Source organism: Rattus norvegicus, chromosome 2 (genome assembly GCF_036323735.1).
Source record: "Rattus norvegicus strain BN/NHsdMcwi chromosome 2, GRCr8, whole genome shotgun sequence".
Classification (NCBI taxonomy): Eukaryota; Metazoa; Chordata; class Mammalia; order Rodentia; family Muridae; genus Rattus; species Rattus norvegicus.
The window spans coordinates 66125003-66197091 of record NC_086020.1 but is presented as its reverse complement, the minus strand read 5'-3'; the positions used below and the strand labels follow the sequence as shown (position 1 = coordinate 66197091).

Below are 72089 nucleotides of genomic sequence, written 5' to 3'. Positions count from 1 at the left end.
CTTCCACAATGTATATTAGTCATAGATTTCTAATGTGCAGAATTTATGGAAACAGTATGATTTCTTAGATTGGCTTGTCTGGTCTAATTAGCTTATAATTTCTGCTTTGTAGTAGAAAGAAGAGAGTTCGACATTACTTAGACTATGAAAGTTTGATGGGTCATCATTCCCAATCTTGCAATTGAAGACACAAACGATTCCTGGAAAACTGGTCTCCAGTCTATGCTGAAACTGACAGAATGAGATTCTAGTATCACCAAAGGAATGATGCAGCAATAAGAAAGATGAATATTCTAGAAGTGAAGACCAACATGTTCATTCCCAGGATGGAAAGAGAGAGCAAATGTATGCACACTGACCTCTGATTTCCAAACACATGTTGCTTCATATTCTGAACACACTCAAACACATGGTAAAAGGGGATTAAAAGGAAAAGAAGGACACGAAAAAGAAGAAAAAAGAGAAGAAGAAGAAAGAAAATCTATGTTAACAAGGTTATAGATGAAAAGGAGAACCTAAATCAGATATAAAAAAATTTCAGAAAATAAGGGTACAGGCCTTAAATTATGTTCCATGTTAGACTTCAAATGAATGTTTAAAATCTGTATTGGCATAACTAACATAGCTAACATAAAATAGATTACAAATGCATGGGAATCCATAAAATCAGTGGAATGGTAACAGATTCTGAACTTTAAAAGTGTAATAAAATTCAAGACAGATTCTCAGCTGAATTCTTTCAGATGGTCAAAGGGGAAGTCAAAGTACTACTTTTCAAATGATTGCATAAAAAAATAAGAAAGGCTATCATACCCTTTTTATAAAGCCAATTCTATTATTGTATTATAACAATATAGTAATAAAACTACAGCAAAAGAGAAAATTGTAGAACCTGTTTATTTGACTTAGAAACAGAGATGAAAACATTACTAAAATCCTTACATGCCCAAATCAGGAACTCATAGAAAAGATTATTTATTATTAAGTTACTTTTCAGATGCTTTTTTGATTTCAATAATTTATTTATTTATTCATTTTATTTTTTTTATTAACTTGAGTATTTCTTATATACATTTCGAGTGTTATTCCCTTTCCCGGTTTCCGGGCAAACATCCCCCTCCTCCCTCCCCTTCTTTATGGGTGTTTCCCTCCCAACCCTCCCCCCATTGCCGCCCTCCCCCCAACAGTCTAGTTCACTGGGGGTTCAGTCTTAGCAGGACCCAGGGCTTCCCCTTCCACTGATGCTCTTACTAGGATATTCATTGCTATCTATGAGGTCAGAGTCCAGGGTCAGTCCATGTATAGTCTTTAGGTAGTGGCTTAGTCCCTGGAAGCTCTGGTTTTCAGATGCTTTAATACAATAACATGACCAAGGAAATACACAGTCTACTCTGATGGGGATAATGTGATAGCATACAGTAGGCACAGTGACTAGAGCAGAAAGCTCAGAACAATATGTGCAAAGTGTAGAGGAATTAGAAATGGCTTCAGTCTTTAAACTCTATGAGCTGGTGACATATTTCCTCCAACTAACCTCTGTTTTTAAAAGGATGTCCAATTATTCAAATGCATGAGCCTGTGGGGGAAATCCTCATACAAACCAGCACAATCATAATCTAGATGTTTTTTTTTTTCACTTCAGAGATAACAAGATGGATCAATATACATAGGACAATAAGTGTAATTCATTCATCACATAATTAGAAGGAGAATGAAGGGCAGAGGCCACGTGATATCCTTTATTGTTAGGACTTTAACTTCTCTGGAGGATTTTCTTATTCCATCACTCATTATCATTGTCATGAAGTATTAACTTCATTTCTAAATCAGCTGCTCAAATACTTTGCAGTAATTTTATGTACCACCATTAGGTGGCAGCTTCCTACACAAAATGCAAAATAAGTTGGCAATTTCATAATTTGAAGGTATCTGAAATGGGTATTATGAATATTATACTGATGATGGTAAGGATTGAAAGTTAGATATGCATGTATGTATCAAACATGTAGAATATATATATATTCATAAACTAAGTTGAATCTCTCATTCTGATACTTCTGAACTTTTCATATTGCTGGTATCATCAGTAGAGATGCTTTCTGACATAAGTAATTAAAGCTACCATTGCCTTTTCTTAACATGATATGAGGATTTATTTTAATATTTCATTGCCTTTCTGTTAATAAAGTAAACATAAGTCAACTCTTGAGGGTCTTTTGTCTTGTATCTTTTGTCTGATTTCTTTAACATATAACTTTCTTCAGAATTTCACTAAATATAAGTATGTTTACCATTCAATAAATATACCCACTCTTTCCAAACTTTATTCAACCTTTTTCATTCCAGAGCTAATCATGATCAAATAGACACATTATCTATTGCATTTTGATCTTTTTCTGATGTAACAAAAATGATCAGCAGAGACATGTATTTACTCATAGCAGCAACTTCTTAACAGAAAAGTTTCCATCACACGTTAGGTTGTGTTAACTTGCCTTAACCAAAGTAAGGAACATTTTGTGCTCTGGTGACCATTACAAATACTTGCCTCATGATTGAGAACAGTTTAGAATGTTTTGAAAAGTTATTTATTTTCTATTTGTAATCACAAAGTTCTCTGCAAATCCATCAGCAATTTCAACTTTATCCTTTGCATACAATACATGTGTTTGCAAGCGCATGAGGAAGAAAAATCTTTTCCTCACTAAAGGGAAATATTCTTGAAAGAAATCTTACAAGGAAGTGGGGGACACACTGAAGACAGATGTTGTACTATGAATAAAATTATAAATGGAGATTCTCAAAATTCCTTAAGACGTTTACACTGGACAATTTTTTGAGTTAGTTACAAGTTTTATCATGGTATTTTCATTTTTTCCTCCTGTCAATCAACTTTTCCTTCTTCCATCACCCTGCTTCCCCACCCACAGGCTTCTTTTCTCATCTCCCTCAATACTGTCTTCTAAAAAACAAGAGTATTCTTGCAATATTTAATGAGTAGGGGAGGTGTTATCAGCAATGCAGCCTTGCTTCCAGTTGTGGAGGGCAACCAACATCTTGACAATAGCCTGGCCTCCTGGGGCATTCTGGTGGAGACGATTTGGCCAATGATATAGATAGAACTCAGTCATGGAACAAAAAGCTTCATTGGGTGGTCAAGGACATGTCGATTGAGGCTCTGTCCCTCATTATTTTGGCAATTTCACTAGATCATCTTCATATGTGTATATATTTCAAAAGCTCCTGCTATATCAAGTTTTCATACTTGGTGAAAATATGAAATTTTCAAGTCCTCAAATGGCATTAATGTTAAGTGTTTCTTCCCAAATTTTCTCCCTATTTCACCTTACTTTATCCTTTTCTTTAAGTCACCCTCCAATCCAGCAACATTATTGCTCTGACAAGTCATCACATCAAAGACTTTCTAGATCTGTGTTACCTGGCTGTAATGCATATGGGCTATTCACATTTATTGCCTTTAGATGAAATACAGATATATCCTTAGTACACACCTCAGATCCTAAATAATGTAGATAAGTTAGTTTATAGAAGGAAACACCCAAGTTTGAGGTGGTGTCTAACTGAGTGACAACATGATGAATCAGAGAATGATTTGACAGAACAAATCAGAGATAGGATTGTCTCAACTCTTCTGTGAACAGCACATCACATGGAGTATCCTTAAGAGCAGTGCAGGGAGAAAGAGGGTCAATCAATTGTGCAGTGAGTTCAGTGCAGTGAAGTTGACATTGATAGTGAGTTCATGCATTTCAGTGCAGCAAGCAGAAGAATACAGTAAGAAGTGGAGAGAAGAGAGTTTGAATTAGGCAGCTTGGAGAAGAATTTGAGCCAAGACAGCTGAGTAGAACCAGCAAAACAGCATTCAGAAAGAATTTATTCAGCAACACGTCTCTGAGACAACAATTAAATCTAGTGAATAAAAGTTATTTTTACAAACCCCATCCATTAGAACTATTTATTTTCTTTATCTTTTCTAGAGACATCTATCTGACCACCGAGTTCCTTACTCTATCTCTTACCTCATTGGTCCTATTATTTATAGTTGGAATATTATAGACTTAACAGCTAATATTCATTAATAAGAGGATACATACCACATTAATCTTTCTGGATCTCTATTAACTCATCCAGGATGTCTTTATCTAGTTCTATACATTAACCTAAAAATTCATGTTTTTCTTTGTACAAATGCATGGTACTTTTGACTCATTTATTTGTTGAGGGGCATCTAGGTTGATTTCAATTTCTGGCTTTATTCAGGATCATTTTCTTGTTTTAGATAATGTGTTTTTGTTTTTATTAGTTTGCATGTGTGTATGTTTCCACATGAAGCTGAAAATTGAAATTGTCCTGTCATGATCTATGGAAATTGTATCAAAATTTTGATATTGATTGCATTGGATATGTAGATTGTTTTGTCAAGAGGACCATTTTTACTTTATTAATCCTATTGGCCCATGATCACTATGGAATATTCAATCTTCAATTATCATTTACCATGTCTTAAAATTTTTATCATACAAGTCACTCTGCATGTCTGGAATGAAGCCTTATTTATTATAGTAGATGATTTTTTGATGTGTTCTTCATATTGTTTGAACAAATGTTATTGAATATTTTGTCACTATTATGTACATAAGAGAAATTGATCTAGTAGTACTTTTGCCCAGTCTGCATCTACTAAGTTTTCTTCTACTTCCCACGAGCAGTGTCTCCAAAAATGAACAAAGTGTTCAAACACACGGGTCTCTGGTATACATTTATTTCAACCATCGGAATGGTTCATTCTAAAAGTGAGTGTTGTAAACGCTACCAAATAAATCAAAAGAATTCTTTATTAGGTAGCATGGATTTAGAAAATTAGAATTATTATATATTTTAATAACTCAAAGATCCATATAGTTCATTTATTATCTATTATTTGATAATCTCAAAGAAATCTATTTAAAAACACACTTTATTCTTTGATATACTAACTTCAGAGGCTGAAAAGTTTACTGGAGGATGACTTTGAATTTAAATTTATTTTAAAGAAAGAAAATAAAGAGTTATTACTTATTAAGTTGGTACAAACTCATATTTCCATGATATTATAAAATAGTGATAACTGGTCAATTGATGTTTTATCTCTGAATTTATCACCTCAGGTAACTAGTATTTTTAGTTGTTTCAATGCCAATAGTGCCATTACACATGCAGATCAACAGGAGTTGTAATAATACAACAATTTCTCAAGTAGTTCTTTCTACAGATTCAACCCAGAACTCCAATCATAGTATAAGCAATGCTGTAACTTTAGATGAAATTTTAATAATGCACACAAACATTCTCCCTAAATTTGACATTGGCAAATACTTGAGTGTAGAATAATAATTGTATAGTTTGTGGAATAGTGTTAAAAAATATCTGTGTACATTATAATAATTACCATTCAACTTCCTTCTGTTCTTTTTTATTTTTCATTTGTTTATTACTTGTCTGGTTTTACTTACTGGAAATTTTGTAAGGATTATTGTTCTATAAAACACACTAAAATTCTCAGGAGATGCTGTATCCAGAGATGTATTTATTATACTCACGTGTTGCTATATGAACAATTTATGGGCCTTACCCATCTCCAATTTCTTAAAACTTGCATTGGACAATATGGTAAGTATTTATGAAGATGCTTTCTAAAATAAACAGTACTGTCATTTTATAAAGATGCTTTTAAAAATATAAACAGAACCATTATTTCTTGGAGAAAAAACATAGAACACAAAGATATTTTGTTCTGTCTGTACACCATCTCAGAGAAAGGAGAGAACAGCTCAGGAAACTGATTTGAGACAAGATAAATATGCTGCTATAACCTCAGGCTAACAATAAATTCTAAGAATCCAGAGAAATTATGTCTGCTATGCAAGCCATTGTGTTTATCTTTCACAATCAGCCATCAATTGTGTCTAATAACAATGTAACTTTTTCTTCAAGTAGGGCAGCTATGTGTGTCTATGAATGATGGAATTCCACAGGGTTTCTAGGAAGCCAGCTCATTCCAGTAGAAAGTGATTTTTTTCTGTTAGTATTTATGGATACTTTGTTTCTTCTACATAGCTTAGCTACTAGTTCTTCTCATTCTAGATATCTTTTTGAACTTTCCAAATTATACTTTCTTTGCTTTTTGGTTATGGCAATTATGAGTATAAATACTCCACACAAAAATGTTAATTTTGTGTAGTGATGAGCAAGATAATTTTGGTCATGGGAAAAAAAAACAGTAAACTAGGTTTAGCAGAAATTAAAGTAGTCCCGATTCAGCAATAACCATACGCAAAATCTAGATTCTATTGTAATCAAGTCAAACAAACTAGATTTGAGTATAATTAGATAAGCATAATTAAATCCTCTATCTCTTAGGAAACATCAAGAAGCATGTATAGAGGACTCATTATTTTCTCCTCAGTCCCCAGTCACAGCAATGAAAATCTATACCCCAGAATTTGGGACAGTCTGCCATTCATGAGGAAGTCTTCTTACCCATTATAAGTCCTCACTATTAACTTTGTGGCAAAGCTAATTGTAGATTTAAACAAAACTATGTGTACAACATTTTCTGATATGCTTAACTTGATTCTATGGTTTATCTAAAATTTTAATATATTGTTACTTATATACTACTTTTAAATGAACGACTATAATATCTTCAAATATATTAACTTGCCATGAAATTGATTTTATACTACCATGCCTAGAATTGGATATCACTAATTTAAATGTTGTTATTACTCTATGGCTCAGGATTTAAATACTGAAGTAAATACCTTCTTAGGATGAGTATTATCAACTGAATGATACTTAATTTTAAACTTTACATCATTTAAAACTTCCATTCATTGAAAACACGTATGTGACTTAAAACTCTAAAAATTGGTTGCCCTTTGTCTTGTCTTGGATGTGTGCCTTGAACAACTTACAACCAAGTTTGTTAAATACTGCTGGGCCAAATCATACCAAGCAAACCTAAGAGGAAATATTCAGCAATTATTCAAAAAAAATCACAAGAATGATCTCTAATTAATAGACTAATATTCTTTTCCTATAAGACCCCTTGAGCTGGGGTCTTCTATCACCTGCAGCAGCACTGTATCCCATGTTAGACGTCATCCAGCTTCACCTCTTCCATGTCAGTAAACATGGCAGCACACAGGCAGACGTGGTGCTTAGCTCAACATTTGGGTTGACAGGCATCAAGAAGAGAGTGGTACTGGGTATGGCTTGAGTTTCTGACACCTTAAAGCCTGCCATCGTCCTCTAATAAGGGAAACCCAACAGTCCACATCTCCAGAAATGCAACCCCCTATGAGTCGGTGGTGGCTGTTTTTATTCAGTCCATCACAATAAGGATCATGTACACACTGAATGTTATTGAGATCATCCTTAATTTTGATATATTCCTGTTTAAGTAGTAAAGTCATATGATTCAGGATACCCTTGATATGGTTAACCTACAAACTGGAATAGTTTGGGGAAATAATTCAATGTTATTTACAACTTTTAAGGAAAAAATGGTATATGTAAGAGCTTTCATACTCATGTCAATGAGTTCCTTGACAACCAACCTATATTTGAACTGCTTGTCCTATGTTTGCTCTCAAAATTAAGGTGATTATCTTTACAGTTTAAGCCATATTAAGAATAATGTCTGAAAGATATATATTGTCTTGTGCCTTTGAGTCAAATAACAATACTATTTAAGAAAATCTTTTTCGTCTTCTACAGTGCTTAATGATCACACATATTATGCCACTAAAATTGTATTTGACCTGATAGGTAAATTTGGGAGTGTTTAGAAGACCTTCCCTGTAATTAACTAACACACTGAGGGCATGCATCATTTTCAATTTTTTTCACATCAGCACATTAAGGTCAGAGATGTGATTCCAAGAGTCACAGAGACTATCTACAAAGTAGATGAAGATAAGTTTTAGTACGTCTCAGGTATAAATACATAAATATTTTTTTTAGTTTTCCAACTATTGAGGATAAAGATATATTAGCCCCTCGATAGGATCAGATTTTTTTTCTAACAAGTGCATTTATTTATGCCTGGAATCCACAAGAGATTGATAAAGGCTAAACAGCTAAACAGAAAACATGGCTATTATCAATATTTTTGTGTTTTATTCAAAACAAGCTTTCCCTGTATACACAGTACACACAAACATACTGGTTATAATTCAAAAATTAATACTCATAATTTGAATAGTCATTGTGTGTACACTGTAATACCTTCGACAGAGTTTTGTTGGGCAAGTATCGAGTATATAAAAGACTTGTTGCATGACTCTGTTTGTTCCTACTGGCTTAAGGACTTCAAAATTTGGAGATTTGAAAGGGACCAGCTCTAGTTAAAAATTCACACTACTGCAACCATTTTCATGGGGCTAGCTTGGCTTGTTTGCCTTTAAAAATGTGAAGCAAATCACTATGAAATGTCATGGACAACACTCCTAGATTCAAACTGTAATTAGGAATTGGAACATACAAAAGTAGTTCAGATGTTTCTAGTATTAGATAATTGGATAGAAAAAAATAGAGGGAGACTGTAAACACTTCCACTGTTGGTACTAGTACCAGTATTTAATTTTTCAACCTAGGATTTGAGAAAGATAAGTTATGTTAGTAAGATCGGTAATTCTTAGCAAGAGAAAGAAAAATGGTAGTATTTGGGAAGAGAAGCAGGCAGGAACTTACCTGTACTCTTCCAATTTCTGTTAAGCAATTGAATCTTATTTTATCACAAGTCAAACATGTTTGAATAAAAGCTTACAATGGGTGTCTGTATGTTGCCGAGTCTGCTACTGGATGGAGCCCTTCGAACAGTTGATTCAGACACAGGCACCCAGAGACAAACAGTGGGTAGAACTTAGAAGAATAAGAGGATGGATTTCCCTAAGGGGATAGAAACTCCACAGGAAAACCAACAGAGTTAACTAACCTGAACTCTTAGGGCTCTTAGAATCCAACCCATCTACTAAAGAAAATACACGGGCTGGACCTAGCCCTCCCCACTCTCGTCTAGCAGATGTGCAGGTTGACCTTCATGTGGGTCCTAAACAACTACAGCTGGTTATCTAAAAACTGTTCCCTTCCTGGGATATGTTCTACTATCTGGGATGATGATTCTGGCCTAAGAGAGGAAGCATCTAGCCTGACAGAGACTTGAAGTGCCAGCATGGAGAGATTCCAAGGGGGAACCTTGTAGGCTCACAGGAGAAAACGGAGAGGCATGGGGGAAGGATTGTGGGAGAATGTGACTGGTAACCAGGAAGGCAGGGCAGTGAGCACGATGTAAAGTGAATAAGTTAAAAAAAAGTTTCAAAAAGTTTACAATGGTAAACTGCTATGGTTATTGGCATGTTTATATACACAGATGTATGCATGATCATATGCATGCATTCATATCATTTTTCTAGAGTTCTGAATTCAAAGTTGGTTGCTTCCTTACTGTAAACTTCATTTACCGAGGATGTACTCTTGTTCAACTCAGAGATCACTGATCGTGGCTACTTGGAAATTCTAATTAAGCAGCCTGTTCTGAGTATCTCCTGTGTATTAGTTGGGCTCTCCAGAAGAACAGTACCAACAGAACATACATATTTAATTGTTTTTTTAGAGTTATATAAGATGTTATATAAGATGTTCAAAATAGTTCAATGACAATTTTCTAGCCCAAACCAAGAAAAAAAAAGAGCCACTGGTTCTTAGTCCATGTTTGGATACCAGCAAAGTTCAACATAATATCAGTTGGGGGAAGGAAAAAAAAACAGTAACAATGGGGTAATCTAACTAAGCAGGATAAAAGCTGAGTGAATAAAAATAAGACATTGTTTTGACATTTTGTTATCTTGGCTGTCACCTGAAGTTTCTACCCATAATTGGGCTCTGTTACCTCTGTCAACTATGGCAATCACGAGACTTCCCTAGACGTGCCAACAGCCAAGCTTGATATAGACAACTCCTCAAGTGAGGATCCCTGCACGCATGATATTAAGTTGTGGAAACTGACATAAAAGTCACTTAAATTTACACCTTTTTGTTTCCACAGTGTTGAAATTATAGCTGCTACTACAAACTTCTCCAATATTTGATGTGAGTTCTGAGAATCTTCACTCAGCTCCCATGTTTGGAGAAAAAAAACCTATCATCCCCAGAGCCATCTTTCCAGACCTTATTTTTTCTTTAAGAGATATTGACTGATTTTTCACTTTTAATTTTCACTGCTTTCATTTTTTAATATGTATTGATGTTTTGCCTCCAGGTATAGTGATCAGTTGTTTAACACTCTCTCAGAGGCCACAAGGTGGCACCCAGGCTTCTGGGAATGGAGTCACAGAACTTGCTAAGTGTCTATATGGCTCTCAAAACTACACAAGGTTCCTCTCAAGGTTCCTCTGGATCCTCTCCAACTGGACTTAACCACAGAGACAAGTCTACTAAATAAGTAACTAGAGAGTTTTGTGAAAATTATATTTGAGTAGTTTCAAAGATGGGACTAGAATCCACAAAACTTGTTCAAGTTCTTGTGTAAATTCTTTATCTGACACCCCTTAATGATTAGCTGCGATTTCAAAGTTTGAACTGAATCAGTCATTTCCCTTGTGTGCTCCTTTTGGTAAGAGTATTTTATCATGGCAAAAGAATGAAACCAGAAAACCATCCAAAGACTTTTGCATCTTGAATCCTAAAACTGCTTTTAAACTGTGTTGACTGCCAAACAGAATGTTGAAAATTTGAGTAAATTGAGGATCCTGGGTCAAGAATGTTATTCTGGAGATGTGGTTCTATACCAGGAAGACAAAACATCAAGAATGTAATATAATGGCAGAAGCAAAGTGTGCTGTGATCAGGAACCAAGGCATATCACTGACCTCAGAGCTGGCAGACTCTGTGTAGAATCAACCAGTAAGCAGCATCAACACATTTCTGTGAAACTCATTCAGAAATCCTGACCTCCAGAGCTGTAATGAATTTGTGATTGTTGTAATAATTAAGACAAAAATAACATAAAACAAAACAAAACAACAAATTTTGCAAGAAGAAAAATATCATTAACGAAGCACTAATTTTCTCAAGCAAAGAGTTGGAAAGGTAGGCATTAAGGTTGAACAAAGCGAGTCAATGCCATGGTAGTGTTATTCTTCTTTGACTTTGGGCATGATTTGTAATGAGTGATCTGTTGATATCAATATTTATTGTAAGTATCCTCTAAGCTAGTTCTCATTTATAATCACCTTGTGTTTGTATTCCAAACATTTCACATAAGCACTTGCAACCGAGAACTAACTCCATCTTTAAAGAAAAGATAAAATAATTAGATTAGATTAGAGTTCTAAAACTATGCTTTATGAAATGTAAAAAAAAACAGATACAATTTTAATCACCTTGAAATTGTTTCTAAATATCATAACACATTATAATCTCCATGGCAATTCTCAAAACTCAGAACAATTTGCACTGTATTTTCTATTGTAATTTCTAACTCATAATATAATTACGCTATATTTTAAATGACTACATATTATTCTATGATATCATTAAACTACAAAATGGAAATGACAATGGAAATTTCAGCTAGCTCTTCAATTTTAATTAATAAAAGAAATTATATATAGATTCTACTGAGGGTTATACACCATAAAAAGATATGGAATTTTTGTCATTGTTGTTTTGTTTTGTCTTGTTTGCTTTGCTTTGCTTTGCTTTGGTTTTGTTTTTGGTTTTTATTGTTTTTGTTTTCAATGAAAAGTTTTTCATTATGCTTGTAATGCAGGCTATACACCATATATTTTATTAAACATAGATCAAGTTTTGTAAAAAAAAATTTTGACAAATAATTAAAATAACTTGATAACTTAGTAAATCGAACTTGAGCTGTGATTGTTTCTCCAACAAGATAGGTTTTATACTTTGTAGGCTTCTTGTCGATGTTGTTAGACAGGCATTCTGTACACAGAAAATAAGTACATAATTAAGAAATACATATACGTACAGGAATGCTTGATACTCACTGTCAGTGTAATTTGGTGATAGACTTATTCCTCAGAACATTTAATTTAATTTTGGACACCACAAAAGAACAAATAAAATTGCATTTTCTGTATTTCACTTGCTTGTGAAGCTTCTCCTCTGGTTAAATATCATTTTCAGTCTTTTTTATGAGACTATTTTCTTTTGATTTAAAATTATAAATTTAATAACAAGCATGCAAGAATTAAACATTGCAGTGAGTATAAGATATGTTAAAGTGATAAAAAATCGAATCAATGTGTATATGTTATAAAACTTATTTCTGTTAAAATTGTAATTTCAAAATATTATAATTAATGGAGTAATTTCTCACTATAAAATATTGCATTTTATGAAGTACTTTCTCTTCAATGATTTTTACCTTTTAACAGAAAAAAATTACTTTGTTTTCTTTTAGTATTTTAAGCGGTTGATTATTGGCATACCAACGCTTTTATGAGCATCATTTTCAATATAAAAACTAGTCTCATTTTTTTCTCATTGTGTGTCAAATCTGTTTTTTTTTAAAGCTGATTGTGTGCTAGTCTTCACCAGAGAAAAAGACACCAATTGGCTGCCCCGTACGAAATGAGCAACACTGAAAAGATGTATATGAGTCACATTATTCAAGTATATAGACAATTAAAAAGGGGAAGCAGTGAAATTGAAAAAAAAAATCAAAGATGTGTAAGGGTGAGGTTGGATGAAAGAAAGGAGAAAGGGAAGAGAGAAATGATATAATTAGATTGAAACCTTAAAAACCAAAAAAAAAAAAAAAAAAAAGACCTTCAAATAATTTAGAAGCAGCACTAAAGACATTTCTTTTTGTTTTGTTTTGGTATTTTATCAGGGATTCCTTGACCTTTGAGGATCATTCTCAACCCAATAAGAAAAGTTTATTAAGACTGTACACATATACTTATGTACTAGATTTGCACATGTTAGGTTTTAAGAGACTCCAAAAACATATAACTTAATGCTGTTGCTCTTGATTAACCCCTAGAGGTGTGACATAAGTCCCTATTGACCAAAAAACTATGTAGTTTAGAAATAGGAATCAGAGGCCCCTGAGCTGGAGCTTAAGAAAACACCCATCTTTAACGTAAAATGCGTATGGATTGCATCAGCAGCCAGATTAGCATGATAACCCCATGAATGCAGTAAATGTACATAAGTCTTAGCATGTTCTCTTCTCAGACTTAGGGCCTGCTCATCAAGAGCGATGAAATGGCTTGCACTGGAAATCTATCTAACTACTCAGTGCTAGTGGAATCATGGTTATTGAAGGAGAATCTACAACTATTGATTTATTAAACAATCACAATTCCTAAATATAACTTATAAACATGTGTTATTACACCCACAGATAAGTATAACCTTCTCCACTCATCCATAGAATATCTCATTGCAACAAACATAGACCACTATAGACAAATTACAACCGTCAAACAACATAGTTGTGGAGATCAGTTTCAAAAGCACTATTGTCTCTACAGTTCAGAAAACACGGAAGAAGAGAGGGGAAAATATGGTAAGAGTCAGAGCATTGGCAAGTTTACTATGAAATTATGTCTCCTAGTAGTATCAGAAGGTATACACAAAATGTCTCACGAATAGGAATATAAAATATGAGCTGGAAAAGGATGGTGCCAAAGAACATGCAAAGCTGGATGGGAAAAAGCCTAGAAGTTCTCAACTCTACACAAGATTTATAGAGTAACAAACAGCTGGATGGGAAAAAGCCTAGAAGTTCTCAACTCTACACAAGATTTATAGAGTAACAAACAGCTGGATGGGAAAAAGCCTAGAAGTTCTCAACTCTACACAAGATTTATAGGCAACTGAGTAACACCTGGAATGGAAGAGTTAGTCTACACAGGAAAAGCAGTGACTGTCCTGGAACTTGCTCTGTAAGGCAGGCTGGCCTTGAACTCAGACATTCACCTGAATCTGTTCCTGAGTGCTGGGATGAAAGGTAAACACCATCATTTCCAGACGAGTAAAGTGCTTCTAAAGATATGAATTAAGAAAAGCCTTTAAAAGAAGCTCTTTAATATTTTATCATTAGAGACTACCAATACTGAAAAACTTGGATTTTTGTTTTATTTTCACATTATTATTATTATTATTATCTGTTATTATTATCTGTAGTAGCATATTAAGATGTTTTATTAGCTACATATTTCTACAATCACATGACAGCCATTTGTATTGATTTATAAGAAGTACTTTAGTTGATGATTATTATGTTCATCTTACAAATTTTAAGGATAATCTATTTGATCACAAGAGCAGGAGGCAAAATCAGTCAAAGTAATCTAAAATTATTTAATATTTCTTTCACATACTGTGAATTCAAGTGTTTACAGAGGCTGAAGGAACCAGACCCTCATAAAGAGTTAAGTTATAAGAGGTTATTAGCTGTCTAATTTGGTTACTGGCAACTAAAACCAAGACATCAACAAGAACATAATGCATGCCTAACACCTTGCCCTCTCTATGGTTCTTGGCATCTTTTAAAAATAGAGTATTTAATAAAATCAAACCAACAACTATTGTGCTATTCTACAATCATATATTTAAATTTAAATTTACGCATTACTTAAATTTAAAAATCACTAAGAAATGGGCTTTTATCTAGTGACTAGAGACACAGTGACAAAGCCATGCAAGTTTTAACAGGAAAATCCAATATTTAGGTATTACTTATAGGAGGAAAAGCCTTTGGTCCTGTGAAGGCTCGTTTCTCCAGTGTAGGAGAATGCAAGGATATTAAGGTGGGAGTAGGTGTTTGGCAGTGGGAGCATCCTCATAGAAGCAGGAGGAGAGGTCGGAGCTGTGGAGGTGAGGGGAAAGGGAATATCATTTGAAATGTAAATACATAAAATGTCCAAGAAAAATAAAATTAAAAAAGAAAACAAATTTTAAAATGTTTAAGGAGATACATAACAAACTCTATATTGTCAAAATGATTCTAGTACTAATGAAAACAATCTATAGCACCAGTAGTTGTAAAGAAGAAAATTTTGCAAGGAGTCATTTGGCAGGGTTCAATGACAGAATGTCAAGACTAATAAGGGTGAAAGTGTTACTGGAGCTCCAGAGAGAAGTGCAGAGATTCTCCTAAATGTTTATAATGCAAGACACACAATTCCATCAACAGGAAAGGTGATCCTGTCTAAAGCAGTAGAGAGACAAAAAAACCCTCTGTAGAGTCTCACCTAGCCAGTTATGAGGAAATTATTGCCATCAAGAGGATCTGAGACCCCATATGTACAACAATGCCAAGCAACCAGAGCTTCCAGGGACTAAGCCACTACCTAAAGACTATACATGGACTGACCCTGGACTCTGACCTCATAGGTAGCAATGAATATCCTAGTAAGAGCACCAGTGGAAGGGGAAGCCCTGGGTCCTGCTAAGACTGAACCCCCAGTGAACTAGACTGGTGGGGGGAGGGCGGCAATGGGGGGAGGGTTGGGAGGGGAACACCCATAAGGAAGAGGAGGGGGAGGGGAATGTTTGCCCGGATACCGGGAAAGGGAATAACACTCGAAATGTATATAAGAAATACTCAAGTTAATAAAAAAAAAGAAGAGGATCTGAGAGTCATTAGCAGATAAATGACCTGAAAAGTATGATAGCAAATAGACTGAAAACAAACTACAGATCAAGTCCTAAACTTTAACAAAGGAAAAATTAGAATTATAGTTTCTTAAGTAATTATAAAAGCACCAGATAACGTAAAGAATTCTCTTCAAATAAACCAGAGATGCAGCAGGATCACACTTCTATAGAGGTCTATATGTAGCCACATGTCAGTATATGCTTACATGTATTATATACACACATGCATGATTGTGGTAGGTTATAAAGAATTTTATGCGTAGTGCAGTATCACCTCATAAGACGAACGACACATCTGTGTTTTCTCACTTTGCTGATGGCTCTTTCCTTGGAGGGTGCAGATGTTATTTCCCTCTTTCTTTTATCTAGGTAGACCTTTCACAGTAAATCTACTAATCACTGACAAATGGCAGTTATATAGTCTACCACAGATGGTATTTTATGTGATGCATCCATCAAGCCCCAAACTATTGCTGCTTCTTTCTTGAGCATGAGGTCTACTTCTACAAACCTTTTAGGTACAATTGAGAAATATTGCTGCTATCTTCCCTGAAATATAGCCAATCTAGAAGAGCTAAATAGTGGCATTTAGGTTTCTGTGTTGGAAAAATAGCTGGGCTCTGTACTTCTTTATCGATGACAATATATCTCCATTGGCTGTTATTTACAGATGAAGCATTGACAAAGCTAAAGAAGTGGAAAACGCCTAGCAAAGGTTAAGTCTTCATCTCTTCCTTTGAAAAGGTTTTGATTAATTTTAATTGCTTATATAAAAAAACCGAAAATTAAACCATGATTCCTAGTGCATTTATTACATTGGAAGTTGGACATGAATGAGGTATAAGAATTGATCTTTATCTAACTTAAAAGGATGGTCTTTCTTATTTGCAGAGGATTACTTAAGCCTAGATATGCACTCAAGGTATTTTAACTTTTCTCTAATATATGAAGTACACTATGTTACATTGTGATAAATTTAGTGATTAATTTCTTTACGATAATTTTATTATACATAAGCTTGCTTGAAATAATGTAGGAATAGTTTTCCATATCTCTTCAATATAAAACTCATCAAAAATAATTTTCCACTATTTATCATATCTGTTTCTTATTGTATGAGTGAGAAGGTCCTCCATATATGAAGTTATATGCATATTTGGTCTACAGTTGATGATATTGTTAGGAAGCATATGGTTCAGTGCAGCCTTACTGGATGAAAAGGGTTATTCGGAGTGAACATGGAAATTCATGGCCCTTTACTGCTTTTGCTTTGCTTTACCCTTTATGTTTGCAGTTGAAGTTACAATCATTCTCTGAGTACACAACTTACTTAGGAAAGCAAACATGAAGAAATAAAGCTGTTGCTCAGTGCTGAAATTCAATGCTCCCCTAGAGTAGTATTCATCCTGCTGGAAGGGATTTTTACACTAAAGAAGGATAGAAGTAATCATTGACTGCAGAATATTATAAATCTTGTGATCTACAACACAGGAATTCCTACAAGAAATATGGATACAATGTTGGAATAAATGTTAGGAAGTAAGGAAACCCTACTGATTGTATTTAATGTGTTCTCCATAAGGGAGAACCTATATATGACCTTGCTACAATAGTAAGGAACAAGAGACCAGATATTCAAGGAATGAGATTAGAGGAAAACCTACTATTATTTTACTAAGGAGCATGTCAGTCAGATGATTTTTAATATTCTACTGATATGTATGCAAATCAGAAGAAGGCTCAACCTTCATCAGAGAAGCTTCTTTTTGCAGTATATGCCAATTCAACTACAACTGAATGATATGCAGGTTATGAGAAGATGGACTGCTCAGCCCTAAACAGGATGCCTTTAACAAACTCCTTTTTTCAAAGCTCAGAGATCTATGTAAATGATAAATGAAAAAATTTGAAAGACCAAAGATGGAGGATAACTGCAAGGAATTGTGTTCCAGAACAATAGAACTGACAGGCATGTGAATTCATAGACTGTGGCGTCATTGCCACAACTTAAGTTCACAGGTACAAAATCTCAGCAGGAAGAAGTAAAAGTAAACACGATGTCCCAACCTTGCAAAGATGCTATTTACAATTGATACTTGCTGGGAAAAGTAGAGTCAGCTTTTTCTAAGTGTGTGTCATTTGATTTACCAACTACACTCCAGCACAGGTCACATGTGAACATAAAGTTGACAAACACAAACAGACTCCATGTCTGTTTTTAGATTTTTGGAAACAAAGTGATCAAAATATATTTTATACATAACAATTTATTTTATTAGATTATAATACATTGGTATAATTTTCTCCTGCTTTTCTTCTATCCAAAGATATTCTGTGATATCTTCACTTCCTGCTTTCACATTCGTGGCTTTTTAAAATTATAATATATGTATATACATATATAATTTATTTAATATATATGACATAAAATACACACATATATCACTAAATATAAAACACAACCTGCTCAGCCTTTACAGCAATATTTATAAGTATGTTTTTATGGCTCACTCCCCAAATATTAACATTTAAAAAATAGGAAATATGTATATATACACACACACACACACACACACACACACACACATTCCATTCATCTTTTTAAATGCCAGATGACCATAATTACTTCCTTAAAATTTGCGCTTCATCAGGTTTTAAAATTCCCTAAACATTATAGGCAACTGACAAAGCTCTTGATTGCTTCCAGAACTTGTCAGTAAATCCTACTCCTGAATACATCGTATACATATGTCTTAGAAAAGATGAGTAAACCAAGCTAGTACTAGTATGGGAGTTTCATCATTAGCGGTCACCTTCCCTATTGATGGAGGATGCTGGGCAAATGAATATGCTACCAGAAGACAAAGTTTCAGCCCACTTCCCCAGCCGTGAAGATTCTGAGCTATAATATTGCTAGGCCCAAAAGAATGGGCAATCTCAGTAGCAGCCGGAACGAGGTTGGAATAACTAAACTAACTGCAGACTGAATATGAGGCCTAATATAGAGGATTAAATTCACACCTGGCAGGATTATATCCCCAATATTATGGGTAGAAGATAATAGATCCTAGGAGAAAAATCTACTGATATTATTCTACTATCTAGACATGGAATTTAGTTAACTGTTAATGACTTCATTATCCCCATACAATAAGGCCTCTATAAACTCTTTTTGTAGCAGATAATGATCAAGTCAGGTACCCACAACAACTATTACAAACAATAGAGAGTGCAAAATAGCCCAGTCACAAATGAAAAATAGGAACAATGCAAACCCTCCTAAATAGTTCAGGGATTATTGTGGAAATTGTGGTAGATTAAGTGTATGACCCAGAAGATATGGACAAGTGTGAGAAAAGAGTATTTTCCATGCATGGCAAAGCAGTTACAATATGAACTCACATTGATTGAGAAAGCATGTACAAAACATGTGCATCCTAAGACAGACTCAACCCATTATGGAGAAATGGAGATGCTCTGAAGTTGAAAAACTAGTACAGGAACTACTGATAATTTTATGGGATATTTTATTTATTTACATTTAAAATGTTACTCCCTTTGGCATTTCCCTACACTGGTCAACAAGCCTTCACAGGACCAAGAGCCACTCCTCCCATTAATGTCCAACAAGGTCATCCTCTCCTACATGTGCTGCTGGAGACATAGGTCCATCCCTGTGTACTCTTGGGATTGTGGTTTAGTCCCTGGGTACTCTGCGAGCTTTGGTTGGTTGGTATTGTAGTTCTTATGGGGTTGCAAGCCCCTTCAGCTCCTGCAGTTCTTTCTGTAACTTCTCCAATGGGGACTTTGTTCTCAGTCCAATGGTTGGCTGCAAGCATCTGCCTCTGCATTTGTCAGGCTCTGGCAGAGCCTCTCAGGAGACAGCTATCTGGCTCCTGTCAGCAAGCACTTCTTGTAATCATCAATAGTACCTGGGTTTGGTGGCTTTGTATGGGATGGATCCACAGGTGGAGCAGTCTCTGGAAGGCCTTTCCTTCAGTCTCTGCTCCACTCTTTGTTTCTATATTTTGTCCTGTGAATATTTTATTCTCTCTTCTAAGAAGGACTGAAGCATCCACACTTTGGTCTTCCCTTTTCTTGACCTTTGCAGTGTCTGTGAATTTTTTCTTGCGTATTCCTGAGCTTTGGGGCTAATACTTATTTATGTACCAGTGAGCACATACCATGTGTGCTTTCTTGTGACTGGGTTACCTCATTCAGTAAGATAACTTCTAGTTCCCTCCCTTTGCCTAAGAATTTCACGTAGTCATGGTTTTTAATAACTAAGTAGTATACCATTGTGTAAATGTACCACATTTTCTGTATTCATTCTTCTGCTAAAGGACATCTAGGTTCTTTCTAGCTTCTGGATATCATAAATATGACAGCTATGAACATGGGGGAGCATGTGTCCTTGTTACTTGTTGGAGTATCTTTTGGGTATATACCCACGAGTGGTATAGCTTGGTCCTCAGGGATATGGAGAAAGAGGAAATTCCTCCATTGTTGATGGGATTTCAATCTGGTACAACCACTTTGGAAAGCAGTCTGGCTGCTCCTCAGAAAATTGGACATCGTGCTACTGACAAATCTTAACTGCTGGGAAAGAAAAAGGGAGTTGAACCAACTCTAGTAGAAAGCCATGCATAAGTTAATATTTAAATGGCACATTTTAGCCTTTACTGGCGGGGGCAGGGGCAAAGACAGCAATTTGGATGAGAAGGGAGGAAGGGCTTCTGATCTGGACAGAGTTGGTTGAGAGAGGTTAATTTTGATCAAAGCATGCTATAAAAATTTTTTAAAGATTTAACAAACTAAGAATGAACTTTATTTTTATGTATAGGCACATGAGTAAGTCATGTAATCCTCATTAACACAAATTTTTTAAATATCATTAATAATTGAGGTTAATTGTCTATTTAATTTGAGAAAAGGAGCTGGCAAAAGTAAGATTTTAAGTACAATTACAGTTTTGAGAGGAAGAAATTACAGAGTAGATTAGATCCTTCTTTAGAAAAACAAAATACACCTTTTTTTCAGGGGTATTGGAGGCTCCATATTGAATATACTGATGACATACAAGATCAAAGTATGTTTTATTTCTTTAATTAATTCTAAAAACTTTTATGAAGAAAACTAAAACCAATTTTCAAGACAAATGTTAGCAGTTTATTGTGTTGATATTCAGTTTATGTATAACATTTTATATTCTGGGCTCAAAATATTTGTTTTGGAGAAATGAGGTTAGAAGTACTCATTTTATCACTAAATTAGTCTTTAAGAATTAATGTATATAGATAGTCTTCCCAAAAGTTATGCACTAAATTTCCTTTTATTCACTGTTTTGTAGTATTTCATATTCCACTCTCTACTTAGCTTTTCATTCACTTTGACAATGTACCTGAGCAGAAATACTGATTTTATTTCACAATTTCAGAAATCTTAATTTCTGAGTTGCTAAATATACTGAATGTTAGTCTATGGATTCCAGAGTAACACTTCATTAAGATTACCACATGTAGTTGTCTGCCTTATGCTGTCCAGGAAGCAACAAAGAAGGGATGGAATAGAAGTGTAGACATCATATCCATTGCTCTACCCCCAAGTGTTTACTGCCTTTAATATATCCCCAAGTGTAAATTTCTGTAACTTGCCAATAACCATTGGTCCCAAATGTGCAGATTAAGTAATATGTCGATAAAGATGAATCCCTCCAAACCTGTGAAGGTTTCTCCTAAATCTAATATCTGCACATGACCAAAAATGTCAATATATGAGCTTCTAGTATTTATTTAGTGTTTTAAACCTGACAATGCAGTCACCTTTTCCTATTTTCATTTCCAGAATACAATGATTAGACATCCATCCACTTCTAATCATAGACTTTCTCTTAATTTGAAAATTATATGATACATTAATATTATAATACATTATACTATGATATATCTGAGTTTTGAGTCTAACTACTTTAATGTTTAAATAAAGCATCTAAAACTACTTATTTGTGAAATAAATAATTTATTAATATTTACTTCTTGATTGTATCTCAACTTTATTCCAATGTTTACTATGTTTTAACAAGTAAACTTGTAACACTAGTGAATCAGTATTGATTCAAGTTTTTATCAATGTTATAATACTCTATGCCTTCTCTTTGTGATGAAATCTCCTGTGTATTGCTCTCATTATTGAAATGTTTGTGTTTTAAAAGCACTCAAACACGTGCATGCATGCACACACACACACACACACACACACACACACACACACACACACTTCCTTTGACAGTCACTATAACAAATCATGAACTATGAACTATGATAAAAAGTTAAAATGAAATATTGTTTTATTCTTTCCATGCTACATTGCTGGGCACATTATGTCTAACACTCCTGGACAGGATTATAAATCATACATAGAGATTAGCGAAGGCTCACCAATCATTCACTGTCTGAGAGCACTCTCTTGACTGTGGATAAGATCTTCTAAGGAACAAGACATACTGCACTATTATATAGATGTATAAAGTACCCCATTACCATAGAGAATAAGGCAGATGGCAGATGTCCTCAGTTATACATGATGACATTAACATGACAAAATCCATATCAGTACTACAGCTCATCTAAAATTCTATTACTTCATTATTGATTAATTGCTTCAACATTAGATTTACTTGAGATGAACTTGACTTACATGCCCACTTTGTCTTTTTATTCTACAATGTCCTACCTGTCAAAATGAAGCAAGCTGGTGATTTTCTTACAATAAAAAGAAAATGCATAGTCGTTCATTTGCCCTTGATACAAACAACATGGCCTACAGTGTTGCTACCACCATGACAAAGACAAACTCCTTATGTAGCAAGAATGGCTTAAATAATTTCTCCCTGATTCCAATTATAGCATTATTTTCATTTATGCCATCTTTTTTTATTTTTCCCTTAGATCGCTTGCTATCTTTCAAGTAAAATTTACAAGATAAGTATTTATTGTATTTATATTTTATATACTAGATAATGAGTTTAAAATATCACATATGTGAATAGAAGAACATTGAAGGATTTTGTATCATCTATTTTACAAATCGGGTTAAAATGTTAACATTTATTTGATTTTATAGTTTAGACAAACATTTGCAAATATTTGTTTGTAGTCACTGAAATATAATGTTTCTGTATTCTAATGTGGGCATTGCGTGTCTTTAAATAGCACATTGCTATGTATTTCAGCTGTTTACTTTTAGATTTTCCATACAATACCACATATAGAGCAGACACACATGTGAAGAAATAGCTGCATATTTTTGTGATGAAACTTCTAGTGTGTGTTTGTGTGTGTATGTAGTCAATAATAGCTCACTATCTGAGTTCATATAAAAGTCATTGTAAAGTCATTGTATTTGCTTTCTTGCCATGTAAAATGTGTATGTTTTATAATCAGTTTATCACTTTCAAAATTTGTGATGCAGATCATACATTTTATATTGTTATACCTTCATAAGTCTTAAACCTCTTGAGGATTCATTATTAAATATATTCTCTCCATAATTTTTAGTATCATCTATGTAAACTTTGCAATTATTTTGTGATATAAAACTTACTTCTGCTTTGCTGTACATTAATCACTCCCTGGGAAACACAAAGCACCTTCTGTTTAAAACTATGCATAACAAAGTTTGAGGCATCAGTTGAGAAATATCAGCATGCTCAAATAATAATGTTCTGGAGTTGGACTATTAGAGAGCAGTTAAATACAATAGTGTGGATGGATAGGATTGTTCATTACTGATGCATAGGATGGCATTTTGGAGAATTTCTTCAATCCAAATGACTTATATATTTTATTGTGCCATTCTTATTCAGTAGGTCTCACAAATTTAAAACAACTCTCTAAATTTCACATAAAAGTTCAGATAAAACTGGAAATTCAACCAGTATGATTTCTTTTTAAACTTTCTTTTATTTATAGTGAGTTAAAAATTACCAACATAGAATAAACAATTTCTTTGTATTGGGTCACTATAATTTTTGAAAAAGCAATGGAATTTATATTTCTCCAATACTGGATCCATTAAGAAGGAATGAAACTCCCTTAAAAGTTTCTGTCACTTATGCCAGTTAAGTATATCTGAACACTATGCATATACCTTGGTTATATCACTTATTGAACATTTAAATAGATCCTTTGATATTATATTCAAGGCTAACCTTTTTATCAAAGTTTTATATGATACGATCATTCCATCTTGAAAACTGAGCCAAAATATATCACTTGGCTGGAATTTTTACTTTCTTAAGATAGCAGATCCCATGATCATATTGGTTACCAACTTAGGATAGAGTGAAGATTTATACATGAAAATAAAAATAAAATAGAATTAAACTATTTAATTTTATTAAAAATAAACTTTACTTAAATATTTATACCTGTTTTCATGAATATTATTGCTTTCTTTCAAGAATTTCAAGAGCATTGCATTGATATGATTTACAATTTATCCTTTCCCTTCCAACTCCTTTGAAATCCCCAGTACCTCTCTAATTAATGATTTTCTTTTTATTAGTATATGTGTTCTGTGTGTGTGTGTGTGTGAAAGAGAGAGAGAGACAGAGACAGAGACAGAGAGACAGAGATGGAGACAGCAGGGACAGAGACACACATAGAGAAAGAGACAGAGAAATTACACAAAAGCACACACAAAACATGATCATCCATTCTTTTTAAAAAATCATTTTATTTATTTACATTTCAAATATTATCCCCCTTCCTAAATTCCCCTACATGAAACTTCTACCCTATTACCTTCTCCTTTGTCTCTAAGAGAGTGCTCCTCAACCCTCCCACCCACTCCCGCCTCTCCCCTCGGGCATCCCCCTTCTCTGGAGCATCAAGCCTTCACAGGACTAATTCCCCCGATGCCACATGATCATCTCTTCTTATGAGCACCATACAGTTGACTTGCAGGAGAGTTATTACATCATGTACAGTAAGCGCGATCCCTGAATACAGACATGTGCTGTGTTATTGGTTGTGATCCTCCTATGTACCTTCTGTGACTCTTCCATGTGCGTTATACATGATATTTGACGGCTATATTGTTCTTCCCCATATGATGGCTAATATTTAGATTTTGTAATGCCGTACTAAAAATATCTCATCTGAACGAAATAAAAAAAATCGAGCATTTTTTTTTACCTGCCTGAGAAAAAAGTCATAATAAAATTTTTTCAATAATGACTTACGGTGGAGCTGAGAGCTAAAGACAGGATGGAATTTGTACAACAGACTCTAAAACATTAACTGCAGCCATGAAACATAATTTTGACATCTTTATGCTTGTTTTAGTGTGTTCGCTTTGGAAGCCATCATGTGCTTGCTTCTCTTTGGCGAACCATGAAAACGGCACACATCTGTTCCTTAAAGAAATCAATATAATCTGGCTCAGTGAGTTTTATATAGTGATTGTTACTCTTCAAAACACCGTGAGCATATTACAGTACAAAGTTACGGATGCCTATCTGTGTCACGTAGTCAGTTTGATTTAACCTGGTTTACCAAGGTATACTAAATCTCTGCCTTCTACAAGTGGTAGCAGCATTTACATTATTAAAGGTACTGTGTAAATCTAAAATGCAGTCACTTTTATCCTTGTACATTGTACAAACTTTTTTTTAACTTTAAATATAGTGACTAGCTAAAATGACTAGGCAAAATGTTTGCCAGTAGCACACGCTTCCTTTTGACGATGACTATGACTACATGATAATTGAAATTACTGGAATGGATAACTTGAAATATAGATCTATATATTTTCAAAAATAGCCTTCTTACAATGGGTTTTCTGAAAAATAGTAATGATTAGATTATCTTTACCTGATTCTTGGAGATCTGTTACTTTTCTCAAGAATTTAATGCATTCTTCATTTTCCACCTCATAGACCTTTTAGAACAGTTAATTAGTTTGCCAGTGTATAGGGTTTTCTGTTTGTTTTTATTTTTGTTTTCCAGGAGAAATAAAGCAACTGAACAACACAGTGTTGTTTCAGTTGCATTTTCCGATGTGTATTATTCATTAAACATCAGCACTGAGAGCTAACTCACAATACCACCTTGGTGTACAATGAATAATGTGCTTTTCCTCCTTAAGTACCATATTTCTGTCGACTATTTTTCCCTTTTTCATGAGGGTTTTTTCTTCTCCCAAATAAGGAAATTTTGTCCAGAGAGTAGATATGGCACACATTACAGTGTTCTACAGTAGAAGGGTTTTTAATTAATGAAACAAGGTTAAATTTGTCTTAGCACAAACATTAATTTTAATATTTCAATGAGTTAACATATATAACATACACATACATATACCTTTAAAGATACACATTTTCACACTGCAGTTTTATAACAATTCCTGTGCTAAGATTTACAAAACTCCCACTTCTCTTGCTCACTATATGTGTGTGATAATTCAAGGTCTACATTTTCACTCTACTATAAAGAAGGCTGTAGTTTTAGGTGTGTCTTCCAGAAATTATGTAACTTCATGAGTTCCAACTTTAGGAATCTAAAACCAGTTATTAGCTAGTTTCTTGATAATTATAACATCATGGCAATGATATTTCCTTTTATGTTTATATTTTGGATGCTAAAATTGCAGCAATTATATATGATTAAAAACTATGTCATGGAGGATGAGTACAAAATTTTGTTGTGGACTTTCATTTGAAAAGTTTTATATATGTGCTTTGTGTGTGTGTGTGTTTGTGTGTGTGTGTGTGTGTGTGTGTGTGTGTGTGTGCATGCGTGCGTCTTTGTGTGTGTTCTTGGGTATATGGGCACAGTGTGTACAGATATCCATGAGGATGTAAAGGTATTTAAATCACTAAAAGGAGTCATAGACATTTGTGAGGTTTCTTATACAGGCGCTATGCAAAATACCATGGCACGTAATAAGTTTCAGTAACCATTGACTCATCTCCCAGACTTCTAGTTTTTTATTAATTTATGTGTATTCATTTACTCTTTCCTCTTGAATCATTGATGAATAGGCATAGGGTTAAGGGAAAGAAGGAATGACCACTAAATATTAAGGAACAAGAAATATTGCAGATTTTAATTTTTATTAAATTATTTTGTTCATTTATATTCCAAACACTGCCCCCACTTCCTGGTGCCGCTTCCCTGAGTTCTGCACCCATGCTCTCACTCCTGCTACCTCTGAAAGGGTGCTTCTCCATTTGCCCACCCACCCTACCTCACTCCTACCAGAATCACTCAACGCTGAAGCATAAGGCTTCCAAAGGAATAAGCACATTCTCTCCAAAAGACTGCCATTTAGAGCAGTCCTCTGCTACTCATATTACCTGGGTCATGAACCAGCCTATGTATGCTCCTTGGTTTTTGGCTTAGTCTCTGAGAGCTCTGAGGGGTCTTGGTTAGTTGACACTGTTGTTTTTCCTATGGGGCTGCAATCCCCTTCAACAATGGAACACTACTCAGCTATTAAAAACAATGACTTCATGAAATTCTTGGGCAAATAGATGGAACTTGAAAATATCATCCTGAGTGAGATAACCCAATCACAAAAGAACACAGAAGGTATGCATTGTCTAATAAGCAGATATGAGCCCAAAAGTTCCGATTAACCAATAGAATCCACAGACCTCATGAAGCTCAAGAAGGACGACCAAACTGCTGGTGCTTCAGTTCTTCTTAGAAGGGAGAAAATACTCACAGGAGAAAATATGGCAACAAATTGTGGAGCAGAGACTCAAGGAAAGACCATCAGAGACTATCCTACCTGGGAAATCTATCCCATATACAAACAGCAAACCCAGACAATACTGTGGATGCCATGAAGTGCATACTGAGAGGAGACTGTTATAGGGGTCTCTTGAAAGACTCTGCCAGAGCCTAAAAAATAAAGAGGCAGATGCTCACAGCAAACCATTGACTGAGAACAGGATCCATAATGGAAGTGTTAGAGAAAGGACTGAAGAAGCTGAAGGGGTTTTCAACCTCAGAAGAAGAACAACAATATTAACCAACCAGATCCCAACCACCACCCAGAGCTCCCAGGGTCTAAACCAACATCTCAAGAGTACACAGGGATTGAATCTATGGCTCCATGCACATATGTGGCAGAGGACGGACTTGTTGGGCATCAATGAGAAGAGTGGCCCTTGGTTCTTTCAAGGCTGGATGCCACAGTGTGGGGAATTTCAGGGTGGACACTAGGGAGGGAGTAGGTTGTTGTGTGAGTGAACACTATAATTGAAGTGGGGGTGCTGTTGGTTGGTGGTGGTGGGATAACAGGTTTCTGGAGGTAAAACCAGGAAAGGGTTTACATTTAAAATGTAAATTAAAAACCCAATAAAAGGAAAAAAAAGGAAAAGAAAAGCTTCATATTGGTGTTTGACATCAATCCAAAGGTTAGCTGTAAGTATTTGCAATTGTCTCAGTCAGTTGTCAGTACAGCTCTCCAAGGACTCCTGTCTGAACACACAATATACCCTCTGTAATTGTGACAGGATTTGGTATGTTTTTGCAGGATGGATCCCAGGTTGGGCTGGGCCCTGAATAGACTTTCTCTCAGTCTTGGCTCCATTTTTGTCCATGAGTGTGTTTAAATAGGACCAATTATGAATTAAAATTTTTGTAGTTTGGTGGGTAGCCCAGTCTCAACTGGGTACCATGTTTGTCTAGTGGAAGGAGTCTATTCTGGTTCCATCTCCACACTATTGGGCATTTAAACTAATGTCTTCCGCATTGAGTCCTAGTAGGCTCTCACATCCCAGGTTTATAGGACTTTCTAGTGGTTTCCTCATGCCTCCTAACCTCCACTGCTGTGTATTTTGATTCATTCTCCTGGACCTCTGGGTGTCCTTCCTGTCTCACACTATACCTGATTCTGCCCCAACATCCCCCCAACCCACTCAATTTTCTCTCGTGATTATTTTGTTCTTCTTCAGAGTGAGTTGCAGATATCAACAGTTGGGCCTTCCTCCTTGTTAAGCTTCCTAAAACCAAGGATAGCAAAAACAGTTCTCAACAATAAAAGAGCTTCATATGGAATCAGCATCCATGACATCAAGCTGTACTAATGCCCAATGCTGATAGCAACAGCACTGTATTGGTATGGACATAGACATGCCAATCAATGGAATAAAATTGAAGATCCAGGACTACTGAGACTGCAGAGTGGAAGAGACCACCAATACTGCCCACCCCTGCCCACATCTCTGGCCCAAGAGGAAACTGTATAAGGCCTCTGGGAACCAGAAGATAGGGGCACTCTAACAGCAGATCCCCCGCAGTCCAGACACCACCTGGACCTGAAGGGAACCGCTCAACAGTTCTCTGCACCAAAATCTCATGGGAGGGAGAGCTAAACCTTCAGAGGGGCAGACACACCTGGGAAGCCAGAAGAGACTACACTCTGTCCACATGTCTGACTCCAGAGGAAAGCACCTAACGCCATCTGGGAACCTGGTGCACAGGGGCCCCAGGAATAAGTGACATAGGCCCTCCTGGTTGCTGCCCTCACAGAGAGTTCAAAAGCAGCACCCCATGAGGAACGTCAGACTCAGGACCATAGGTAAGACCAACTTTTCTGCTCCAAGTGACCTGTGTGGTGGACACAGGACACAGGCTCACAAGAACAGCTGAAGACCAGTAGACAGAAAAGACTACACCCATGAAAGCAGAACACTCTGTTCCCATAACTGGCTGAAAGAAAACAGGAAAACAGGTAAAAAGCAGTCCTGACACAAAGGCCTATAGGATGGTCAAGCCACTGTCAGAAATAGCAGAACAAGGTAACACGAGAGACAACCTGATGGCGAGAGGCAAGCACAGGAACCCAACCAACAGAAACCAAGACTTCATGACATCATTGGAGCCCAATTCTCCCACCAAAGCAAACACGGAATATCCAAACACACCAGAAAAGCAACATCTAGATTTAAATTCACATTTGATCATGACGCTGGAGGACTTCAGAAAGACATGAAGAATTCCCTTAGAGAAACACTGGAAAACATAAATAAACAAGTGGAAGCCTATAGAGAGGAATCACAAAACTCCCTGAAAGAATTCCAGGAAAACACAATCAAACAGCTGAAGGAATTAAAAATGGAAATAGAAGCAATAAAGAAAGGACAAAGGGAAACAACCCTGGATATAGAAAACCAAAAGAAGAGACAAGGAGCCATAAACACAAGCATCACCAACAGAATACAAGAGATAGAAGAGAGAATCTCAGGAGCAGAAGATTCCATAGAAATCATCAATACAATAGTCAAAGAAAATGTAAAATGGAAAAAGCTTCTGGTACAAAACATACAGGAAATCCAGGACTCAATGAGAAGATAAAACCTAAGGATAATAGGTATAGAAGAGAGTGAAGACTCCCAGCTCAAAGGGCCAGTAAATATCTTCAACAAAATCATGGAAGAAAACTTCCCTAACCTAAAGAAAGAGATACCCATAGGCATACAAGAAGCCTACAGAACTCCAAATAGATTGGACCAGAAAAGAAACACCTCCTGTCACATAATAGTCAAAACATCAAATGCACAAAATAAAGAAAGAATATTAAAAGCAGTAAGGGAAAAAGGTCAAGTAACATATAAAGGCAGACCTATCCGAATCAAACAACACTTCTCACCAGAGATTATGAAAGCCAGTAGATCCTAGACAGACGTCATACAGACCCTAAGAGAACACAAATGCCAGCACAGATTACTGTGTCCTGCAAATCTCTAAATTAACATAGATGGAGAAACCAAGATATTCCATGACAAAACCAAATTTACACAATATCTTTTTTTTTTTGGTTCTTTTTTTCGGAGCTGGGGATCGAACCCAGGGCCTTGAGCTTCCTAGGTAAGTGCTCTACCACTGAGCTAAATCCCCAGCCCCCACAATATCTTTCTACAAATCCAGCGCTACAAAGATAATAAATGATAATGCTCAAAATAAGGAGGCAAGCTACATCCTAGAAAAAGCAAGAAACTAATCGTCTTGGCAACAAAACAAAGAGAAGAAAAGCACACAAACATAACCTCACATCTAAATATGAATATAAGAGGAAGCAATAATCACTATTCCTTAATATCTCTCAACATCAATGGCCTCAACTCCCCAATAAAAAGACATAGATTAACAAACTGGATACTAAATGAGGACCCTGCATTCTGCTGCCTACAGGAAACACACCCAAGAGACAAAAACAGACATTTCCTCAGAGTGAAAGGCTGAAAACAACTCCCCAAGCAAATGGTCGGAAAAAGCAAGCTGGAGTAGCCATTCTAACATCAAATAAAATCGATTTTCAGCTAAAATTCATCAAAAAAGATAAGGAAGTACACTTCATATTCATCAAAGGAAAAATACATCAAGATGAACTCTCAATCCTAAATATCTATGCTCCAAATACAAGGGCACCTACATACATAAAAGAAACCTTACTAAAGCTCAAAGCACACATTGCACCTCACACAATAATAGTAGGAGATTTCAACACCCCACTCTCATCAATGGACAGATCATGGAAACAGAAATTAAACAGAGACATAGACAGAATAAGAGAAATCATGAACCAAATGGACTTAACAGATATTTATAGAGCATTGTATCCTAAAACAAAAGAATATACCTTCTTCTCATGACCTCATGGTACTTTCTCCAAAATTGACCATATAATTGTTCATAAAACAGGCCTCAACAGATACAGAAAGATAGAAATAATCCCATGCATCCTATCAGACCATGGCAGGCTAAACGTGGTCTTCAATAACAATAAGGGAAGAATGCCCACATATACATGGAAGTTGAACAATGCTCTACTCAATGATAACCTGGTCAAAGAAGAAATAAAGAAAGAAATTAAGGACTTCTTATAATTTAATGAAAATTAAGTTACAACATACGTAAACTTGTGGGACACAATAAAAGCTGTGCTAAGAGCCAAACTCATAGCTCAGAGTGCCTGCTGAAAGAAAGAGGAGAGAGCATATATCAGCAGCTTGACAGCACACCTAAAAGCTCTAGAACAAAAAGAAGCAAATACACCCGGGAGGAGTAGAAGGCAGGAAATAATCAAACTAAGAGCTGAAGTCAGCCAAGTAGAATCAAAAAGGATCATAGAAAGAATCAACAGAACAAAAAGTTGGTTCTTTGAGAAAAACAACAAGATAGATAAACCCTTAGCCAGACTAACGAGAGGACACAAAGAGTTTGTCCAAATTAACAAAATCAGAAATGAAAAGGGAGACAGAACTACAGAAGCAGAGGAAATTTAAAAAATCATCAGATCCTACTACAAAAGCCTATATTCAACAAAAATTGAAAATCTGCAGGAAATGGACAATTTCCTAGACAGATACCAGGTACCGAAGTTAAATCAGGAAGAGATAAACCATTTAAATAACCCCATAAATCCTATCGAAATAGAAGCAGTCATTAAAGGTCTCCCAACCAAAAAGTGCCCAGGTCCAGACAGGTTCATTGCAGAATTCTATCAGACCATCATAGAAGACCTCATACCAATACTATCCAAACTGTTCCACAAAATTGAAACAGATGGAGCACTACCGAATTCCTTCTATGAAGCCACAATTACTCTTATAACTAAACCACACAAAGACCCAAAAAAGAAAGAGAATTTCAGGCCAATTTCCCTTATGCATATCGACCCAAAAATACTCAATAAAATTCTGGCAAAATGAATCCAAGAGCACATCAAAACAATCATCCACCATGATCAAGTGGGCTTCATCCCAGGAATGCAGGGATGGTTTAATATACGGAAAACCATCAACGTGATCCATTATATAAACAAACTGAAAGAACAAAACCACATGATCATTTAGTTAGACACTGAGAAAGCATTTGACAAAAATCAACACCCCTTCATGAAAAAAGTTCAGGAAAGAATAAGAATTCAAGGCCCATACCTAAAGATAGTAAAAGCCATATACAGCAAAACAGTAGCTATCATTAAACTAAATGGGAGAAACTTGAAGCAATCCCACTAAAATCAGGGACTAGACAAGGCTGCTCACTCTCTCCCTACTTATTCAATATACTTCTTAAAGTTCTAGCCAGAGCAATCAGACAACAAAAGGACATCAAGCGGATACAGATTGGCAAACAAGTACTCAAAATATCACTATTTGCAGATAATATGATAGTATAGTTAAGCGATCCCAAAAGTTACACCAGAGAACTACTAAACCTGATAAACACCTTCAGCAATATGGTTGGGTATAAAATTAACTCAAATAATCAGTAGCCTTCCTCTACACAAAAGAGAAACAAGCCGAGAAAGAAATTAGGGAAATGAAACCCATTATAATAGTCCCAAATAATATAAAATACCTCAGTGTGACTTTAACCAAACAAGTAAAAGATCTATATGATAAGAACTTCAAGCTTCTGAAGAAAGAAATTGAAGAAGACCCTAGAGGATGGAAAAATCTCCCATGCTCATGGATTGGCAGGATCATCATAGTAAAAATGGCCATTTTACCAAAAGCAATCTACAGATTCAAGGCAATCCCCATCAAAATACCAATCCAATTCTTCAGAGAGTTAGACAGAAAAATTTACAAATTCATCTGGAATAACAAAAAACCCAGGAGAGTGAAAACTATCCTCAACAATATAAGGACTTCTGGAGGAATCACTGTCCCTGAACTCAAGCAGTATTACAAAGAAATAGGGATAAAAACTGCATGGTATTGGTACAGAGATAGACAGATAGACCACTGGAATAGAATTGAAGCCCCAGAAAGAACCCACACACCTATGGTCACTTGATTTTTGATAAAGGAGCCAAAACCATCCAATGGAAAAAAGATAGCTTTTTCACCAATGGTGCTGGTTCAACTAGAGATCAGCATGTAGAAGAATGCAGATAGATCCATGCTTATCACCCTGTAGAAAGCTTAAGTTCAAGTTGATTAAAGACCTCCACATCAAACCAGATACAACTCAAACTAATAGAAGAAAAAGTGGGGAAGCCTCTCGAACACATGGGTACTGGAGAAAATTTCCTGAACACAACACCAATGGCTTATGATCTAAGATCAAGAATTGACAAATGGGATCTCATAAAACTGCAAAGCTTCTGTAAGGTAAAGGACACTGTTGTTAGGACAAAAAGGCAACCAACAGAATGGGAAAAGATCTTTACCAATCCTACAACAGATAGAGGGCTTATATCCAAAATATAAAAAGAACTCAGTATGGTAGACTGCAGGGAGACAAATAAAAATAACCTTCTTAAAAATGGGGTTCAGAGCTACGCAAAGAATTTACAGCTGTGGAACGCCAAATGGCAGTGAAACACCTAAAGAAATGTTCCATATCTTTAGTCATAAGGGAAATGCAAATAAAAACAACCCTGAGATTTCACCTCACACCAGTGAGAATGGCTAAGATCAAAAACCCAGGTGACATCAAATGCTGGCGAGGATGTGGTGGGATTGCAGAGTGGTACAACCATTCTGGAAATCAGTCTGGAGGTTCCTCAGAAAATTGGACATTGAACTACCTGAGGACCCAGCCATACCTCTCTTGGGCATATACCCAAAAGATGCCCCAACATATAACAAATACACGTGCTCCACTATGTTCATATAAGCCTTATTTATAATAGCCAGAAGCTGAAAAGAATCCAGATGCCCTTCAACAGAGGAATGGATACAGAAAATGTGGTACATCTACACAATGGATATTACTCAGCTATTAAGAACAATGACTTTATGAAATTCATCAGCAGATGGATGGAACTGGAAAATATCATTCTGTGTGAGGTAACCCAATCACAGAAAAACACACATGGTATGCACTCATTGATAAGTGCCTATTAGCCCAAATGCTTGAATTACCCTAGATGCCTAGAACACATGAAACTCAAGAAGGATGACCAAATGCTTCACCCTTCTTTAAAAGGGGAACAAGAATACCCTTTGTAGGGAACAGGGAGGCAAAGTTTAGAACAGAGGCAGAAGAAACACCCATTCAGAGCCTGCCCCACATGTGGCCCATACATATAGAGCCACCAAACTAGATAAGATGGATGAAGCAAAGAGTGCAGGCCCACAGTAACCGAATGTAGATCTCTCCTGAGAGACACACCCAGAATACAGCAAATAAATAGGTGAATGCCGGCAGCAATCCACCGAACTGAAAATGGGACCCCCATTGAAGGTATCAGAGAAAGGACTGGAAGAGCTTAAAGGGGCTCAAGACCCCATATGAACAAGAATGCCAACCAACCAGAGCTTCCAGGGACTTAGCCACTATCCAAAGACTATACAGGGACCGACCCTGGGCTCCAACCTCATATTGTAGCAGTGAATAACTTGTAAGAGCACCAGTGGAAGGGGAAGCCCTTGGTCCTGCATAGACTGAACCCCCAGTGAATGGGATTGTTGGGAGGAATGTTTTAGTGGGGGGAGGGTATGGAAGGGAAGCCCATATAGAAGGGAAGAGGTAGGATTTAGGGGGATGTTGGCCTGGCAACTGGGAAGGGGAATAACAACCGAATGTAAATAAGAAATGCTCAAGTTAATAAAGATAAAAAATTGAAGATCCAGAAAGAAACCCACACACATGAACATTTTACCTTTGACAAAGAAGACAAAATCATGCAGTGGGGAAAAAAGGCATCTTCAACAAATAGTGCTGATCTAACTAGAGTTTTCTGCATATAGAAGAATGCAAATCAATTCATTCTTATCTCATTTTACTGAGCTCAAGGCCAAGTGGATTAATGACATACACATAAAGCCAGATATACTGAAACTAATATCAGAGAAAGTGGGGAATATACTCACATTGGCACAGGAGAAATTTTACTGAAAAGACCACCAATGGTTCAGGCTGTTGGCCTGGAAACTGGGAAAGGGAATAACATTTGAAATGTAAATAAGAAATACCCAATTTAATAAAGATGGACAAATACAGATATACAAGACCTCTTTACTGAAAACAACAACAACAAAAAGAATGGACAGATGACACCACAGGAAACTGAAGGCAAAGGATGCTGTCAATAGGACAAAATGGCAACCTACTGATTGTGCAAGGTTTTCATTAACACTACAGTCTATAAAGGGCTAATATCCAATAAATACAAAGAACTCAAGAGGTTAGACTCCAAAAACTGAAATAACACAATTAGAAAATAGTGTACAGAGCTAAACAGAGAATTCTCAACAGAGGAATCACGAATGGCTGAGAAGCACCTAAAGCAATGTTTATCATCCTTTATCATCAGGAAGATACAAATCAAAACCACCATGAGATTCTACCTCACACCTAAACAAGTAGCTAAGATCAAAAACTCAAGCAACAGTCCATGCTGACATGGGTGTGGAGCAGAGGAACTCTGTGCCATTTCTGGTGGAACTTCAAGCTGGTACACTGTGAAAACTGTCTGGTGGTTCTTCACAAAACTGGAATTAGCTTTTCCTGATGACACAGCTATACCACTCCTGGGCATATACCAAAAAGATGCTCCAACATAAAACAAAGATACATGCCCCACTATGTTCATTGCATACTTACTTGTAGTAGCCAACAACTGAACAGAACTTACATGTCCCACAATGGAAGAATGGATACAGAAAATATGTTTCATTAACACACTGCAACACTATAATACTATTCAACTATTAAGAACAAGAACACCATGAATTTTTTAGGCAAATAATGGAAGTAGAAAACATCATCCTGAGTGAGATAACCCAGACCCAAAAGGACATGCATGGCATGTACTCACTGATAAGTGGATATTGGGTAAAAAGTTCAGGTTTTATCTCTTTATTATCAAGTATACCTGTGTTTAGACAGTTTGACATACATATGTATGCAATGCATGTGGAACACTCTTTTTCTTGTCCCTCCTTTGTCACCTACAACTCTTGTCACAAAGCTTTCCTAATGTTTATGATGTTTCCCTTTGTTTTATGACCCACTGTGATTACCCAGTGCTATGTGACACTGATTTTGGGACAGTGTATATGGGGAGTTTTAGTCTGATTCAATGGCACTTCTTTTCTAGAGTAAAACAAACAAAAACAAATTTCAAATAATGTAAGCACGTTATTTACATCTCATTGATTCTGGGAAAAATTATTTTGTATTACTGAGTTAAATATTTTATTTTCTTCCTTACTAATATGTAACTCTGTAATTGATGTAATTGTGTTAAAATCTTAAACGTTCTCAAATTTACTGTACCTTAGAACCTTCTGGGCTATAGAATTGGTAGTTAATATACATTAGATGCCAAAATTAATATACTGATATAGAAAAGATGTATTTTGAAATTTAAATATTCACTAATCCTCATGATTTTCACAAAACCTTTTACTCCTTTGAAAACACCTTTGTCCATGAATTTTTCATTATTAATTAGAATTCATCCACCTGATATAAATGAAATTTTAAGAAATGATTTATTTCAATAAAACCACTACACATTTCAGATTGTCAGTGCCATATTTATATCAAGTGAGCCTTAAAGGGAGAAGAAAGAGTTTAACAGAAGAAAAAATAACACAAATTTGGAGTTGAAAATAACACTGAAGTTTGGTGGCACAATCAATAATCCATTGTGGCTAATAACTTGCATAGTTTTTCAAATGCTAAAAGCAAGTCAATACAAAATTTTGTTTTTCCCCAAATTTAACAAAAAGCTACTATGATGCTTCTAGTCTCTCTATGTTGAATCAATTGATTTATTCTTTATTTTTCTTCATAACCTTGTTAATTTATTTTTTCATAAAAAGATAATCATATTGAGTACTTTGTCTTTTCTCTTAAATGATGTATGTCATGATCAAACCATTTTTCTAAATATACAACATGTAAGTATACATTCCCCATAGCAGAGTTGTATAGAATATGTTTTTAAGTAGTGAAATTTATTTTTTTAATTTTCTATGTTTCTACATTAAATAATGTATTTGTGAGACATCTCAAACATTGTACTGAGAATGCTAGCAGGGGAAAAAGGCAGGAAATCCCCCATTTGAAAGTGAAGTAAATTTTACTGTTCACAATGAAATCTATGTTTACACAGAATATTTTCTTTTTGGGTATTGAAAATGAATGCTTTCTGAACCATTAAAGTGAAAGGTTCAACAGTCAACCATCGGACTGAACCCTGGGGACCACAATGGAAAAGTTAAGAGAAGGAATGAAGGAGCTGGAGGGGACTTCAACCAGATAGGAAGAACAACAATATCCACTAACCAGAAGCCCCCTTCTACCCAGAGCCTCCAGATACTAAACCACTAACCAAGGAGTATATATGGAGGGATCCATTGCTAGAGCTGCATATGTATCAAAAGATTGCCTTATCTGGCATCAAAGTGAGGGAGGCCTTTAGTCTTATTGAGACTTGACACCTCAGCATAGGAGGATGCTAGAGTGCTGAGGCAGGAGTGAGTTGGTGGGTAGAGGAACACTCTCATTGATGAGATGGCGGGGTTGTCGGAGGGGAAACTGGGAAGGAAAAACATTTGAAATGTAAATGAATAAAAAAATCCAATAAAAATTACCAAAAATACACAAAATGCCTAAATTTAATGCTTAGCGTCAAGAACACATGGAATAATGATTTTGACGTTGTGGCATAGGTTCTTTAGTAAGATGACAATGAACAGCCGAATTCCAGGAGACAGCATGATTTTTTTTTAAATTCACTGTCACTCTTCCTATTGATTCCAATAATTTCAATTGCTTAAATTTTTCATTCATATGTGTAGGATGTTGTCATTATGCAGCAAGGTGGGTCCAGGATACACAGTCGCCTAACCGTGGATGAGAAGGAAGGGTAGGCGGGGAAAAGTCTCAGAAGGAGGGAGGAGAAGTAAGATGAATCAAGAGAGAAGATGGAGGAGGATGAGCTAGATCCAGGGGGCTGGCTCAATTTTATATGTCTAAGAAGGTGGTTTATATCCTTACTAAGTGGATGGATTGTGGATTGAGAAATTAACATGTTAATCTAGTTGCTAAATTACAATTTTCTGGAACTTTGATTTACCAGGCTAAAGAAGACATTGTGTGAAAGAAATGGCTTAATGGCTTAGAGGCAGTTGGAACATGCGGATCTGGTTCTGCTGCCTGCACTCAAGGGCTCAAAGAACGAGATGTGTGTGTGTGTGTGTGTGTGTGTGTGTGTGTGTGTGTGTGTGTGTGTGTGTGTGTGTGTGTGTGTGTCTGTGTGTGTCTGTGTGTGTGCGTGTGTGTCTGTGTGTCTGTGTGTGTGCTAGGTGTGGTAACTACCGCCTAGGGAGCCATATGAAGAGGGCAGCTAAAAGGGAGACAGCCTGGAGAGAGTGGGCAGCTTGTGGACTCTGAGGCAAAGTAACAGCCAGAGTGAGCAGATCCAGTTCATAGGAACTGATATAAAACTTACTTTTCTAATTTTTACTATAACACACATATTTGAGTCAAATATTCCGAAATGTATTTAGGCCTAGAAATAATGCAAGCTGTATGTCAATCCCGAACTTACATATATATTTTATGTTAATTTTATACATCAAATAATGTAAAATTTATGTCAAGAAGCAGTACGATTTTGTTCATTTGATAGGTAAGTCCCGATCATTTTAATTAAAAATGCTTTATCGTGGTCTTTTGGCAACCCATATACTAAAAATACTTTATCAAGTGAATTAAGCAGTGACTCAGGATAAAGTAATTACTAAGCAAGAATGAGAATGAGAGTTATGATTTCCAACGATCATGTAAAAACCCAGAAACATACCAGATACCTATAACACAGTGACAGTGATTGCTAAAAGAGAGAGATACAGGAGCTGTCTGTTTAATCAGCATGTCCCATCACTATAGTGAAAAACCTTGTTTCAAAGCTAAAGTATACATCAAAAAGGAATGATACCAGACATTCTGACACATAGTCTCATAATCAGGCACTCAAACATAAGTCATACCTACACCCAGAACTGTGAAAAACTTGAGTAGAATAGGTGTCTTATAATTCACTATCTCTCATAGATTGTTGTCAATCAGGATATGTGTAAAACTGTACTTGGAAAGAATTTTTGTTATTAATAATTATATATAAATGTATTACACATTATCATTTCTCAACAAATTATTTTTATATTGGTAAATATGAACTGGATATAAAATTGACATATGAACTTAAAAAATAAAACTATAAAGCTATTTACTTAAAGTTGTTGACTAGAAACATAAAAAATGCATTAGATAACATTTAGGAAAGTCATGTTCAAAATACTTGGGCCTCATTTCCTGTCTGCCTATTATTTATAAATTTTTAAATATTATACATCATAAATAACGATGTCATTTAAAATCATAAATTATTCATGATAGTGAAATGGTAACATTAGTAAATACTGCTCAATGCTCCTAATGAGGCAAATCTGTAAAATTAGACTTCAATTTCAAGCAGAAGCACATGTGTGTATGTGCCATAAGCAATTCTGTAGATGTGTTTTCTCCTGTTTTTTTCTTTTCTATCATTCTGCTTTAGATTTACTCTCTAAATTCTACGTGTGACAATTTTTATGTAACACAGTTCTCTTAATTCAAGTCTACTATCTGGAAAAGTAAAATATTAACATTCTCACAATTTCTTAAAAATGTCTAATTATTTTTAGATCAATTAATTAATAAATGTTGTTAAACAATTCATGTGAATGTCATTATATATTTCTTTTTATCCATATTACTTACACATACTCAGTAAAATAGAAAATATACTATTTTTAAAATATAGTTTTGCATATAAAAATGTGTTAATTTCTTTCCGTAGTTTGCCTTTAACATGATAAATTCTAATGGCATCCGTTTTCTAAAATAAAAATAATTTTATTATTTAAAAATATTTATTTATTTATTTATTTATTTATTTATTTATTTATTTATAAGTGTGTGTACATGGGTGTGTGTGCTTGTGAGTGTGTGTGTAGTTTAAGTGAAACTTGAAGAGAATATAGCAAAATAGCCATTTTTTGAATTATTGGTCCAGATTTTCTAAGAGATCCCACAGCATTATCAGCTATTGCTACTGGTATTGATTGTTCTCCAGAACTGGAACATGAGAACCTATTGCTCACAACACCATACACTTCAGACAAAGGACCCAGAAGAACTTTAAGGTGAAGCATCCTTTTCTTTTTTCAATTTCTTCAACCTCAGCTCCAGCTTTAAATTTTTGTCTTTTACTGTGGTGAAGTGTGCATTTATAAGATCCTACGATACCAAAACCAACATGGATTTTTTTTCAATTTCTTCATATAATACATGAAATCTCCCTTACTCCAAAGTGTGTCTAGTTTGCTAAACCAGTCCCTGATGCTCTACTATATGCCCCTTTCATAATTTGTTATGGAAATACCCATTGCTTACTTGATGTCCTTTCTTAAAATTTTAATCTAAGAAACACTCTTGTTTAAAAGTCAATTGAAATGCCACCCTCCAATGGGAGCAATCTGCATCGCGTCAAACAGATGAGCCCCTTTCTCTCTAAACTCCCAAGACACCCTATTTTTCTCTGTTTCAGCACATTCTAATGACATTTAGTTAGCAATTACTCTGGAGTTTCAGGTCGTCAGGAAAGGTCAAACAGTTAATGACTTTTGGAACAGTTTTGCATTTGGATTCTTAACTGGAGCACATATCTGTACCCATACACACATACACATACAAATACAAATGATTACCAGTTAGTTAGCTGAACGTTAAACTACTCTAATTGATAACTGTTAAGTCTTTATATGCCTCATATCTGATAATCTGAAATAACAAACCAGGGCTATGATAATCTTTGTTATATCAACACCAAATAGATTTACTGAGGCATAGATTTAACCAGTATTTGAATATTTATTAATTTTCTTTTGTTGGAATGAGAATGTCATGCCTCTACCAAGTCAAATATTTGAATGCTTTTTTCCTAGATGATGATATTGTTTGGGAACGAATTGAGAAGCATGACCTTGTTGGAATAGGTGTTTCTACGGGTGGGCTTTGAGGTTTCAGAAGTCCATTCCAAGCATAGTCTCTTTCTCTTTGCCACCAATTTGTAGATAAGATATAGCTCTCAGCTACTTTTCCAGTTCTGTTCTTGCCTATCTGTTGACGCAACCCCTGCCATGATAGTCCTGGACTCATCCTCTGAAGCTGGAAGTAAGCCATAAGCACATTTCATTTTCATAAGTTGCCTCACTCATTGTGTCTCTTTATAGCAATAGAAAAATATCTGTGACACTGAAAATGCTTGTATTCTTGACAAATTTTAGCAAATAATATTTTAAATTATTGATATATTGATATTTAGCAAGAAAATGACAATATCAATGGGAAAAGTGTTGGTTCAGGGCTTAAAAATCCCCTGTTGTAACTTCTGTATTTTTAATCTGTTCTTCTATAATGTATAGCAATGGTTTTTACTACTAAGTAAAGTTTGAATGTATATTTAGGAGCTAAACAAATTACCCTTTTTCCCAATTCTTGAGAAAGAATGTTATGCATATAAATATTTGCATGAAGTTTTATTAAAAGAGGCATGTTTTAGATCAGAATCATCTAAAATCTACAGCTGGTCATATAAGCTCATCTACAAAACTTATTGTATCTGAATATTTTCCTAAGAGGAATTAAAACAACCCACTGAATAGAAACAAAGTTAAAATAATGAAAAAGCACTAAAGTTTGAGAGAATTAAAGTAGCAATGTGTATCACATATCCAGTCTCTTATGATTATATGTGAGGTGATATTATAGACACTTAAAAGATTTTACAGGATCCTCAAAACTTCCTCTGCTGAGGCATGGAACATGCTAAATAATGAGGAGCACTGAGCACTTTCCTTCTCATGTTCCAGCGTAGACACACTTCAAATATTTTGGCAAGTCTGAGGATTTGTGAAAAGATCAAGACTACATTTATCTCATTAATTTTTCACTTTTCAGAAAATGGTATATGCATCTTTCTCTTTATCTCTCTCTATCTATCTATCTATCTATCTATCTATCTATCTATCTATCTCTATCCATTTAAAATAATTTTGAATACATAAATTTGTATAAATTTGTACACCTGTGTGCTTTGTAGTATTATGCTTGCATTTATTCTCCAGTCTACCCATCAAATTCTCTAACTTTTACACCTTCAATAATTCTTTTAAAAGGCTGAAGAGCTGCCTCAGCAGCTAAGCTAGTGCTTAATGCTCTTGGGGAGAAGAGTACTTGAGTTGGGTTCCCAAGATCCATGTCAGGAACCTTATACCACCTGTAACTCTAAATGCAGGAGGATAGGACATCTCTTGGCCCAGTAGATATGTGCATTCATACACACATGACCCCTGCCAACATTCATAACTAAGCCTAAAGAAATGGTATCCTTGTTGAAGGGATATCATGCTTTTTTTCACCTTTTAAACCTATTTATAAATTTTCTACTTGCAGAAATTACTTAATATAATAATTAATGTCATATAGTTTATACTTACAACTAGTATAAAATTGGTAGATATTAGCAAGTGGCTTTTTTATGGTATTCAAGCATGCAATTGAGTTTGGGTTCTTTTTTTTTTTCATGTATTTACATCTCAAAGGCTGCCTCACTCCCAGTTCCTTCCCAAAGTTTCCTCCCCAAATACCCCTTCTCCTTAGATTCTGTGTGCTTCCCCTTCTGGGAATTCCCTCCACCCTAGAATATCAAGTCTCTGGAGGACTAAGCACATCTTCTGCCACTGAGCTCAGATGAGGCAATTCCGTGCTTCATACGTGTCAGGAGCCTCTGACCAGTATGCTCTTTGGTTGGTAGCTCAGTCTCTGGGAAGTCTGAGCTCTGGTTGACTCTGTTAGGCTTCCAGTGCAGTTGCCTTCTCCTTCAGCGCCTTTAATCCTCTTGTAAATTTTCCATAGAGATCCCAGACCTCCATTCAATGTTTGGATGTGGATATCTGCATATGCTTCAGCTGCTGGGTCAAGCCTCTCAGAGGACAGCTATGCTAGGTTCCTGTGGGCAAGCATACTTTAGCATCACTAATAATGTCAGGGATTGATGCCTACCCAGGGATAAATCCCAAGTTGGACAAGTCCCTTTTCTGCCATCCTTCAGTCTCTGCTCCACATTTGTCCCTGCATTTGTTTTAGACAGGAACAATTTTGTGAGAAATGTTTTGTAGGTGGGTGGAGCTAGTAGGATAGGAGAAGGGAAAGACATATATCCTCAAATTAAGCTTCTTTCCCATCAATAGGAAGTAGCTATTTGTTTCTAGAAGTTCCTGCTTCGGCAAAACTATAAGCCATGCCCCTCTTGCTTGGACTAGATTTCTATATGCCCATTATCTGCAAAGATCATAAAGAGTTGGAGCATGTACTCTTACCTAGCAGTTAACAATTACAGAGTTAGAGATATAATCTGTGCCACAGAAGGCACACATTGAAACTGTTACACCAATGTCAAGGGGAATGAAGGGATGTCCACCCAGTAGACAGCATTAATTCCATTAAAACCCAATACCCATTTGAGCTGGAGATCTTCCCAGTTACTGTTTTTTATTTTCTCCTACTAATGGATGTTTGTAATGTTTGTCAATAAACCCTGGCTTATTGCTGAATCTTTTTTATGCTCAATTTCTTAACTAATTGAGAAAAAGTACTCGCCAGGTAGAATATGTAAAACTTCAATAACAAAACAAACAATAAACCCAAGCAAAAAAGTGCCTTTAATCATTTTTGTTTTCTTTTTTTTTTTTTTTAGAAAGCTGCCATCAGAATGCAAGCACAATCTATAGAAATAAGTTAGACTTTGTAAGGATTAATGACTGATCCTTCACATATGTGAATAGAGATCTAAGTTTAGATGACTAAGACAATCACACAAAAAGAATATGTACATATGTAAGCGAATAAACCAGAAACCCTCAATGCTGTTGTTTCTCTTTGCTTGATAAATGAATGAAATTATAGATATTATCATTTTTATTAGAACACTTCATCTCCAAAAGAAAATCCACTATGGTTTCTGATTGTATGTTCTCTGTCTCTTTCAAACTTTTTAAACACATGCAGAGTAATTTTAATCCGGCATCATGCCTGCTCTGATTACATCCAAAGCTCTTTGTGTTGGGATGGAAATCATGGCTCATGTCTGTACAAACCACAGAGGTACAACACAGTCTCACGTGGAGGTTTATTGAAATGGTGGAGACAGGGGTTGCCGGGTGGGGGATAGGGAGGTTCGAGGAGAGGGGTGTAAGAGAGGAAGGAGAGAGAGAAATAAGAGGATGAGAGCAGAAAATGTCTATCTTTTATTTGAAATGGGACTTAACTCATCCCAGGTGAAGGTGGGAGTGAGCCAAAGGTATGCTGGGAATGTACGGCTTTTGCCATGGCAACAGATTGCAGTTGACCAGGTCGCTGCTGTTGGTGAAAGCAGTTCCTGATATAAAAGCTTCATGTGATATGGCTAGACCGCAGACACATTCTTATTACCCACCTTTTTCTGTTCTCACTGAAATTCTTTAGTACCTACTTTTAATCCCAATTACTGTTATCTAATTGAGGAGCAGACAAAGAGATAATTCAAAGAAAGAGCAACAGAATCGGTCTGAGATATGATACATCCAGCTGTCAGGAGAAGCAGTGTTTGCGAGCAATGCAAGAAGGCAGAGTAGTTTGGTCCGTCCAGTTGAGTGGAGTCCGGTTTGGTGCAGTGAGTTGGGAGTCAGTTGAGAAGCAGTACAGTGGAGTTGAGTCCATGGAATCTCAGTTGGTAGCAGTGGAGTTTAGAGGTAGATTTTACTGGGACAGTTTTATCGAGACAGGTAAGAAAGAGAAGAAGCTAGACACAGGTGAAAGAGAAAATGGCAAGGAATGAGAAGAAGCCAGAAGATTAGAATAGATTGCAAGAGTTAGTTTGAGGCCAAGTAGAACAATTCTTGTGAATAGGGAAGAGAAGCATGTCTGTGCTGCTCAACTTGGAGAGAAATGTGGTCAAAGCAGTTGAGTTGAACTAGCTAGCCAGAGTTATAGAAGAGCAAAAAAAGGCCAATTTCTCAGCAGTAAGCCTCCGAGACATCCATTAAATATGGTGAATAAAACTTACTCTTGTAAGTGTCACTTTATTATTGCAATTTTGCAACCAATAATCATCCATTTAGTTTTATTAAACATAAATAATTTAACAGCATTTACCAACTCAGAATTAGGAAGAGAAGAAACTTCTAAGTGATCTTATAGACACCGTTGAATACTGACACTTGGGAAAATCATATTTGATAGCTACTACTCTGACATCATTTTCACCCAGAGTGGGAAGAAGAAAGTAATACATCAAAGCATTTCCAACAATGAGTTTTGCTGAGTTTAGCTAGCTATTTTAGATCAAAAAGAGTATGTGGCACGGGACACACACACACACACACACACACACACACACACACACACACACGGACACATACACACACACACACATACACACACACACACACAAACATCTGTAGTTGAATGTGGGATGTAGTTAAGCTATATATTTAATAAAAATGTATCAGATAATAGAAATAAAACATCTATATCCCAGAAACTTTTGATTCACATTTCCTTACATGCCTATTAACCTATTATCTCCTTCATTTTATATCTAGAGTTTCAAAATCCTAGTAAACTCAGCTCTGAAAGTTCATCAATTTTAAAGTAATTAACAGTTTTACTTCACTTTAGGCTCTCATCTTTCCCTGTACACACTCATTATTATGGTTGTCAATTATCTTCTTAACTGTATGATTTTAATAAAGGTAGTTCTACTATTAGCAAATTGCTCAGAAGCTACTAATAGCTCTCTGGAGAGCACTTGTCGCACCCTATATCTCCCAACTTATCAAAAGGTCACATTAATTATATCTCCCTTACTGAGAGGAAATCAACATGTCAGTTAGAGGGAGTTACAACTGTGCTTGGAACAAGAGGGATGAATCAGAGGTTTGTTACTACCCCCAAGTAGCCTTTAAAGAATATATTCTTATGAGGGAAATCAGCACAGATGAAACTGTAGGTCTTTTTTAGTGTACAGACATATTTATTCTAAAAATACTAACTTGTTATATGTTGTTGATAAAAAACATTATGTTATCAGTAAATATCATGCTGCCATACACAATCTTTTATAATAGCCATGACAAGGCTGAGTGGACATTTTTTGTTACCATTGCAATTGTCATGAAAACTTGTGTGTAACTTGATTCCTGAATTTACACTACTCTTCTTAATAAATTGAAAAGAATCATTTTCTTATAAACTATGGACTTCAATATTTTAATTATGCAAATTAAGAACTATACTACGTTCTGCACTTATTGCAGTAAATTAAACAAATAGTATATAGTGTCCAGTGCATGTTTCAAGCTTAACATATAGTATATAACTTTTTAGAATAATTTAAGGTATTTAAGGGACTTTTAAAGTAATGGGATAGTTGTATGAAAAGCCCTGAAACATAATTTGATCCTCTGGGTATCACAACAGATCTTGTGTATTCAATTCTTCAAAAATGCTAGGATTCAAAACTTACGTGGAGCAAAAACTGAAAATATAAGACTTCCTGAGAGAAGGGGGGATGAAGCTCTCTCTTCAATGTCCTGCCTCCAAAGAGTAAAATTACTCTATTAACAGTTTCACAAACATAATTCAGATATTGACATAAGGTATATAGTTGCCATCCTAAGATACAAAACATCTAGAATCAAGAGCTAGTATATAAATGTAGACATGTAATTGGAAGAGCTTATTAATTATTGTCAAATGAGATAAAACACACTACTGAACATCTGACAGTTGCATGGAGAAAAGCAGTCAAATAGGTGAAATCTTATTCTCCAATCTATCTTTATTTCATTATATCTATGTCTTTATCATCTGAATCTGTGTCTATAATGAGATATAGGTAGAGATTAGATAGATCAATAGATAGATAGATAGATAGATAGATAGATAGATAGATAGATAGAGACAGGGATTTACATTTTTTCTTGGAACACAGATAAAAGAAAATCTAGTGAGAAAAACGTTTGTAATATGGAATTACTGTCCTTTGCACAGTCAGTTTTGAAAAAAACTATATTCTCATCTAAAAATTTAAATGTGTAAGAGGAAGCATTTAGAAACCAGAGTTGTAAGAAACAGCACTTTTATACTCTTAGAACACGGGCTATTAAATCAAACTCCCTTGAGCACTACCTTATCTTCATGGTGTACAGTGACAAGTTACTGAACATTTCTTGTGCCAGCTTTGTGTTTAATTTCAGTATCTAATAGGTTAAATGCAGTATAATTCTTACCTCACATGGTAAGTACAAAATTAAGGTTCAAATGAAAGAGCTAGGGAGGACAGACTTATCTCTTTTCTAAATCCCATTCTAAAACTTTCTTCCATTATCCACTGTAAATTTAAAACTCATAATTATCATTTATCTCAAAATCTAATAATCGTAGGGCATAGCTAATCTAATTTTCAGTTTCTTGTAATGAACACTTAATTATATATTAGGCTAAATGATTTATAATTCTTTTTTGATGCATATTTATCTTACTTCTATGATATCTTGAACCAAATTTTAACTTTACTTGTATCCATAATAAAATACATGTCTCCATCACCAAAGCAAACCTTTCAGCTTGAAGCATGTATTTTATGGCAGAATAGCTCTGCCAGAGCCTGACAAGTGCAGAGGTGGAAACTCACAAGCAATTATCCTACTGAGCACTGGGACTCCAGTAGAGAAATTAAGGGAAAGACTGAAGGAGCTAAAGGGGTTTGTAATTCCATAGGAAAAACAACATCAACCAACCAGATCCCCCTCACAGAGCTCCCAGAGACTAAACCACCAACCTGTAGAGGGCCGCAATACGTTTGCCACCACTAGATGGCGCTGTCTTCCACTGTGCCCCACGTGGTAGGTCAGGATAGACTCTGCCATTGCAAGATGGCACCAACCTTCGCTGCCCCAGCCGGCCCCCCTTTCAGGAAATTAACTGTGCGCATGTGCAAGAGTGCCTTCGTGCCAGGTCTTTGCCCACTCCAGGGCGTGCCTTATGAGATCATGGGTAACAACCAATCAGGTGTGGGTGCGCCGCATGAGGGTTTTATAAGCGCCCCATGTTGGCTTTCCTCTTCTAAGATTAATAAAGTGGTCGCAGTAAGGATTTCTAATGTCCGCGTGCTCCTTGCCGGCGAAAAGTCGCGCGCGGGACATTTGGTGCCGAGAAACCGGGACACAAAAAAGCTACAACATCGCCGGTGCCAAGAGGAAGCCTCCGTTTCACAGAAGAAATCTAGAAGCTGTGGAAGGCAGGTAAAAAACTCTGAGAGACAATGTTTAGCCTTGATCTGCTCCAGCTCAGTCCCCTGCCGGATGCGGCAGGTGCCGCTATGGTTGCTCTGGCAACCCTTGAGTTGTTTCTATTGACCTTTGAGTTTCTAGCTACCGCCAAACGGCGTCAGAGGTCGCGTGAGAACTGCCCAGCTGTAACAGCAAAGCGGAGAGTGTTGGGGGAAGGGCGAAAAGCGTCAGAAACAGAGGATAGTGAAAAGTTGCAACTAACTGATCGATCTCAAGCACCAGACCCTTCCAATTTGGAAGTGAAAGATTGGGGAAAAAACGCCTCGGGTGAGAAGGGAGGAGGTAAAAGGAACACAGTATTTTGGGAGAAAAACTTTGTCTTAGTGCTTATCAAAGGTGTAATTAAGCTCCCGTGCAGGCTCTGGGGACGCCGCGGCGTCCGGGCGCTGACGCGACAGCTTTACAGAGTCATACTGATCAGATTTGATAGAGGCAGACTGCCTGAAAATTTATTCAGCAGAATCAAACAAAAGGACATCTCAGTGCCCGTGCACAGCCTGATAGAGTTAATATTGAAAGACCCCAGCTTAGCAGCAGTAACGCCATTTTGCAAGGCTGTACTTAAGATGACTGGTTCAGGGAAAGGTTAGAACACTGAGTACACAGCGGCTGCCAAGCAAGATATGTTTGGTTGAAGGCCTGGCAACAGGACGACTTCGGTTGAGCACCTGACAATGAAAAAAAGCCCCAGGAGAGGTCCCACACCCTGGTGGGGGGCCGAGTCAGTCGTTATGTTCCAAGAAGGTAGCTAAGAAACTTGCCCCCGGGCTGAACCCTTGGGGGGCCGAGTCAGCCGTTATGTTTCTAGAAGGTAGCTAGGAAACTTGCCCCCGGGCTAAACCCTTGCCATATTAGAATCCACCAATTATATCCCTGTAACCATGCATCTGCTTCTGTATGCTTGCTTCTGCTCCCCAAAATCCTATAAAAGCCCATCCTTGGTTCCGTGGGGCGCGCCAGTCCCCCGAGTGACTGTAGCGCCCACAGGTGCCTGTGCCTGTGTATCCCGACAATAAACCAAATCCTCTTGCTGATTGCATCCTGTGGTGTCTCGGTCTGGTCTTTGGAGTTGGAGGGTCTCCATCCTGAGGGAAAGTTCTCCCTGAGAGCTTTTCATTTGGTGCGTTGGCCGGGAAAGGAGATCCTCCACCCAGGGACCACCGACCACCCACTGGGAGGTAAGCCGGCCGGCGTCTGTCTGTCTGTCTGATTTTGTCTCGTTCTGTCTTATTCTGTCTGTTCTGTGAGCGCTCAGCCAGGTTCTGTGAGCGCTCAGCCAGGTCTGTTCTGTGAGCGCTCAGCCAGGTTCTGTGAGCGCTCAGCCAGGTCTGTTCTGTGAGCGCTCAGCCAGGTCTGTTCTGTGAGCGCTCAGCCAGGTTGTTTGGAATTTGGGCGGGACGAAGAAGGAGCTGACGAGCTCGGACTTCTCGCCCCGCAGCCCTGGAAGACGTTCCAAGGGTGTTAGGGGCCCGACTTTTCGGGGCCCAATCTGGGAGAGGAGAAAGATCTGGACTAACGGCACCTCTGTCTGTATTTTTGGCTTTCAGAGGGCCCCGGACCTTTGCCACCTCCATCTGACTTTTTGCTTTCAGTTTGGTACCAAAGCCGTGCAGCACGCCTGTCTATTGTTTGTTTGACTGTTGGTGTTGTTTGTTTTCTCTGTGTTCTAATCTTCCTTAGAACTAACATGGGACAGTCCCTAACAATGCCCCTAAGTCTCACTCTTGATCATTGGGAAGACGTCCACGACCGGGCACACAACCAGTCCGTCGAGGTTAAAAAAAAAAAGAAAATGGCAGACTCTCTACACATCCGAGTGGCCCACTTTCGGAGCAGGATGGTCAGTGAATGGCACATTTAATAAGATCATTATTTTACAGGTTAAAGATCGGGTCGTCCACGGACATCCTGACCAGGTTTCTTATATTATCACTTGAGAGAGTCTCGCCTTAAACCCCCCCCCCGGGCGGAACCCTTCGTGGACCCGAATTGGCCTCCCCTCAACCCCCAGCCTGTCCCCTCGGCCCCGCCCGGTCTGCCGGCCACGTCTTAAGAAACCTCTCCTCCCAGCAGACCCAAACTCCCCTCTCATAGATCTTCTCTCTGACAGGCCCGGCTAAAACGGAGGAGGCAGAGCCAACGGCCAGATCAGTTGCCGGGCCACAGTCTGATAAGGGTTTCTCCCCTGTCGCAGGGAGATTGCGCAATAAGCGCGAGGTGATGCCAGATTCAACCTCCCAGGCTTTCCCACTTAGACAGGGAACCGGTGGCCAGACCCAATACTGGCCGTTTTCAGCAGCTGACATTTACAATTGGAAACAACACAACCCTTCTTTCTCCAAAGATCCGGTGGCACTCACCGACCTAATAGAATCTGTTTTACTTACCCACCAGCCTACTTGAGATGACTGCCAACAGCTCTTACAGGCCCTCTTAACCTCAGAAAAAAAAAAAAACAAGGAGTGTTCCTAGAGGCCAGAAAGCATGTTCTGGGAGATGATGGGCGTCCCACCCAGCTGCCTGAGGACCAAACTGGGATTTTAATACAGCTGAAGGTAAGGGACACCTACGCCTTTATCACCAGTTGCTTCTAGCGGGTCTCCAAGGGGCTATACGACGCCCTACTAATTTGGCTCAGGTAAAACAGGTATTACAGGAAGCAGGGGAAACTCCCTCCGCCTTTCTAGAGAGACTTAAGGAGGCCTACCGTATGTATACTCCCTATGACCCAGATGACCCAGGACAAATGACGAGTGTCTCTATGTCCTTCATCTGGCAGGCTGCTCCAGATATCAGGACTAAGTTACAGAGGTTAGAAAATTTACAGGGCTATACATTACAAGATTTACTTAAAGAAGCTGAAAAGATTTTTAATAAGAGAGAGATAAAAAAAAAAAAACAAAGAATTGAGTCAAATCTTGGCCGCCGTAGTTCAGGGCCAAGAAAAGAAGGGAGATAGGGGGGGAGCTCGAAAGGGGCTGAAGCTGGATAAAGATCAATGTGCCTATTACAAAGAGAAAGGGCACTGGGCCAGAGAGTGCCCCAAGAAGCCTGGCGGACCCCAAAAGCCTCGACCACGAACCTCCCTCTTGGCTCTAGATAAAGATTAGGGAGGTCAGGGCCAGGAGCCCCCCCTGAGCCCAGGGTAACGCTTAAAGTTGGGGGGCAGCCGGTTACTTTCCTGGTAGACACAGGAGCCCAGCATTCAGTCCTCACCCAAGCTTCAGGACAACTCAGCGACCGGATGGCCTGGGTACAAAGAGCTACTGGTGAGAAACAATACCGATAGACCACGGACCGCCGGGTTCAGCTGGCTACTGGTAAGGTGACCCATTCCTTCTTACATGTTCCAGACTGCCTGTACCCTCTGCTGGGCCGTGACCTGCTCACCAAACTAAAAGCACAAATTCATTTTGAGGAAGGAGGGGCCCAAATAACTGGCCCCCACGGAACTCCCCTTCAAGTTCTAACCCTATGAACCGGGACAGGACACTGGCTTGGACAGAGACTGGTGGGATGGGGTTGGCGCTCCAACAGCCCCCCTTAATTACAACTCCAGTCTCCATAAAACAATACCCCCTGTCACATGAAGCTTATCAAGGTATAAGGCCTCACATTATGAGGCTTCTGGATCAAGGCATCCTAGTCCCCTGCCGGTCGCCTTGAAATACGCCTCTTCTGCCTGTTAAGAAACCCGGCACTAGAGATTATAGGCCAATACAAGACTTGAGAAAGGTCAACAAGAGGATAAAAGATATTCATCCGACTGTTCCAAACCCTTACAATTTGCTCAGTAACTGTTCATCGATGAGAAACAGGGGTATGCTAAAGGGGTCCTAACACAAAGGTTGGGACCCTAAAAACGCCCTGTGGCCTACCTGTCTAAGAAATTGGACCCTGTGGCCTCCGGCTGGCCACCGTGCCTAAAGATGGTGGCTGCTATTGCTGTCCTGATCAAGGATGCTAAAAAATTGACTTTGGGACAGCCACTTACCATCCTAGCACCCCACACAGTGGAGGCCTTGGTAAAGCAGCCCCCAGACCGCTGGCTCTCTAATTCCCACATGACCCACTACCAAGCCTTGTTACTGGATGCAGAACAGGTTCAGTTTGGACCCGTAGTCGCCCTCAATCCTGCCACCTTGCTTCCCCTACCAGAGGAGGCAGAACAGCATGACTGCCTACAAATCCTCACAGAAGTACATAGAACCAGGCCGGACCTATCGGACCAGCCTCTTCAGAATGCTGACCACACATGGTACACGGATGACAACAGCTTCTTGGCAGAGGGAGAGCGAAAGGCTGGAGCTGCGGTCACTACGGAGGACAAAGTGATTTGGGCGAAAGCCCTGCCTGCTGGTACCTCCACACAACGGGCTGAACTCATCGCCTTGACTCAGGCACTCAAGATGACAAAAGGTAAGAGGCTAAATGTATATACAGACAGCCGTTATGCCTTTGCCACAGCACACATCCACGGGGAGATCTACCAGAGGCGGGGGCTGCTCACATCTAAAGATAAAGATATTAAAAATAAGGCTAAAATTCTGGCCCTCTTAGAAGCCCTATTCTTGCCCAAAAGACTGAGTATTATACATTGTCCAGGACACCAGAAAGGGCACAACCCAGAGGCACGAAGAAACCGCTGGCCGATGCCACGGCGCGAGAAGCGGCCATGAGCAAATAAATCTTGCCCTTAAATAGCCCAGACCAACCCACGCCCCCACCAGTGAGACAAACTAGTTGGGTTTATGCCCATGAGGACATAGAGCTCCTAGAAAAAAATGGGGGCCATCTACCACCCTCAACTAAAACAGTGGGTCTACAAAGGACTTTTGAATTGATCTCCTTTTTACACAAATTAACCCATTTGGGGTTTAAGAAGATAAAAACCTTACTAGATCGGGAAGAGATAAATCTGTGTTTTTTAAATCGGGACAAAGCGATACAAAAGGTGACTGAGAGTTACAAAGCGTGCGCTCAGGTTAACCTGGGAAGGATCATGATTGGACAAGGAGTTCGTCCTAGGGGACACCGTCCCGACATCCATTGGGAAATTGATTTCACTGAAATTAAACCAGATATATATAGATACAAGTATCTCCTAGTGTTTGTAGACACCTTCTCAGGATGGGTCGAAGCCTTCCCCACAAAGCACGAGACTACAAAAATGGTCACCAAGAAGCTCCTCGAGGAAATCTTTCCCAGGTATGACATGCCTCAAGCGTTGGGGTCGGACAACGGGCCCGCTTTCGTCTCCCAAGTAAGTCAGTTGGTGGCCAAATTGCTGGACATTGATTGGAAATTACATTGTGCCTATAGACCCCAGAGTTCAGGTCAGGTAGAACGCATGAATAGAACAATTAAGGAGACTTTATCCAAACTTACGCTTGCAACTGGCTCAAAGGATTGGGTGGCCCTCCTTCCCCTAGTTCTATATCGGGCCCGGAATACCCCGGGCCCCCATGGTCTAACTCCTTTTGAAATAATATATGGAACACCACCCCCATTTGTCCATTTCTTTGATTCAAACATTGCTGATTTTGCTGACAGCCCTTCTCTGAGGGCCCATTTACAGGCCCTACAGATTGTGCAGAGAGACGTCTGGAGACCTTTGGCCGCTGCTTACCAGGACAAGCTTGAACATCCGGTGGTGCCACACCCGTTCCAGATTAGAGACACCGTGTGGGTGCACAGACACCAGACCAAGAATCTCGAGCCACGGTAAAAAAGACCCTACACCGTCCTCCTGACTACCCCGACCGCCCTAAAGATAGACGGAGTCTCGACTTAGATCCACACACCACACGTCAAGACAGTCCGGTCTAAAGAATTGACTAATCACAACACTACACCCCAGACATAAAGAGTTCAACACACTCCAAACCCCTTAAAGTTAAAACTCCTACGTGGCTCCTCCTAGCCCTTTTGTGGCCTAGAGTCAGTGGGGAAATAAGCCCCCACCAGACAGAAATTTCTTGACCAAGTCGAGTGAAAGATTTCACTCAAAGTTAACAAAAAAAAAAATGGGGGAATGAAAGACCCCAGCTTAGCAGCAGTAACGCCATTTTGCAAGGCTGTACTTAAGATGACTGGTTCAGGGAAAGGTTAGAACACTGAGTACACAGCGGCTGCCAAGCAAGATATGTTTGTTTGAAGGCCTGGCAACAGGACGACTTCGGTTGAGCACCTGACAATGAAAAAAAGCCCCAGGAGAGGTCCCACACCCTGGTGGGGGGCCGAGTCAGTCGTTATGTTCCAAGAAGATAGCTAAAAAACTTGCCCCCGGGCTGAACCCTTGGGGGGCCGAGTCAGCCGTTATGTTTCTAGAAGGTAGCTAGGAAACTTGCCCCCGGGCTAAACCCTTGCCATATTAGAATCCACCAATTATATCCCTGTAACCATGCATCTGCTTCTGTATACTTGCTTCTGCTCCCCAAAATCCTATAAAAGCCCATCCTTGGTTCCGTGGGGCGCGCCAGTCCCCCGAGTGACTGTAGCGCCCACAGGTGCCTGTGCCTGTGTATCCCGACAATAAACCAAATCCTCTTGCTGATTGCATCCTGTGGTGTCTCGGTCTGGTCTTTGGAGTTGGAGGGTCTCCATCCTGAGGGAAAGTTCTCCCTGAGAGCTTTTCAATATAATTGGGTTGTGAGTAAAAATACTCAGGGCTGTGTTTCACTTCCATACCATTGGCGAATGTCGGTCGTACTACTCAGATAATATCTCTCAGTATCTTACAGAATTGGGTTTCAACACGTTGGTGGACTAGTCCAGGAATTGAGACAATCCATCGCCCATATCAACTCCACTCGAGTGGATAGTCGCCGTGAACACCATCTGGCTTTTTCCCCTCTTTGTCTATTGTTAGTCTCTGGTGCACCAGGATGTCCCCATGTCTGTCAGTGTATGTCTGTGGTTTTTGTTTCTCGTTGTCTAAAAGTTTTATGTTTCATGTTCAAAAGAAAAAATGGTAAAAACTTTATCTGCCGGTCGTGCACACCTTGACTTGGTTTTAACTCGTTTCAAAAAGGAACAAATGAATAAAAAAAGTTTCAATCAGGTTTTTAAAGCCCTGTGCCTGGAGCCAGGTGTCTAGATTAGCTGGAGAAGCTGACCAGAAGCTAAGCGTCTACACGAGCTGATCTTAAAAGCGCCAACAGCTTCTTCATACAAGAGTTGATAGCTGTTTCTCTTAAAAAAATCCCTGACTTATTACTTGACTCAACAGGTGACAAGGTGCTTCTCTTAAAATCATAGATAAAAGGGTAAAAATGATGTTTGGTCTAAATATTAAAGATAGGTGTAGCCACTTCAATTTTGTTTCTCATTGGTTTTATATGTATAAATATGCTCTACTTGCCTTGGTTATGGACTATTGGCTTTCAAGTTATTAGATATGGTTAAAAAGGTATAATATTGGTAACAGAAAGTTGACATAAAGCTGGTAATCTGGATGGAGTCATTCTAGATAACATGTGACATGAGCCAACCTAGGGAAACAGGTCTAAATTGAGGTAATATTTTTATGGAACTCTTATCCTAAAAACCAGGCTTCTAAAAGAATTTAGGACATTGTCCCTTGTTGAGGTATTGGAGACCACACCATTGTGCGTCCAAAAGTAAGAATTGACAGTCAAACTTTGTAACATAATAGATAGACCTGGGGTGCCTTGGAGACTAGATTGTTTGTTGGAGGTTGAGTTTTGCTTTCCAAAGTTGTGGCTTGCCCTGAAGTTATCTGTATTCTAATGCTAATTTCCACTGCCTGGAGAACAGCTGCCTAGTCACATACTCAGAACTCAGGTGACCTCGTGGCTGTGTTCTGGTGTTACAAAGAGAACTTAAAGATTGTGGTTTAGGATTGCCAGTGTTACATTGACTAACTCAAACTTATTTTTAATTAAGGAAAAATCAAACAGGTAGAGATTGTTACAGGATTTATAAGGATTGATGAGGTTTTAGAACTTGTGAGAGCATTACAGCCAGTTTCCTTGCTCCAACTGCCATTCAAGACAGATTTAGAGGATTGATTTTATACAATTTGTTTTCGTCATAACAATTGTGAGTTTTCATTTCGTGAGCTTGCTTATAATTTTAGAGAGCCCATAAAGTGATATCATTAAGAACAGCTAACAGCCTTATATTATATAATTTTGTCGCTTCTTCAATGTAAGAAGTTAGAACTTTAATCTCTAAGTGTATATGAAAATTTTTACTACAAACCTTGCTCTCAAAATGAGCTTTAATATCTGGGGAGTAGCTGTTACACTACTCCGGATAAGAATATTTGAAGCTAATTTTAAGCTTCTAAAGATATGTTAATTGGCTAAGTACCTCACCTTACCAGAGGACTTAGGTCTTTGTTATGCACATTGGAGATAAAGCTTCAGCTGTGTTAGTACAGAGTTGTGGACTAGAGTCATGGAAGTATTTTGAATAGAAACCTGGTAAAACATATCTTATTCCAAACAACAGTTAATTGGTTACTACGAAATACTGATATTTGGCCTATTACATATACAAATTTTTCAGGCAAATTGATAATTTTACTCTTTACATGCTTTTGTACTTCCTACATATTTGTGCATACAACCCATAGGAAATGTGCTTACTGTATTTATAGGTGGTTCATCTAATGAAAAGGCTACATATATGATTAGATCACTTGTTTATTCTCTTGAGTTTCTATTGCTTCAACACAAATTATTAAATTCCATGCTTTAGCCGCTGTTTTTAAAATGTTAAAAAATCAAGCTTTCTATTCATATACTGATAGCCAATGTGTGGCTTGTGGTTTACAATTGATTTCAATTACTTAATGCTTTATTAGAGACAGGTTTTCTACTTAAAATCAATGAGTGATTTCAGTGTGAATGTCCGACAACTCACTATCCTTTCAGTGCTCTGGCTCAGACAACTAAACAAAACCATAGACCCAGCTCTTTAAAAATGGTAATAGAGTTGATAACACACCCTCACGAAAAGAGGAAGACTCCATTTGTTTACTTTCAACTCCCAGCTTCACCCTGCCAGCTCAGGGATTTCTAGTAAGACTGAATCTGGACCTTGTTTACAGGATTTGACATTTCTAATTAATGCTTATGTTTAGGTAAATAAAGTTTGTGAGGTGCTAGAGAAATGGCTTAGTGGTTAAGAGCACTAAATACTGTTCCTTTATAGGACATTTAAGAATTCAAACTGGATTTTCTGGGCTCCTTAACAAGGGAGGACAAGATTCCAGACAGATTATAGACCTTACATAAGAACAATTAGTGAAAAAATCTCATTCTTTATATATCCAATACAATTATGCTGGAGACAATATTTTGGTATACAAGTCAATTTATAAATACAAGTGCTCAGTATCCTCAACTTAATCCTCGAGGATTTACCTTAATAAATAATATCTTTACTATATCTTAATAAATAAAAAGGGGGAGTTATCCCTGTATGCTAAATAATGCTCCTTTTATTTCAATTTTAAAAATTTTGGATGCCAAAGTTTATGGCACCCTACAACTAGGCATACTTCTGCCTAGGTGAAATAGAGAGATCCACTTATTGACATGTTCCTGTCCAGATATTTTATATGGGGAAGAGGGAATGTTTGTGTTTTTTCTACAGGATGCTACAAGAGTGTGCCAGCTGCCTGGGTGGTTGCTGAGACTTGCTGATCCTGGTTATTCAGCTCTCCTGGTTCGGGTCCCTGGAGTCATTCCTCTGCCCTGAGAGGAAGATAGAAGATGCCCCTTCATCCTTTGTCATCACAGAGATTTTGCCGTTGCTGCAGTCAGTGTTACCGCTGCGTGTGTTCCCGTCCCATTGTGGCCTATGCTCAGACTCTATACACTGCTGCTTCCTGGAGAAGACTGGACTCCAGCTGTTACCCCTGTCCCTTCATTTCCCTGGTGACTCTTGCTGCCTTAACTGGTAACTGGTGTTGTCATTTTACAGACTGTAGCTTCACAGAAAGCTACCTGTGTAAAGCTACAGTGACTGGAGAACTCTGTCCTGGTTATACAGATCTCAGAAATGGTTCCATTGTCTGCTGGTTGTTCCAGAGAAGAATGACTGATCCTGAACTGTCCTGGAAAAGACCTTGACACTTTCGCTGCTATTGTAGCAGCCATTACTGCTGCAGACATTGTGTCTGCAGTGTCTAGAGTTATCCTCCCCCAATCTATTGTTAGACAAGTACAGTGGGTGAACTTTCTGGAGTAGTTACTAACAATTGGGAATTCTAAATTTTATTATAAGAGCAGCTTGACTACGGTCCTTGGTGGTAACAGCTGAGGGGGACCATATGAGGTGCCCACTACTTATCGGGAGTGGCTCTGTTTGATGCAGCCCTATGCTGTGGATCAGTATTCATACCATGGTTGGTTTACAAACTCAGATCTCAACAGTAACGTGATAAGGCCGTTATCACTCAAGCACTTGTGGCCATTGTACAAAGGGCCTCACCTGGAATTTGATTATCTTGTTCAGGATTTACTCTGTATCTGAGTTCCCTGCTCCTGCACCCCATGGATCTGTGCATCCATTGCACTGGGAGGAGAGGGATACTCTCTGTATCTGAGTTCTCTGCTCCTGCACCCCATGGATCTGTGGATCCATTGCACTGGGATTGAGAGAGACTCAGTGTTCCTTTGATCAGCCCTTGCACATCGCTGAGGTTTCCTCATTGCACGCGATAGGGTGATCATTTCTGCTATAAAATTATATAAATTATAAGGGTGAGATGTAGAGGGCCGCAATACGTTCGCCACCACTAGATGGCGCTGTCTTCCACTGCGCCCCACGTGGTAGGTCAGGATAGACTCCGCCATTGCAAGATGGTGCCAACCTTCGCCGCCCCAGCCGGCCCCCCTTTCAGGAAATTAACTGTGCGCATGTTCAAGAGTGCCTTCGTGCCAGGTCTTTGCCCACTCCGGGGCGTGCCTTATGAGATCATGGGTAACAACCAATCAGGTGTGGGTGCGCCGCACGAGGGTTTTATAAGCGCCCCATTTTGGCGCGGCGTGGCTTTCCTCTTCTAAGATTAATAAAGTGGTCGCAGTAAGGATTTCTAATGTCCGCGTTCTCCTTGCCGGCGAAAAGTCACGCACGGGACACCAACCAAAGAATACACATGGAGGGACCCAGGGCTCCGGATGCATATATATCAGAGGATGGCCCTATCCGGCATCAATGGGAGAATAGGCCTTTGGTCCAATGAGGGCTGGATGCCCCAGCATAGGAGAATGCTAGGGTGGTGAGGCAAGAGTGAGTGGGTGTGTGGAAGAGCACCCTCACAGAAGCAGGGGGGATAGGGGTCTTTGGGAGGGGAAACCAAGAAGGGGGAATAACATTTGAAATGTAAATACTGAAAATAACCAATAAAAAAACTACCTAATACAAAAATATTTTAATTAATCTTTTGGGAGTGATGTGACTTGAAATGTTATGTTGTCTCAGAAAGAATATATTCTGTATTATCCATTGTTTAATATTTAACAAGTTTGATTCATACCAAATTTTTCTATCCAAAAGATATGATTCCCTTTTGCTATTGGAAAATGATCTCGGTAGTCATGATGCTTTGCCATTTTTCAAGTATACTGTTAACAAACATTTTATAGCATTTTGTTAGCATATGATTGTCTGATTCTTTTATCACTCATTGTTATTAAACTTTCTATTACATTCCCTTCTATGCATTTGAACTACCATATCTGGCTAAAGTGCAATAGAAGTAATGCCTTTAAAACTAATATATTAAAATCCAGTTGTTCTTTCCTTTTGTATAAAAAAAAACAAGTTAGGAAATATTTGGTTCACTGACACAAATTCATGGAAATATCTGCCATCTATTTTCCTTTTCCTTTAATAGGTCCCCATTTTTGCTTCTGTCAATCTCTGTTAATATTTTCATATTTCTCTACTATCTTTGTACGCTCTGGTTTTGCTTAGATAAAACAAAATCTTCGATAAGATTCTAGTTATATAGTAAATAGAGTCTTATTTTTGCTACAATATAAACAAGCATCGTTTAGTTTGCATTTTGATATTTTACCAAGGTGAAAATGAACAACTTTAGTTAAGTAGGAATACCTTTCCCTATGGAGATGTTTGTGTTTCCTATATTTTTCTTCGTTTACACATGCGAGGAAGGTTTTGCTAGGTTTAAATTCCTGCCCTTTCCTTCATCCCCATTAACTTTTGTAGCATTAATTTGTACGTTTAAGCTGTTGATTCTATCCTGGCAGATGAAGCCCTAGGATGATGGCAATTTACTAAAGCATCAGCAAGGAAAACCTGGAGGACCCCAAGCCACAACATTCACATGGCCTGTTACTGTGTGACAGGACGCTGTAATTTGAGCCATGACAATCTGATAGATTTAGGTCATGTTGCTACGAAGAAGCGTTAGTGGATGAAATTGGTGGGGGGCTGAGTGAACTAAATGACAAGGACAGAGGCAGATAAGGGAACAAAGACACAGGAACGAGGGGGTTCCTTGGAGCAGCTATGACAGATTATGACACAAGACCCTCCGAAGATGTTAATTAGGGAGTGTAGCCTAGTGGTAGGGGGAGTACACTCAGAAGACATGCTGGGTCAATGGGTCATGCAAATTTCAACTTCATTATTTTCTGATGGAATTTGGTCAGGTTAGACTCTCAAAAGCAGTTCTCTACCCATGTAATTTGGAGACATGTGTTGTACATAAATTACAAATCATTTAAAAATCTTTACTCTGCAATCCCAAAGAAATGAGAAACAAACTATAAATGAAAACTCTCTCACCACTCACTTGGCATGAAAATATACTTAATTCACATTTATTTGATAGTAAAACTCACTTGAATTAAACTGAAAAATTTGGAATCTTCTCATGTGATAGACTTCCTGGAAAGCTATAACATATGCATGCTATGAAATCCATTGTAGAAATAACACTTGTACCAAATCCCAACTCACTAACAAGAGTACAGTTAATGAGTTACTTCCAGGAGCAAAATTGATACAAAAGAAACTTCATGACCAAGGAACTAACTGTACCAAAGCTAACAATTTCCAAAACTGCAACTGTGGCACAGCTGGGCAGACCTATGAGAACTCTCTTCTTGACAGCTCAGCTGGTCAATCTCTTTCCACCACAGTTAGTTATTCCTCTTATAAAATAGTTGAGGATCCTTCAAGAACCTTCCAAGTTTCCAATTGCTAAATATAAGACCCTTTCCTTACATCAAAAGACTGGAGCCTCTGGCTTCATCTTGAAGGGGATACCTCAATTCCTGAGAATTTGCTACAAAACAAAACTACACTAAGAAGAAATTCAGAAAGTTCTAGAGTATTCAACTTTATTTACATTACATATATTAGAATAAGTTCATATATATATGTATATATTCATATATATGATTTTCAACTTTTCCATTATAATTAAACTTGACCTGTTACATTATTATGCCAATATTCAATTGTACTTCTGCTCTTAGTTCTCAATCCTAGTTTCTTAACCAGACAAAATAACAGCAGTTATTGTCCTGCATCTTCCCTGTCTTATATTAAAGTCTCTTGATATTTTAAAATTAACATGTTTATTTCTGATGCTAGTAACAATCTTTTCTTATTTAAGATTCTTCATAAAACATATTTTGATCATTTTTGTCTCCCAGAGTCTCCCAATCTTTCCACCAACTCAGCACCTTGTCTCTTTTCCTCCCTTTCTGTCTTTCTCTTTCAGTTTCTATCATATAACAAAGAAAACAGACAGCTATGAGGAGGGCCTCAAAGCCACTACCACAATGACACACTCCTGCCAACAAAGCCATACCAGCTGCAACAATGCCACATGTTGAAAACAACAACAACAGCAACAATAACAACAACAACAACAACAACAACAACAACAACAACAACAACAACAACAACAACATAAGCATACACATCATACACATGCACATGTGAATAGTGGGACTTTCCTGAATGCATTTGCTACATAAATAATAACAGTAAGTATTTTTAATGTTTTAAAGCTACTTTAAACCAACTAATTCTAGCCATGTGGTCAGGTCTCCCTCTCTGCTGGTTCTAAGTCATCCATATAACTCCTAGTCTGCTGAGTAAATCTCCTGATTCTCAACTGCTCTCTTTCTCTGCATGCACACACTGCCCTCCTTTTCCTGCCTAGCTATTTGTCATCAGTTCTTTATTAAAGACAAATGGCAAGTAAGGATGAATGTTTACAACATATGAGGCTCAGTGATGGGCCATAAAAATAATAGTACCAAGATCTAGCTAGTACTCAGCTCTCTGCCAGCTCAGTAATCATTAACCGAAAATGCCGAGACACACCTTTACACAATGCATGCCAACATATGTGGTCATTTTAGATGGTTTTGGGTTACTTTTTTTTTAATGAAGACAACTATAATAAACCAGTTTCAATCATTGATCTTTGGGCCAGAACAGTAGAGTTGAAGCATTTAGCCAGAGTTCAGATGTGCAGCTATATTGTTGTTGTCTATTAGTGTTTCTCTCATTACTTCATGAGAGAACATACTTTGTGGTTTGAGTAGCTTTTGGTCCTCCATAGACTCCTGTGCTTCGCCCAGGGAGTGGCATTATTAGGGGATGTGGCATTGTTGCAGCTGGTATGGCTTTGTTGGCAGGAGTGTGTCATTGTGGTAGTGGCTTTGAGGCTCTCCTCGTAGCTGTCTGGAAGCCAGTCTTCTCATGGTTTCCTTTGGAAGAAGTTATAGAACTGGACACTGACTGGTATGTTTCTTGACTTGATCATAATGTACTGAATCTCTAAACCTATAAGCCAGACACAATGAAGTGTTATCCTTTACAGAAGTTGCCTTGGTCATGGTGTTTCTCCACAGTAATGGAAACCCTAAAACTACATACAATGGTTCCGCTTAGCACTTAATCAGGACCAGATGCCAGTGAACGTAGGGCCCTTTCTCCTACTACACCCAGCTCTAGGATTGTGGACACATGTGACATGGCCACGTTTTCCTTTCAACAAGAACATTTATTGAAATACTACAAGAAAGCAAACCAAGAAGCATCACAAGTTTAAGGTGAGCTTATCTTCACTGTATAGAAGAAAGCCAGAAAACCTAAAATCCTTATTTATAAGTTATTTCACTTGGTGTTTTATCTTCAGGGCTTTACATTTTAGAGGGCAGTGGTTTAGGATGGCTTCCTCTTTTCATTACTTTTGCTTACTTCACTTCTACTGTATGAAGTCAGAAAAGCTGGCTAAGACTGTCTATTATTTCAAAAACTGTTTTAAAAATGACAGTTTTTCTGATTTCCTGTTCCTCCTTGCACATTTGACTTAAAACAAGAGCTCTTACAGGGAGTCAAGCCCCACTGTTTGAAAACAACAACAACAGCAACAATAAGAACAACAACAACAACAACAAAAACCCGAGATTCTTACAGCAAGAGAAAGGAGCTCTTTTTTTTTGTCAGCAAATTTTAATATATTTTATTTCTAATATATTTTAAATTAATTTATCCTTATTTGTTTTTCTTCATACATGAAGTGAATGGATGGCTGGTATCCAACTGAACCTAGAAGAAGTAGAGAAAATCTTGGTAATCGAATTAGAGACAGTTTTGAGACATTGGATACCTATGAGAATTGAACCAAAGTCCTCCTAAAGAGCAATTAAAGTTCTTTTTTTTTCTTTTCTTGGATATTTTCTTTATTTACATTTCAAATGGTATCCCCTTTCCTGGCTTTCCCTCAGGAAACCTGCTATGCCATCTCCAAACCCCTGACTTCATGAGGGTACACCCTCACCTACCCACCCACTCTCTCCTACCTCCCAGCCCTGGCATTCTGCTACACAGGGGAATGGAGATTTCATAGGACCAGCTGGAGCCATGGGTCACTCCATATGTACTCGTTGGTTGGTGGTTTAGTCCCTGGAAGCTTTGAGGTGATGGGTTGGTTGATTTGGTTCTTCCTATGGGGTTGCAAATCCCCTCAGTTACCTCAGTCCTTTCTCTAACTCCTCCAATGGGGACTGCACTCTCAGTTCAATGGTTGGCTTCGAGCAGCCACCTGTGTATTTGTCAGGCTCTGGCAATGGTTGATCCTTCTCTCAAGTCCAATAATTCTTCTTCTTCTTTTAATTTAATGTGAGTTGTGGGTAATTTAGTGCAAGTCCTTATGATTACTAAACAATTTATTGAGCCACATATCTACCCAATCTAAACAATGCTTTAAGTCTCACAGCACTAAAACTTATATGTAATGACAACATACTCTTGAAAGTAGTATTTTTGCATAAACAGAATGTGACAAATTTCTTATTTTTTTTGTACTTGACTTTAACTAGAGTTAAATATATCGATCATGATATGTTTAGTTACGAAAGCCTAATCTAAATGTGCTTCTAATATTAAATAAGCATTAACTCCCTAATAGACAACAGATTTTAAAGAATATTCAATTGATGTATGTAAATATTAACTATTACATTTATTTGTGTAACAATATCAAACTTACATATGTAAATCTAAGTATATATACCTTTTATTTTTAAAATAAATTAGATTAGATTTTTAAAAAACACTGCTCTAGAAAAGTAACTTGTTACATTTGGATTTTACTGTAAATAAGGATATTTTTCCATAGATTTAAAGAATTATTCTCTCAGACTAGGAGGAAGAGGTCAGTTAACTTTATCAAGGTCTAGAATTTCATTCTCTAGCATACTTGAAATGAACACAGATAACTTTGTATCCATCAAAATTTTATGAGGACCGTGTCTTGAAATTACCTGTCATAATAATGGGTATTTATTAAAATGGATTCGGGTAGCTTCTTTAATTCAAGATTCATCCTTGTCTCTAACTTCTAGTGTTTCTGCAGCACTCCCTATCAAATTTTCTCACTTTTTAAAATGTGGATACAGGGTATTATCATGTCTTAATGCGAGAGTATTATTAGTTTCCCTAGATCGATTCTTCCTCGGGAGAATTAACTTTAAAAAAAATCACTGCATTTTAATATAGTTCTATTAACAGCATTTTTAAAATAGAATTTCCTGATGAACAATGTATTTTCCTTTTGTCCAGGCAGGTTGTTCTCTTTAATATTTTTATTCCAGCTGTTTTGGGAGCACTGCTTACTCTTTCTCATGTAGCAAAACTGATTCCTCTGTCCTCATTAATACACGCAGCTGAGCAGGAGGAGATAAGAAACTGGAAAGAAAGTGAAGAACGTGAGTCATTTGGTGGGACATCGTGTGAACCTATCAGAAAGTGCAGCATTATTCTGCTACTCATGTCACTTCTCTTCGAGAGGGGACTATTACATTTGTTACACCTATTTACATTTTTTGCATGTCACTTGATCATGACTACTTAGTATTGGATCTTCTTCATGTTACTTAATTTATGTATTTGTCCACTTCTTTTTTTAAAATTTTATTTTATTTTTTACTTTTTCACTTATTACATCCCATTCACTGACACCCTACTGGTCATACCATCCCATAATCCTTTCCTCTTCCTCGTCACTTTCTCATTTGAGTGGGCAGGTCTCCTCTGAGTACTCCACTCTGGCACTTCAAGTCTCTGAGAGGCTAGGTGCTTCCTCTCTCCCTGAGGCCAGACAAAACAGCCCAGTCAGAAGAACATACCCCACATACAGGAAACAGCGTTTGGGATAGTCCCCATCCCAATTGTTAAGGGGCCACATAAAGACCAAGCTTCTCCTATGCTGTATATAGGCAGGGAGGCCTAGGTTCAAGCCCTGTATGTTCTTTGGTTGGTAATTCAGAACCTGCAAGCCCCTAAGGTCCAGGTGAGTTGACTCTGTTGGTTCTCCTGCAGAGTTTCTATCCCCTCAGGGCCCACAGTCCTTCTTCCTATTCATCCCCAAGAGTTCCCAAGCCCCACCCACTTTTTGGCTATAGGTATCTGTATCTGTCTGAGCCAGCTGCTAGTTGGACTTTCTCAAAGCATAACATGCAAAGGAGAAGCCCTTGGTCCTGCCAAGGTTGGACCCTCAGTCTAAGGGAATAGAGGGGGAGAAGGAGAGGGTTAGGGAGGAAAAGGGGGTGAATGGGGAGGAGAACACCCTTATAAAAGAAAGGGAAGGCGATGCGTTAGGGGGCTTATGTCCGGGAAACTGAGAAAAGAAATAACATTTGAAATGTAAATTAAAAAATCCAATTAAAAAATAAAAATTATAAGCAATACATAATTTAAAAAAAGGACAACTTGCTCCTGCCTGCAAGCAAAAAAGTGTGCTATTAATAGTGTCAGGGATTGGTGCTTGCCCATGGGATGGGTCTCAAGTAGGGCTGGTTATTATTTGGACATTCCTTTAGTCTCTGATACAGCCCCTGTGTCTGTATTTCTTGTAGACAAGACAAATTTTGGGTTGAAAATTTTGTGGGTGGGTTGCTGTTTCTATTGCTCCACTCAGGTTCTTGCCGGGCTACAGGAGATGGCTTCTTCAGGTTCTGATTCCAAACATTGTGAGTCACACATAAAGTCACCGCTATTGATTCTTAGGCACCTCCATTATCCTAGGTCTATGTCTCATCCTGGAGATATTCATTCTCATGACCATCTATCCATCCATCTCCGTTGTCTTTCCCCACACCCTAATCCTAAATTTCCCATTCCCCTAACCCTACCCCCTTCCTTCTTTTCCCTTCCTTCCATCTCGTGACTATTTTATTTCCCCTTCTAAATGAAATACAAGCTTCCTCTCTTGGACCTTCCTTCTTGTTTAGCTTCTTCAGTTCTGTGGAGTATAGCATGCTTCCGGTTTTCTTTGTTTGTTTGTTTGGTTTTTTGTTTGTTTTGCTTTTGTTTTTTGTTTTTTGGGTTTTTGTTGTTGTTTACTTTTTTTAATGGCTAATATTTACTCATAAGTGAAGGCATACCATGCATGTCCTTTTGGGATTAGATTACTTTACTCAAGATGATACTCTCAGTTTCCATCCATTTGCTTGCAACATTTAGGATGTCTTTGCTTTTAATGGCTGCATAAATTATGTAGATGTACCACATTTTCTTTAACCATTTTTCAGTTCAGGGATATGTAGGTTGTTTGCAGTTTCTTGATATTATGAACAAAGCTCGTATAAACATAGTTGACCCAGTGTCTTTGAAATGTTGTAGCATCGTTTGGGTATATACCCCGGAGAGGTAAAGCTGGGCATACTTCTTAACAATGCTTCCTTTCCTTATCTACAACTCTGCTTGTCCATTCATTAATCATATGCCTTAATTCATGTTTTCTTTTCAAAGGGAAAACATTGATAAACTTATTCACAAGAGCCAAAGAGTGATAGATATATGGTTATCTCTGTAATATATGAACACAATTTTGCATGTTACCAAAGAAGTGCTAGAAAATATTAATACTAATTTGATGTCTTAGATTGAGGGAGTTAAATGTGAATCCTGTGTAATAGAACTACCCACTTCTCTTCAAACATCCCGTGAAGATGTTAGTGTCCTGTTTGAGCATAAATATTCAATTTTATTGTTACTATCTAATTTTCAGCTTTCTCTTTCTCAGTCTGAGAAGCTTGGGTAGCAGTGTCGCACAGGTGCTCTATTTCCTGTGACACTTTAAGCTTTACAAAAACTGTTATGTTCCTCCCTCAAATAAAGGCGTTCCACATTCTCCTTCTCAATAAACTCTTATTCTTCCTCTCTTCCGCCTCTACCTCCTTATTCTTCCCTTTCTTCCATTTCCTCCTCCGTATTGTCCTTCACTGCCTATTTCTTTTATTTTCTGATTCTTGACTAGGATTTGAAAAGATTTACTGTCTGATTTGAAACTTGATCACCTTAATATTTAACCCAGCTACTAACTGATTAAGCCTGTAATGTTAGTATCATAAGATAAAACGTTTATTGCACCTCTTCACAACAGAATAGAACATTTTATCTTCAAAGAGCATAATTGCTCATTAAACATGTATCACTGCACTCAGAATGCACCACCTACAGCTATATGTTAATATAATCCTTCTGGTCATTTCTGATCCTTAAAACATAGCCAAAACAGGACAGAATATCAAAGACACTGTCCACAGAACCAAAAAATCCAACAATCTCAAGGTCTCAAGTGAGGATGCTTAAGTTCCATTTTGGAAGGATAAGAAAGTAACCACAGGGGGAGGTAAGGAGGGACCTGAGATGGAAAGGGGGTGGGGCTGGAGAGCAGGAGAGGAAAACATGATCTAGTATTCGGTGGGGGAAAAGGACTGAAGCCTTGAGAACCAGCAGGAAGAAAGGAAACAGGCAACCTCGGAAAGTGGGAGATTGGGAGGACCCCGCAAAATATACCAGAGACCTGAGAGGTAAGAGACTCTCAGGATTCAAAGAGAGAGACCCTAGATGAAATGCCCTACAGTGGGGAGAGGGAACTTGTAGAGCATACTCCAGCTGAAAGACAGGGCACTTTGTGAGGGATGGAGTTGCTATCCCACATTTAAAACTCTGACTCATAATTGTTCCTATCTGAAAGAAATACAGGGACAGAATGCAAAGGAGCCTGAGGAAAAGAAGGTCAAGCAACAGGCCCAAAGTGGGATCCAGCTCAAAGGGAGGCCCCAAGGCCTGATACCATTACTGAAGCTTTGAAATGCTCACAAAAAGGAGCCTATCATGACTGCCCCCTGAAATACCCGAAAAGAAGCTGAAAGAGTCACATGCAGATATTTGCACCCTACCAATGCACAAAAGCTGCTGACCCCTATGGTTGAATTAGGGGAAAGCTGGAAGAAGCTGAGGAGGAGGTTGACCATGTAGGAGGAGCAGCAGTCTCAATTAACCTGGATGCCCCTCAGATACTGGACCACCAACCATGCAGCATACACTAGCTGATATGAGGCCTCCAACATATATACAACAGAGGACTCCTGAGTCTAGATTCAGTCAAAGAAGATGCCTCTAAGTCTCAAGAGATAGGAGGCCCCAGCAAGTTTAGAGGTGTGCTGTGGGGGAGGATGTGGACATTTGCATGTAGACAGGGGTATAGGGAGGAGGTATGGAATGTGGAACAGTCAGAACATGGATCTGGAGGGGAATAAAATCTGGAGTGTAAAAAACAAATAAAAATTAAAAAATTAAAAAGTAATAATAATAATAAGTAGCCATCTCTGATATGCAGTAATTTATTTTAATAACATGTTTATATTTAGAAACATAAAGGTCTACGTTAGGCATTTAAGTGTCCATGCTACAACTCTGAGGGTATAATAGAGTTCAGATAGGTGTAATGAATATAATGTAATATTGTGGACTAATTATAATATAAAACTGATTTTAAAAATTGCATCAAAATGCAAAATAAGCTATAATACTGTTTGTTGTACAGTAATTTTAAATTTCTTATATTGTATATAACCATATATAACAAATCAAATTATACCCACAGACTGTAATCTCATTTACAATACAAATTATCCCCGCAGACCATAACAAAATAAAAAATGTTGCTTTTACAGACGGTTTAGTACCAGTCACAACTAGAGTGAGTTTCTGGCTTTTCCTAACTACTGTTTTTCATCACCTTTGAAACAAAATCTCATTGGAGGAAAGTCAGTATTCCTTATTTAACTCATAAATAATTGTGTCTAGTACCATTTGCCACATTATATTTAGTACATGCCTAAAAAAAGGTGATAGATATCAAAATATGTCAATCGTTTCAAATACAAAACTTCAGTCAAAAATTAAGAATTTAACAAGTTGATTCAGTCTTTATATTGATAGAAATTTCCTTTGAAATGTTATGCTTAAAAATGACTTGTAGTATATATATAAAGGATATTTATTAATATATAATTATAAGTCAGTACAATAACCTACCTTTTTTTTTTCCGGAGCTGGGGACCGAACCCAGGGCCTTGCGCTCGCTAGGCAAGCGCTCTACCACTGAGCTAAGACCGAACCCCTATAACCTACCTTTATATAACTGACAAATATGTTCCATTTCAACTTTTGTTCATTTCTTCCTTCTTATAAATTTTTCAGTACATTAATTTTATCTATATTGCATACCCTGTACTAATATGAAATATTTCAAAAGTCATCCCATTATTTAATTTGTTTATACGTTGGATAAATAAGCATATTACCAATTTATTGCTTTTAAAGTTAAATGTAATTACTCCTCTTGTTCTGTTAAAAGGGTTTTTTCTATCACTAACTAGCAATGAAACTGCATATGATATTGAGATCTAAAATCCTAGAAGAACAAAATATATGCTTCCTTGTTTGAGCAAATTACTTCAAGTTATGGCTTCCTTCCATTGCTGGCCTTTGCACTGCTTCAGCATCTCCAAAGCTTTTCTCTGGGGACAGGTTGGGGACAGCAAAAGACAGTGACCAGCAGGCACATCATTACTTTGATATGGTTAGGTTGGTATGAGGGTGTCACCAGCTATATTTGCTAAAGACTGTTGGACTCTACCACACTCAGTGAATAACCATGTGCCTCCAGTTATTATTGCCTTCTTATGAGATCTCCCCTAGTGTCCTTCTCTGGCAAGGGCTTGAGGACACGTGTAAAGCAAGTAGATGCCTTGGTCACTGAGCATATTCCAAATCTATTTTTATATTATTTAGTGTTCACTTTGCTACTTATATGAACAATGTCCTCATTTAGTCTTCTGTGATTCTAATAGATACTTATTTTAAATTTCTCCAGTGGTCTGGCTGCCTTGTTTGGGATCAGCTAAATAGAAAATTTTGCAACAACCATAAAATTTTTATCACTCATTCTAGCATTACTTGTACTCTATTCTTATGTTTGTTTTTGTTTTCACAAATTTATTGTCACTTTACATCCTGATATCTTATTTGGAGAAAAACACCAAAAAGTTGATAGGTTGATAGCAACTGGACTCATCTGTCAGCTTTACAGGAATAAAGTTCAATTGTACATTTTAATAGTAATACTTCTGGGTGCTTT

General features: G+C 37.6%; 1 protein-coding gene across 1 annotated transcript; it reads left to right on the top strand.

Annotated features, from left to right (window-relative positions):
* The first annotated feature begins 51684 nt into the window (after positions 1–51684).
* On the top strand, positions 51685–54725 carry LOC134485856 (uncharacterized). The gene is made up of 2 exons (XM_063282849.1): positions 51685–54331; positions 54677–54725. Exon 1 carries the CDS (start codon positions 53053–53055, stop codon positions 53800–53802), a length of 750 nt encoding a protein of 249 aa, XP_063138919.1. The 5' UTR covers positions 51685–53052; the 3' UTR covers positions 53803–54331; positions 54677–54725.
* The last annotated feature ends 17364 nt before the right edge of the window (positions 54726–72089 follow it).

Bases quoted from the DNA above. Each gene is read 5' to 3' on its own strand.
- LOC134485856 (XM_063282849.1), top strand. From the start codon at position 53,053: ATGGTGGCTGCTATTGCTGTCCTGATCAAGGATGCTAAAAAATTGACT.